The sequence below is a fragment of the Esox lucius genome, chromosome 12 (assembly GCF_011004845.1).
Source record: "Esox lucius isolate fEsoLuc1 chromosome 12, fEsoLuc1.pri, whole genome shotgun sequence".
In the NCBI taxonomy this organism is placed as follows: Eukaryota; Metazoa; Chordata; class Actinopteri; order Esociformes; family Esocidae; genus Esox; species Esox lucius.
Genome location: NC_047580.1, coordinates 11,805,493 through 11,877,581, shown reverse-complemented (window position 1 = coordinate 11,877,581; position 72,089 = coordinate 11,805,493). Strand labels below are relative to the sequence as shown.

The 72,089-nt window shown below is 42.3% G+C and overlaps 2 protein-coding genes across 2 annotated transcripts; one reads left to right on the top strand and one right to left on the bottom strand.

Annotated features, from left to right (window-relative positions):
* Positions 1-25,225: 25,225 nt before the first annotated feature.
* On the bottom strand, positions 25,226-37,114 carry rnf114 (ring finger protein 114). Its single transcript, XM_010901103.4, has 6 exons — positions 36,730-37,114; positions 35,845-35,995; positions 35,644-35,750; positions 33,145-33,259; positions 30,777-30,884; positions 25,226-27,377 (listed from the first exon to the last, which is right to left on the bottom strand). The coding sequence occupies exons 1-6, from the start codon at positions 36,864-36,866 to the stop codon at positions 27,312-27,314; spliced, it is 684 nt and encodes a 227-aa protein (XP_010899405.1). The 5' UTR covers positions 36,867-37,114; the 3' UTR covers positions 25,226-27,311.
* Positions 37,115-37,392: 278 nt separating this feature from the next.
* Positions 37,393-51,956, top strand: spata2 (spermatogenesis associated 2). Its single transcript, XM_010901102.3, has 3 exons — positions 37,393-37,499; positions 39,004-39,871; positions 46,683-51,956. The coding sequence occupies exons 2-3, from the start codon at positions 39,536-39,538 to the stop codon at positions 48,027-48,029; spliced, it is 1,683 nt and encodes a 560-aa protein (XP_010899404.1). The 5' UTR covers positions 37,393-37,499; positions 39,004-39,535; the 3' UTR covers positions 48,030-51,956.
* Positions 51,957-72,089: the final 20,133 nt, after the last annotated feature.

Here is a 72,089-nt window from a genome sequence, read left to right as displayed (position 1 = left end):
TGCTCAATTACAATTACAATCAACCACCATGGGAGACGCATCAGCATCAGTGGCAGAGCCAGTGCCCCCTTCTGAGTGATCAGAGGAGCAACACTTTCACAGAGAGGAGCGCAGATGAGGCAGCACTAAGGTTGCGTTTCTGAAGTTAACAATGATGAAACACAGCTGACCGTGAACCCTCTGTAAAGATTATTAACGACGAGCACAACACTGGCCTCTTTCTCCCTGATTCCGAGGACTTCCACAGGCCCGGAGGGCAACCTGGGCCCTAGAGTGAATCGCAGCCCACTCTCGGGGGCCACAACCCCCCACCGGGGCCCAGAGCAGGCCTCCCCCCAAGCGTGCCTTTGTCAATGATCTGCCTGCAAACTGATTAATGGCAGTTGTCCTGGGATCAGAAAACGAATGCTGAAATGAGTGTGAAAGGCCCTAAATGTGGCTGAAGGCTCTGATCTTTCTCTCTAAGTGGTGAAGATGAATGAACGGATGGCGACGCATTGGGAAGGACTGAGGGAGATGGATCAGGCTGGGACTCTATACTACTGACCTCTGTATGGGGTGGTGGAGGAGGGAACAGGGGCACCAGGGATAATGGGGCCCCTCTCACGCCTTTTAACTGGGAACATGTTTATGGCTACTTAGAGGAAATTGATTTGATTGTGCCAGAAATGTGTGTGTGAACAGCCCTGGCACTTTTATTGGCTATTTGTCTTAGAAGTAACAGCTGGAGAGATTTATGTCCACGTTGGGGTTTAAGAGTGTGTGTGTATGTGTGTTTAAGTGAGTAAATATTAATGTGTGTGTGTGTGTGTTTGTGTGTGTGTGCGCGCGTGCACGCACGCATATGTGTGTGTCGGCAGGTCGTGATAAGCGATGCACTGAAGGTGCACTTTAACTGGGTGTCAATCACTAAGTAGCAGGGCTAATGACTAAAGGCACGTTACGGAGGTGGGGGGTGATGGTAGAAATAAAACAACAAGATTTGTTGGGATACATTAATTCTCAGAATTGATGTCGACGGGCAGCTACTTTGCCCTGGCCATGTATTTCTGCTCATGGATCCTGCTTCTCTTAAATGACAAGCATTTGAACATGCATTTCAGCCCATGAATTCATTGAGGCATTAGATGGAATTTTGCTTGGATTGTCAGAAATAGTGAGCAAAACAGCGTACAAAACAGCGTACAAAACAGCGTACAAATTTGTGTTTGGAAGTGAACTCTGTATACCTACATGATGGTTTATTATTAGCAAAGTTGTCCACCTTTTACTGGAATGGTACATGTAGAACACACACTTCAAACAAACACCTGGCCACACACACACCTGTTGGCACCTGTGGGATTTCGGGGACACAAGCCATGTACCCTTCAGTAAAGTGCTGACGACAGATTTTCCCTCCCTCTTTTTCCCCCTCCCCCTCTCTGTCTCATACTGTGACCCCCTTCCACCCCCCCAGTTTCCCAGGAGCCCCCAGTCCAGGCGACAGCCCAAACACAATTTCCGTAATGTCATTTACGCGTGGCGAGGAGGGAGAGGAGAAGTCCCGGCTGTCAGCGCCACCTCAACCCATCGAGGGGAAATAGGAGTCGACACATGACGGATTCTTAGGTTTGTACAAACAGACAGCTCCCCCCCCACCCTTGAATACCCTCCCCTCTTCCGTCTCACCCTCGACCCCCTTTTTTCCAACATGACAAACCGCCTCCATCTCGGGTCCGGAATGACTCTTTCCTTGCCTCGTTCTCAACTCCGTTTTGCAGGGTGCATAGTGCTCCGCCCACCTCGCTCCCATATCAACCCCCCCCACCCACTCACCCTGGACCATTTCCCCACATGTCCCATACCATCTCTCCAGACAACCCCCCCCCCCCCCACCCGCTCCTTTCGTCCTCAACCTCCAATCCTCCCCAGCGTGGCTGCCTCCCTCCTCATGTCAAACGGGAAGAAATTACTGCATTATTAAGAGTATGTTGGAGGGTCAAGTCTGCTCATCAAGCCTAATCAAGTCATGCGGGCGCGTGACTCTAGCTCTTAGGAACATGGCAACAGACCATGCATACAGAGGGGCCCTGCCCAGACACATCCTCCTGATTGATCTCCTCTCTCCGGACTGTCTCTCTCCATCTCCATTGCTCCTTTCGATGCCCGTCTTCATCTATCCCTGGCTAAATATGTCTATCTGCATCATCTTCCTGTCTCTTGTCTTATGCCTAGACTGTAACGGAAAACTGGAATTTACACTTGTTGTATTTCCTATAATTCCTCCACACAGAATAGCACTGAATCATATTTTGTAAGGGCCAAAAACCTTTGGACCACTAGTGAGTGTGTGTAACGGTTGACTCATATTTTTAGTTATGGCTTCTGATGGGCTAAAAGTATGTGGGTGAAAATATTCTACCAACTTTCATCCTATGGTATAATGATATATAAAAAGTAATTTTGTCTGTTTTGTCTTGTAACCGCTACCAGATTGGAAGCCTTTGTCATAGCAGATGGGACTCCCAAAAGTCAAATCTTACCTGCAAGATGGTGTGACGTCATTATGATCTGTTGTAAATACCTCCTGGTGAATTTGTGGTATTAGCAAGTTTTGTGTATTTATTAACTTCATTAATAAAGTGGTGCAACACTGGGATTGCCACCTAAAAGTTAATAACTGGTTGTGTGAATTGACTAGAACCTTGGCATCCATGTAGTTTTTGATCAGTGTTTTATATCACTGTGTCCCAATGATTCCACACAGATCTACTTCAAGCCAGGGACATTTCTAATAGTTGGAGCATGGTCCAGCTACAATCTCAATTAGGTTAAGGTCTAGACATTCCAAAACAACAAATGTGCATTAGGCCATTCTGATGTTGACTCGCATGTGTGTATTGAATGATCCAGCTGAGCTTCAGAATCAGATCACGGGCAGAACCCCTGACATTCTCTTTTAGAATGATATGAGAGCAGAACTTTTGATGGAAAGGTCTTCCAGGCCCTTATGTTGCCAACCACCCCCAAAACATCACACCTCATGCATCACAAGCTTGGCTCATAGGATGGGGTCAACACTGTGGAATGTTGCTTAGAAATGACTGTATTGTACTATATGTCATCAAACAGTAGTAGCTTTGGTACCAAATGAATATTGAAGCATTTTAATGTGAAATTCTAACAGAATCAGAAACAGAATTTCTCTTCCTACTACATGCTTCCTGTTAGCTGGGTTAGGGAGTAACAGATTACAAACAACTGTAAGAGTAGTTTATTTATTGTAGGTTTTCTTTATCTGCAAAAATACTGTTATCAGATTAGAAATGGCAACACTATTACAGCACCAAAAGTATTGGGACAGTTAGCTTGACAAGGGTTTCTGGTTAGTTAGGTGTTCTATCATGTGTGCAGGGTTAAGAGACATGGAAAGTGTCCCAGATCTGTCTTAACAGGTTTTGTTCTTCATAATCCATTTTTTAAATGAAGAGTTGCGAGTAGAGACTAGACAGTATTTACATCTAGTCTTATACGTCTAGTTTTGACTCACGGCACTTTATTTACTTTTGGGAGTGTGTTATCAGCGTTTGTCAACATAAGGGCCTAACAGGTTTCCATGAAAGTCATGATTTCTTAAAAATGTATATGAAACATAGCCCAAACCTTGACTTACCAAACAAAACAGAAATATTTTACCAGCAGAACTACAGAGGCTAGACTGCAAGGATCAAACCATGAGTTAGCTTTAAAAAGAACATGGCCAGGTTTTAGTACCTAAAGGTGCCTGCAAAGTTCTGGAGAAAGATATTGTGAAAATATGAGATAAAGATGAACAATGAACATGTATCATAGTGATGGCAAGAGGAAAGTGTCTTTTAATCATACTACCTCATATCTGTGTTTTGAATATGACATGTGGACACCACTGGAATTGGTTTATTGACATCATCTCCAGATTTTAAAACTAACTGAACGCTTGAACACTGAATGTATAAAAAGTGTTATCATTTGTAAATGGTGAAACTAATACTCAAACCATGACCTTGTGGGTCAAGACGTTTAACATTCACTGATGCGATTTGAAAATCCATTGCGAATGGGCCTAATCAGAGGTTACATTTGCGGAGCAAAGGCCAACCTCAAATGTTAACAGTCATGTTTGAACAATTACATTTTTGGGGTTGCGGGGCTAAATATTTGACAAGAGCTTGTGTAGTGTATGGGCTATGGATATCACCTGGCCTTTTATTGATATCTACATTGATGTGAATCACGGTGCTGTCTCAATTATCTATGCCTCACTGATTATGGTTGTGAATGACTGTTAGAACCGGCCAAAATAGCATAGGTAGCATATATAACCCAATAATGCCTGTATTGAAGAAATGTAGCTCAACTGCCTATCAATCTTTTTTTTTTTGCAACTCATTGACAGCCAAGGAAAAATATAAATTCAATCTAATTTGTGCTGATTCAAAATTTCTTTCAACGGGCTTAACAGATTCACTATGACGGTACCTGACATTTTAAAAGACTACATCAATTGATGTATGAATGTGTAATCAAACATACTTGTGTTGTATTCAAGGTAGAGCATGCCATAACAAGAGAGCAGCATTTCCTTCCCAATGTTTTGAAGCATGACAAGATAACCTAAGCAACAGAGTGATATCATTTCAAAATGTTGGGTTAAAGTTTGGGTAAAACATTTTAAAGCGAAATTGTTGAAAGAAGGGGTATCTAATCAATTAGAATAACTGGACATACATTTTTACATAAATATATAGCCCAATTGTGTCACTTTCTGCACTGATTTTGAAAGCAATGGTTTAGAAACATACCTAACCCACAAAGTGAAATGCAAAATCCGCTTATGCCCAGCTCAACCCAAAAAGTAAAGGCCTCCCAGTTGTGGCCGGCTATTTAAACATTGGTCAAACCCACAGTAGATGCTGTTTTAGAAAATGTTGAAGTATGTCCAACCATCAACAATACAGACCATGTGTAAGCATACCAGCCCAGGACCTCCAAATCCAACTACCCAGACAGCTAATGAAACTGTTGGTTTGAACAAACAAATTATTTCCGTCCAGTCAGAAACGATCTCAGGGGAGCTCATGTTCCTGCTCCCTCATATTGCAAGTATCTGTACACAATTCCAAATGTCTAAGTATTTCCATGGCCTGTGTACTCACCATGAATGACAGTTTGTATGTTTCTACCAACATCCAGCAACATCGTACAGCCATTAAAGTGTGGCACATCAATTCACAGGTCAACCCAGTGCCGAGATGTGTCTCGCTGCATAAGGGAAATGGTGGTCACACCAAAGTTTGACTGGTTTTCTGATCAGCTCTGCTATATTTTGTCCTACCAACTGATGCACATTTGTATTTCCAGTTACATACAAAGAATAGATTTGGGCCTTATAATGTAATTTAAATGGACTGATCATGAACTTGTCCAAATTAACTCTTAGAAATGGTTGCATGCTCTTATGTGTACACTTATATATATATTATGTGTACAATTGAAGATTCAGATAGGAACTTGAACTTCATGAAATTCTTAGGCACAATGATCTTTTCAGATGGAACGGTTAACAGATATACAGTGGGGAGAACAAGTATTTGATACACTGCCGATTTTGCATGTTTTCCCACTTACAAAGCATAGGTACTCTTCAACTGTGAGTGACGGAATCTAAAATAAAAATCCAGAAAATCACATTGTATGATTTTTAAGTAATTAATTTGCATTTTATTGCATAACATAAGTATTTGATACATCAGAAAAGCAGAACTTAATATTTGGTACAGAAACCTTTGTTTGCAATTACAAAGATCCTGTAGTTCTTGACCAGGTTTGCACACACTGCAGCAAGGATTTTGGCCCACTCCTTCATACAGACCTTCTCCAGATCCTTCAGGTTTCGGGGCTGTAACTGGGCAATACGGACTTTCAGCTTCCACCAAAGATTTTCTATTCAGGTATGGAGACAGGCTTAGCCACTCCAGGACCTTCAGATGCTTCTTACGGAGCCACTCCTATTTCGGGTCATTGTCATGCTGGAAGACCCAGCCACGACCCATCTTCAATGCTCTTACTGAGGGAAGGAGGTTGTTGGCCAAGATCTCACGATACATGGCCCCATCCATTCTCCCCTCAATACGGTGCAGTCCTCCTGTCCCCTTTGTAGAAAAGCATCCCCAAAGAATGATGTTTCCACCTCCATGCTTCACGGTTGGGATGGTGTTCTTGTGGTTGTACTCATCCTTCTTCTTCCTCCAAACACGTGGAGTGGAGTTTAGACCAAAATGCTCTATTTTTGTCTCATCAGACTACATGACCTTCTCCCATTCCTCCTCTGGATCATCCAGATGGTCATTGGCAAATTTCAGACGGGCCTGGACATGTGCTGGCTTGAGCAGGGGCACCTTGCGTGTGCTGCAGGATTTAAATCCATGACGGCATAGTGTGTTACTAATGTTTTTCTTTGAGACTGTGGTCCCAGCTCTCTTCAGGTCATTGACCAGGTCCTGCCGTGTAATTCTGGACTGATCCCACACCTTCCTCATGATCATTGATGCCCCCACGAGGTGAGATCTTGCATGGAGCCCCAGACCGAGGGAGATTGACCGTCATCTTGAACTTCTTCCATTTTCTAATAATTGCACCAACAGTTGTTGCCTTCTCACCACGCTGCTTGCCTATTGTCCTGTAGCCAATCCCAGCCTTGTGCAGGTCTACAATTTTATCCCTGATGACCTTACACAGCTCTCTGGTCTTGGCCATTGTGGAGAGGTTGGAGTCTGTTTGATTGAGTGTGTGGACAGGTGTCTTTTATACAGGTAACAAGTTCAAACAGGTGCAGTTAATACAGGTAATGAGTGGAGAACAGGTAGGTCTGTGAGTGCCAGAATTCTTACTGGTTGGTAGGTGATCAAATACTTATGTCATGTAATAAAATGCTAATTGATTATTTAAAAATCATACAATGTGTTCTGTTTTAGATTCCGTCTCTTACAGTTGAAGTGTACCTATGATAAATATATAGACCTCTACATGCTTTGTAAGTAGGAAAACCTGCAAAATCGGCAGTGTATCAAATACTTGTTCTCCCCACTGTTTGTGAAAGCCAATACAACACAGTTAGGAATGCAGCTCAGCAAACAGGATCAAAATAATCAGTTTTATAACACTGATTAAAATTGGTGGCAGGTAACTAGAAACTAGTAAATGAACACACCAAACCCTCCCTGCAAGCATCTTTTAACATCACAGTAACACCTTTAGAGATCTTAACCTCAACTGACAGTAGCCCTGAGTTTAGAGCAAGCAGTTAAACTGAATTGCTCCCAGATCGCATTCTCAGTCAGCTTACCTTGGTAAAATGTATTTTCTTATGTTTTTGTTTTTAACTATCATCATTTGTGTTTAAGAACTCATTACTAACATGTCCTTCTCAATCATTGTGTCAATCAATGGGAATGATTGCACCAATGAACAGGAACACATAGGGTTAACACCTTCAGACCTTTGAGGCACATGGGGTAAAATTAAGAATAATAAAAACTGCCCTGAGTGCAGTCATATCCTACTGTTAACATTGGCCATCACTGGGGGGAATCTATATCAACACTGAGTAGCCCATCCTGAAAATATGATTTCCAATACAAGTATAACTCACTTGGGACAGGTTTTGGCCAATCCCCTTAAAGTGTGTAACAGTGTATTAAAAGACTATCAAAAGGCCAGAGATCATTTTTCACGCCGTAACCATGGCGTGCCCAGAGGCCAAGGCTTCCACAATCACGAAACCCCACTGTTATTGATCCACTGCAGAAATGTGTTGACACTGGTTATTGATAGTGGCGTGGACAAATTGAGGCACGGCGGCGGGAGATTTGGAATACGAAGTCCCAGTCAGTTTATATGGGGGTGGATGTAAGGTTAATATACCCACAAACCCTTAGTGCTCATATGTTTATGTCTGTGTTTGTGTTTCTGTGTGAGAAGTGGGGGGTTCAGAATAATTTTCTTCCCACGCTTAGACCATGAAAAACACCGCCCCGCTTCATCTGCAACCTGTTGGGTGGGGGGCTGTGTGTGGGCAACAGTGGGGGGAAGAGTGGGCGATGGGTCATGTATTTGGGGTTGCTGAAACGTTGGCATCTCCCGTCACCAGAGAATGGGGCTTGAATGTGGCCCACGGTACGTAGGAAGACTGCTGGTTAAAGTTTAACCAACCCCATCCTGTTCCCTTCCGCCTCCATCAACCATCCGGCCCAGGCCCCAGCCCTGCAGACCTCCACCCCCAGAGACCCCCTCCCTGTTAGGGACAGCTGTGATGGATCGCCCCTGTCATTGTGTCTTGTATGGGGATCACGGCTAAGAAGTACTGGGGTCTGCTTGTTAATCTGACCCTGCGATCCAGAGTGGACAACGCAACACATTATGACAACACCCCGCCCTCCTCCAGGCAACTTACCCCACCCCACAGAAAAACAGAAAGGAGGATAAAAGAACACAAGGCATGTTGCTAAACTCAACCGTTCACATGAACGATTCAGTCTTCGTTTCATCTGTCCGTTTTCAGGGTGCCACCCTGTTATTTATACAATAACCGATTAGAATGATGCTCAGAAGATGGGTCTATTTGGTGAGGAGTGGAGAAAAAAGAACAGAGAGGGTGGTGGGAGAAAAATGAGAGGTGGAGAGCAGGGAGGGAGAGCAGCTGCCAGGACTGACAGGGCCCAGTGTAGATGAGTAATAGGATATAAGTTGCGCGTTTAATTGATGAGAGATCAGTCATATAGCAGTGCTCTGTCTCACAATGTCCGCAGGAGATAGATTCTTTTGAATTGAATACTATTTGAGAATGTATTTCTACGGAAGGAATGAAATAGCACATACTTATTTTGTTATACTGTAAAGGTACAGGAGTCTGTTTCTTTTCTTTTTAAGTGCATGATAGCCCGTGAACCAAAGATAATATTTTCAGAGAAAATATTAATGTCATGACTATGGAAAAGTTAAATCCATTCTATTAAAGAGGATCTAATCTGAGTCAATGCTCCTTTTTTTTTGTCTTTACTAAATAATCTTCCATCTTTGCTCCACATTAAAGTGAGTTTGAGATATTTTTCAAGACAACAATCTGACAAGAACAAAAAAAAAGTTAGGTTACAGACATTTCTTTGCTTATAGCTACACAAATCAAGACATTCCTATTGGTACAGACACTGTCTCATGCTCTCCATGGGAGACCATGAATATGAAAAGAAAACTAATGAAAACCAGGGCATCCCCTCAGTGGGACAAGACGGACGTGTTTTCTTTTGAGGTTCAGGCCAGTTCTCACATTATGACGAAAGTCAGAAAAACCACACTCATTTGCAAAATTCGCCTATCATTACCTGTTTCCCGGGGGAAGGTTGACTAAATGAATTTTTACTGGTTCGTTAAGTGAACCAAGATGTAATTCCCTCACATAATTGGGCCGGTCGATTTTTGCATTCGAAAAATAAGAACATCTAAAAATCCTTTCTATTTCAGATACAGTGGGGTCAGATCCAACCATTAGGGTTTGGAAGGGGACTTGGGGGCTGGGTTTGGTAGATGACAGGGGCCCCTACAGCCAGGAATATGATTGTGGGGTGGACGTGTGTCGGTGTGTGGGTAAGGGGTTGACATGCACACGCTACACTGTTCTCAGCTGACTCTGAGAATATGTTTGCGTGGGACAAGTCCATGAAGACCCATCCATCACAGAAGCCCAAATACAACTTGGGCCTCTGTTGACATGGGGTTAACAACTTGACACGGACCGAGCTGGGCGCAGCCCAGTGAACAGGGAGGACCGAGGAAATCTACATTACATGAACAAAATCATGCTTTGATGTCAATGGCGGATGGGTTTTCTTGTAATGTCTTGTTAGAGTTGAATATGAAATGAGGGAGAACTGGAAAACAAAACATCCGGGTATATTCTCTTGCCCTTGTGTCCAGTTCTCAGGACAGGACTGGATAGGCAAAAGCTGGATGTCACTTTGGGATTTCACAGATGGATTGGCCAAATGGAGCGTTGGATGTAGTTCGACAGGGACTTTTCAGAGTTGAACTAAACCACAATCAAAAATCAACCTTCAGTGGTTAGAAACATGAGTATACTTTGCAGTCTTAGAAATGTTCAGTAGGTTAAAACAATCAAATGTTTGAAGAAGGGTGTGGTTTTAGCGAAGAGGAAAACTGCACTGCTCATTCGAATGGGCTTTGTATTGTATACTGGCGGACAGCATATGACTTCAATCAACCACATTAATAATAAAACAGACAACATAAAAATAAACAGATCAGTATTTCAGATGGAACCAGAAGATGAGGGCGGCTGGATGAAAATAGGTATGAGTGGAAATTGGTGGGACCTGGATGGCAAAAAGCACAGGGGAAATGCAATGTAATCTAAGCTCGGGCGATGTTATCGGGTGGGCTTTTTAACATGGGCCCCATTTTAATTGCACTTAAAGCAGAATGGCAGAACATCAATCTTGATGAGTGGATCTGCATTGCCGTTCTCCCAGGCCAATCTATCACCATCCACGCTGGTTGCGTTACCCCCCTTCAACATACACATATGCATACATGCACACACACACCCACACACCCACACACAAATACATGTATCACATGCATACACACCCACCTCTTGCAAATTTGTCCATCCCATCTGTATCGTTCCCATTGAGGAAAAACAATCACACACAAACACAACGCATGCATACACAAACTCATGCCACCTCACACACAATGTTTGGGACAAAATAAAGAGAGCGTTCTCTTGAATTGCACGTGAGTCGAGGTAAATTGTATGTAAGGGGAGGTATATCAGTGTTTTTTCAATGCTATTCTTCTTGTTTACAGAGCTGTGGGCAGACCAAGTGATGATATCAGTAAGACTAGGAGGTTTTAGAACTTACTCTGTAACCCCACACCTCGGTGTGAAAACCGTCTCTCCTGAGTAACAACTGGTCACTGCCAAAGTCCACACTTATGACTGGAGCTTTTTGATAAAGCCGACGTAGGCTGCTGATAGACAATACCGTGCTGTTATGCAATGGCTGACTAAACCAAAGCCGTGTATGTTCTCTGGAGTTAGATCACTTGTCAGAATTAGAGGGATATCTAAATCTAGGGATCCATAGCTCAACTTCTTATAAAAAGTTGGACTGGTTGATTCACCAGACCACTTTTATATAAGATGCTCATTCTCAATATATATGTGTGTGTGTGAGGGAGGGAGGGAAGGAGGGTGGGAGGGAGAGAGGGAGGCAGGAGGGCTTATCAATACCATTTAGTTTGTAAAGTACATAATGATACCTTATTCATGTGGTCATAGCTCCTGTCTGGCTAGGGAGGTAAGCATTAGCAGAGGGTTCTCAAACCTGACTGGTGTGCAAACATCAAGATTTAATGAGCCGCCTGGCCAACCTTATCAAATGTGGATGGGCTGGAGGCTGTAGTTGACAGGGAGGTTGAGTGAGGGAGGGCAGGTAGTCCAGGGATGTACTTCATGTGTGCCTAAGTAACAGCATTATGGTATTTTAACATGGATGACATGTCTAAAATATACATTAAAAGTCACCAGAATGGGAGAAGGGCGAAAATTGGGGAAAAGGCGGTAAGGGGGAGGGCATGAAAAATGAGAGTAGGATGAGGGAGGAGAGGAGTGGGAGGATGGGAGGGAGGGCCTGAGTCCTGCTCCTGTAAGCCTGTATGAATGGGCCAGCAAGATGGAGTGGACAGGCTGTATGGGGATGCCTGAAAGGACTCTCTAGGCTCGACATGATAACTTTGATCCCCCCTGGCTCTACACACCAGTCAGCAATATTGTTAAACAGCTTTGGGTTAATACTTTAACCAGCTCTCAGCACCTTGAGGTTGAAAGGGGAGGGGCTGCCCCCCCCCCCCCCCAAAAAAAAGAAAACAATCCAAACCCAGACATACACATTTGATAACAACCAACAGTTCATATATGAACACATTAATGCTCAGCTTTATGTCGACCTATATCCCGCTTCAGTCACCTGTACGTAAATGTTAAGGACATACAGGGTTTGCGGGAAAATAAAAAAACATACGTTTTGTGTTTGTTTTGTTAGCTATTCTAAAAAGATGGGTTAAGAAAATAAACGATAGAAGCAGACAGATGATAAGGAGAGAGAGATAAGACACCGAGTGAGAAAGAGAGATGTATGGAAAAGATCATCACTCTGCGGACCCTGGTCCTTGACAGCCAGGGAAACCAGAACTTCCTGAAGATGACAGGAAACACAAAGGCAGAGTGTTCCGTCAGCACATCCCACTCACACTAACAGGTTAATGATTCTGTGGCCACTACTGAGAGACAAGCCGGGAGGGGAACGGGGAGGAAAAGAGGGTAGAAGATGTAGGAAAAAAGAGGAGGAGAGGTGGAAGGAGGACAGGGGGAAGAAGAGAGCATAGGAGGGGAGATAAGGAGGGAGAACATGAGAGAGGAGAGGCAGAAGCCTGATGTGGAAAAGGATGAGAGGTGTTAAGGGGAAGAGGGAGAAGGAGGAGAAGAGAAGAGAGGAGTATGAGTATGGAGGAGGAGAGGGTGTAGGAGGAGTTACAAAGGAGGGAAAATGGACGAGAGCTTTGGGAGGGTGGAGGTGTGTCAGTTGTCTACACTAAGGCCCTGATTCCAGCTGTATTAGGAATAATGGGCTGGCTTTGTCTTTTTAATCCCCCTTAATATGATTCTGCCACACAAAGACCATTTCTTAATTAGACAAGACAACATATTGATGTCAAACCTGGTTTACACACAACTTCAATTTCCTGTTTATGGGAATGTTGTCATCTGGGTTTTTGTGCTTATAAATCTTTCATTCAATCTGTAGAACTTAATCAAATCAGTTAATAGGGACACTGTCAGATCATCACAAACCTGCTACTCTAAGAAAATACTTTAATAAAGATTATTTTCCAGATACCATGGGAAAGGGAAGGAAAAGGAATATACAAACTACTGCTGGGCCATGAGAACATTCCTCAGTTCTTGCCAAGTCATCTCTCTTCATTTGTGTATGTCCATGTCAACACCCACGCTTGCATCCTCGTGTGTGTGTGTGTGTGTGTATATGTGTGTGTGTGTGTATGTGTGTGAGAGAGACAGAGTGGACGTGCTTTGTCACCAGCAGTATAGAGTTGACGCTTCCTTTACATGGCAGCTGCAAGGCTCCAGTGATGTATCAGAGTCAGCAAAACCATTGATCAGAACCGGGGGTTAATCATTGCCGGGGCAGTCCATAAGCAGAGGGCCCGCCTGGGGAGAACCTGGCTAGGCGAGTGGGAGGCTTCACCACAGGAGGGCCAGAGCTCCAACACTGTAGTGTAGAGGAATGTCAGTGGGGAAAACCAGTTTCTACAATAAACTGAAGGATTTTCAAAACTTTCTGAAGTAATCAGAGGCTTTCATTTAGACAGTGTATCTGTTACAATAATCTATAGAAAAGAACATCAACACTAACTATGGGAATACTTTTTTTAGACTGGGGTGTACACTGGAAGGAGTAAATTAGTGTACTGTATATTGCATATTTATTTTCTTTTGAGTGAATTGTTACCACACATGACTGTCTGTTATTGGTTGAATTCTTTCCATTGAAAAGCCTGTGGCTTTCACCAAGCAAGTTCCCAGGCAAACTTTATAATTAAAATCAAGCTGTATGACGCTACATTACATATACCATAAGGCCTAACTTTGAAGTGACATGCAGGCCACATGAGGCCACACCAGGCCTGCATGTCACTTTACTTGGGCTTGGAAATCCTAACCAGGCTCCAGTCAGATGTCGGTTATCCAGCTGTTGAAATATTCTCCCACAACAACTACTGTAAAAGGTGAAGAAATGTGTAACGGAGGCTGCCTAAACTGTTTATACTGGAACAGCCATTTCAGACATACAAAACTGGTCAAAGATGTGGACACACTAAACTTTTCAACTGCTACTGCAGATGTCATACTACCAATACCACTACATGTCTGCATGTGTGTTGCAGCTCGAATTTTGGGGCCCCTACCTCATTTGCAATATGTTTCATTGATGTTTAGGCCTACTACAATGTTTAGATCGCTGAATAGATTTTGAAACCTAGCAATGTTAACTCATATAGGCTAAATGACTAACTGGCATTTTAAATGAATAGAGCGGGGCACATTTAGGTGTATGATTTGCATTCAGACGTAAGAGCAATTAGCACCTGATCCTTATAAGCGATTGGCACTTGTACACTGACTACTTCTCAGCAGGGAAGGCTGTGTACACAATCAGTTTTGCACACCCGTAAGAAATATCCTCTTATGCTCGCTCTCATCGACTTTTACTTGCGATTTCCTCTGCCGTTTTTTGATTGGCTTAGAACTTGCATCTAGTGACTAGCAATTTAACAAAACGAAAAGCTAAGTGCTTAAATTGCTAAACCAGAAATGTTAGAGCCTGAACGATGTCTAATCAGTTCTATTCCAAATAGTGATACCATTGAGAAATATTTATAAAAATGCTAATAAGATGAACCCACATATGCAACCCATTGACCCCACCATTCGCAGACTTATCTTCTCTGTTTCTGATCTCCCAGGCCTGTACAGCAGTCATCTTCAGTGTCTGTTTTCTTCAAGGTCTTTTGCCTTAAGTCTCATCTGCTGCAAATTAAAGTCATGTTGAATTGGATATCAGTCCTGAGAGTGACTTCCCCAGTCAAGAACTTTCCACAAAACAAATATGTAGTTGCTATAGCAGTATGTTAGGATTTGTTCTCTTTCTGTATGATGAACATCTTGTCATCATTTTGCTGCACCATTTACTCCCTCTTTGTCCCGTCACTTCACTGTAACCCGGTCATCCTGTTTTTGTGGTTGAATAACGTTATGCATCTTTGCATCTTGTAACCTCTTTAGTTCAGCTGGTGAACTCTGCTGCAATTTGTAAGGGCTGACATATCCATGGCTACATTTCAGAGGGTGTTTTCTTCTGCAATATCATGGTGAGCATTCTTCAGTTTTCCATTGTGAATGTTTTCCCTGGTTTACTATGCAGTTTGCAATTGCTGAGCTCCCCAGTACTTACTTGTTTTTAGTGACGTTCTAGAATTTTATTTTTTGGTAAACCTAAGGTCTCAACGATATTATATTCATTATTTCAGATTTTTCAGCATCTTAATGACTTCCTTGACTTCCATTGTCCCTGTTTTGATAGTCATGTTGACAGACACCAAAATGCAAATGCAAGGTCTAGAATAAATATTGGATATGTACCGTAAACGTAACTCTGCACAAATGATGTGATACTGAACATCCACACCAACCCCACAAAATCCAAACTTTGGAGTTTAGAACAAAAATAAGAAATGCATACCGCATCAATAATAAGGGAGGGCTCTTAACAGTATATTATGCCTTATTCTAACAGTTTCAGAGTCGGGGCCCTCTCGCGGCCACGGGGCCCCACGCACAGCAGGTAGTCTGAAAGAAAGTGAGATAGAGGAAGAGAGAGAAAATAGAAAGTTAGAGAGAGTGTAAGTGCATGTGCATAGTGTGTGGTTGGGGGCTGATAGGGAGCAGCTATATAATCCCCCACCAAATGGACGGACTTCCGAAATGTGGGCAATGTGAAGCCGGATCTGGGCTGTGTCTACTCAGCACTACCTATTCACTCCCCTGAGCTAGGGAGTTAATAATTCAAAAGCAAGCAGGAGAAAGAGGGGATACGCCTGAGTGACAACATAAAGAGAGGGATGAGAGAGATGGAGGTAGAGAGATGAGGGGGAGAGAGAGAGACATAGAGAGAAAGCGATAGGGAGAGATGGAGGGACAGAGAGTTAAGAGAACAGGAAGACTGAGATTTACAGGGAAGGACAGCTCATTTGTCGGTGACTAATTGCTGTTATAAAACACAAGCTGTTACCATTTTCTGAAAAGAGTGATTGAAAATGATGTACAGTGGATATAAAAAGTCTACACACCCCTGTTAAAATGCCAGGTTCTTATGATGTAAAAGAATCAGACAAAGATAAATAATGTCAGAACATTTCCCACCGTTAATGTGACCTATAACATGAACAATTCAATTGAAAAACAAACTATAATCTTCGAGGGGTGAAAAATTTTTTTTTAAACTCACAATAACCTGGTAGCATAAGTGTTCACACCCTTAAACTAATACTTTGTTAAAGCACCTTTTGATTTTATTACAGCACTCAGTCTTTTTGGGTAGGAGTCTATTAGCATGGCACATCTTGATGTGACAATATTTGTCCACTCTTCTTTGCCAAAGCGCTCCAAATCTGTCAGATTGTGAGGACATCTCCTTTGCACAGCCCTCTTCAGATCACCCCACAGATGTTCAATTGGATTCAGGTCTGGGCTCTGGCTGGGCCATTCTAAAACATTAATCTTCTGTTTTCGTTAATTCCCTCCACTCTAAGGCCCCGGTTCCAGCTGAAGAAAAACAGCCCCAAAGCATGATGCTGCCACCACCATGCTTCACTGTGGGTATGGTGTTCTTTGGGTGGTGTGCAGTGTTGTTTTTGCACTAAATATACCTTTTGGAATTATGGCCAAAAAGTTAAACCTTGGTTTCATCAGACCATAACACATTTTCCCAGATGCTTTTGGGGGACTTGATGTTTGTTTTGGCTAACTTCAGCTGCGCTTGGATGTTTTTCTTTGTAAGAAAGGCTTCCGTCTTGCCACCCTACCCCATAGCCCATTCATATGAAGAATACGGGAGATTGTTTTCACATGTAGCACACAACCAGTACTTGCCAGAAATTCCTGCAGTTTCTTTAATGTTGCTGTAGGCCTCTTGGAAGCCTCCCTGACCAGTTTTCTTCTCGTCTTTTCATTAATTTTGGAGGGATGTCCAGTTCTTGGTAATGTCTCTGTTGTGCCATATTTTCTCCACTTGATGACTGCCTTCACTGTGTTCCATGGTATATCTAATGCTTTGGATTTTTTTTTTTACCCTTCTCCTGACTGATATCTTTCAACAATGAGATCCCTCTGATGTTTTGGAAGCTCTCTGCGGACCATGGCTTTTGCTCTGAGATGCAACTAAGAAAATGTCCGGAAAATCCTACTAGAACAGCTGATTAATCACTTTATCTGTGATTAATCAGAGTCACTTTAAATGATGGCAGGTGTGTAATGACTTCTATTTAACATGAGTTTGAATGTGATTGGTTAATTCTGAACACAGCCACATCCCCAGTTATAAGAGGGTATGCACTCCTATGCAACCAGGTTATTGTAAGGTTTTTATTTTTCATTTTTCCCCCTCGAAGATTTCAGTTTGTTTTTCAATTGATTTGTTCACATTAAAGGTCAAATTACAAGTGAAAAAAGTTCTGACATGATTTATCTTTGTCTCATTCTTATACATCACAAAAACCTGGCATTTTCACAGGGGTTTGTAGACTTTTTATATCCACTGTACATGTCTGGTCTGGAGAACGCACTATCCCGACTAGGCATGGTTTAGTCTGACAAGTCTTTCATATACTTCCCCAATCAGATGAACCCATGTATGTCCATTGTTGAGTCGCCAACTAGCATTAGCTCAATTACCAACTAAAATTAGCACATGTTAGCTTATGCTCGTTTGAATTGTCTCTGGAATAAACCTCTAATGTACATAATGAATTTCATTGAAATGTTCATATGCCGATGAGGAGGTCGATGAATCAATCGGTTTCAATCAGATCATGAAGACCTTGTTCAAGGTTCTGTTCATTGTTGCATGTGTTATTGTTTAGTATTACAGTATAAATGTGTCCCCTTAAGCTGATTTGTCTCTTCACCCACTTCCCACTGAACAACAGCGTCCTTTTCATCCTTCATCCAGGCTTTCCCTCATCTGTTTTCCTTCTGTCCTCCTCTCCTTCCTTCTCTCCTCTTCCTCCCCTCCAATTCCTCCTCTTCTTTCTTCTCTCCTCTTCCTGCTCTCCTCTGCTTCTCTGTCCCTTTGGGATGGCTCATGCCTGCAGCCTACAGTTAAGCACAAGCCGTTACTACACCAACCTTGGGATGATCACCTGTCCTGTCTGTCCCTGAAAAAAACACTCAAGAGTGTAAGGACACACACGTAAGCTTGCAAACACACACAAACACAAACACACAAGAAATAAGTTTTGAGAATGGAATGTCGGAAATGTTAGCGGGAAGGATAAGGGGTAAAAGGAAAACAAAAAGGTCCAGGTCCTCAGAGAGAAGGAAAACAGAACGATAAAAATGTCACGTGAAGCCAGGAATCTGCTGATGGCAGACATACATAAACACAGGTTGAGAACAAGACAAAGGAGAACCTGTCAGGCGCATAGAGACATCACTTCTTCTCAACCCTCGTTTTGTCCAAGGGCCATCCCCCTTTCCCCTCCCCTTGGCCCCTGGCGCTTGGCAGGCAGAGGAGACGTTAATGTTTAGCCGGGCCGCAGCGACAAGACTGACAGCACTCGTCTGTCAGCGAAGACAGGGTGAGGAAGAGCAAACAGCAGAGCATCAAAGTCGAGAGAGGTAGAGGGAAGAGACAGCCAGAGAAAAGAACTTTCCCCCCTTCAGTCGCTCCGTTCAAAGGGAACGGTTACATCACTGCCGTGATGAAATTATGCCATTACCATCTGAGGATCACCCACCACCATCTTCCCCCCATCCGCCTTCCACCACCCACCCACCTACACACCCCTCCAACTCCTCATCCTCTTCTACCCCAGCTCCTTCCACCACCTCGTCAGCAGTTTCATTCAGTACCTGCTGGTTGGTTACTTATTGAGCCGGTGAGACTGCAGGCTTCGGTGAAGGTGTATGGACAGCCTATGGGCAGGACCGGGGGGGCGGGGCACGCCACTTTGATTGACAGATGTGCCTGCGTCGTCCCCTTCAGAACCAGCGCCTATTATCACAAAGCACAGGAAGTGCAGGGAGATAAATAGCTTGAATGCGAAAGGCGCTCTGCAGGGTTGGTTAATAATTGGGAAGCGTTGTACTATTAATGGGAGAAAGAAAAAGGCCACTTGGAGGAGGACTTTAACCAAGGAGAGTCGGGTGTTGTTTTGGTTGTCAGATTGTGATGATGGTACAGTTAGTGGTGATTTGAAAGACAACAGGGTCATTCCATGACAAAAAAGGGTCTTTTGAATTGCAACAATTTGTTTTCTGAAAGGCCTGTTATAATAATTGAAGATCCCTTTAATATAGACCACAGTGAGTATTTTATTCCTTTTTGTTATTGGTATATATAAAGAAAGTCTTGATAAAGTGCCAATATTCTTTATTTTGACTCGTATCAATCCTGTTTCACTTCTAGGAGGATAATTAATTAGTTCCATGTATCTTACCTTGCAAAAGGCATTTCTTATAATTTGACGTGATTTTAACCTGTTAGGTGAGCAAAACATTTTAAATATTGCCTTAAAAACATTGCACAATGTATGAAATCAGGTTCAAGTCTTTCTGGCAATTTACGGGTATTTTGCGAGGAAACAGAGAAGTTTGAGAATAATACTTCAACATTATTACTATATCGACTACTAGAAAGGTTTTAGTCATTTTTTGTGTGTGAAATATATGCTCTTCAATGTCACAATGGCTAAAAATAATTAGGACCAAGTTACATTTCTCAAAAGGCATTGCTTTCAGGGAATGACCCAATAGGAGAGACAGCAGTTGAGTGTGCTACCCAATGTCCATTCAAATGCACAAACATTGTGGAGAATTAATTCTGGTCTCTAACATAAAAACTATACATTAGGTCCTTACTTTCAGAGTCAGGTAAATATCTACACATTTTCTCCATAGCCTCAGGCCCTGGAATCTTCTATTAATTAAGTTGCCTCCTCTAATAGCTCAATATAGCTCCATAATAGTTGTTACGCCTGTGAGGTGGGGGGATTGTTCCCTTGCAGATCCTTCTGAAGATAACGGAGAAGGTGCCGTGACAAGTTAAGTAGAGGGAACGCGTCCATTGTCTTCCAAATCAGCTGTCACCGGGCTCTCCTGTCAGCACTTTGACTCACTACCTACCTGGTTAATGATCGAGCAACTCGCCGCTCGAGGTGCGGGGCCCACCATCGTGACACAAGAGTGCACACACACAACTCCAACACAACAGGACAACAGTTGATTGACAGAGCAGCTAACTGTGGCAGTTTTTCATAGAAATAGAGGAAGGTGATTGAAATGAAAAGGAGGAAAGAGATGGAGAGGTGTGTTTGTGTGGGTTGCTGGGAGGGAGGGCGGTGTGTGTGTTGGGGGACGTGAGGCTTCAAGGGGAGGGCAGAGGAAGATGAAGATGGTAAAGGACTCTTACTTATTCTGCTCTGTATGTTCAGAGACCTCAGTAGCTTCCTCTCTTGAGGGCAACATGTGAATTAGTGAAGGAGAGGGGAGGGAGAGGCTTTGTCAGTCTGTCTGTCTGTCTGAATTTGTCTGCATCTGACTTTGTGTGTATATGTGTGTGTGTGTGTGTGTGTGTGTGTGTGTGTCTGTCTGTCTTTGTGTAAGTGTAACTGGCTGTCCCTGCATCTGTCTGTCCCTGCATCTGTTTGTGAGTTTCTGTCCCCATGTCTGTGCATCATGGATGAAGATAGGAAGACATCAGATATAATATAGCGTCTGAGCTATCATTAACAAAATGGAATACAGACTTTGGGAAGTTAATATACTTTGACAGAGCATGGGTTTTGTTCTGTTCTTTTGTAACATGGATACAAGGATCACTGTGGCTGAATCCGGCCCAGGCCAGATCACATCAAAGTCTAGTCCAGGCCAAAAATTTAAGTTTGTGTAATCCAGGTAAATGTGTTAAATGACTCCATTTTTTATCTCTGGCTAAAAAATTCAGGGTAAATGTATAATGGACATTGCATTAGAATTGCGGTTACATTTAGGTTCAGACAGTAAAGGTTAGGTTTAGGATTAACTGTTATGGTTAGATTGAGGTTACATTTTGATATATATATGGGATGGGAATCTCTGGGTTTCTAGTCCCCACACTGAGAAACAAAACAAACGTGGGTTCATGGGTTAATGATCCTGCATTTACTGTACACATGGGGACCAGAAATCCACACAGCAAAACCTGACAATTAGATCCCCACAAGGAAGTAGTGGAACATAAAAGAACAATAAGAAGCGAGTGACAGAGAAAGAATGAAAGGACAGGAAAAAGCAAAAGAAAGAACGAGACAATGAAAGAAAACACTTTCTGACGCATAATGAGCGACTTTTTCAAAGCAAAATTGCCTCCCCTGGTGGACATTAAAGCAGTTGCAGCCCCCATTTGGGTCCCCCCATCCCCACTCAACCACCCCCTGGTTCCCCCTTGCATGCCCGTAGAGGCTTGATTTCAAATGGAAAAATTAATGGGAGAATAATAGCCCTGGGCCGAGTTCTGTTCCCTAAGCTGGCGTCTCACTTCGTCTGCTGGGGTAAGGGGAAGGGAGAACAAAAGTTAGCTCCATTTCCCCCATTTGGCCTGGTATTCCACAGTGGCACAAACACACGCGCACAAACTTACGCTCCTGGGATCATGGCCTTTTATTACACCTTAGAGGGCTTAACTCTCAAATATTGGTAAAGAGGCTGTGCGGATATCAAATAAATAAATAAATAGAGCAATGATTAGAAACTCCCCTGAGAGTCCTATCAATGCGTTTCATAATCATTTTCACTTCCAGGAGAGGATTTCTGCAGCTACAGTGATTCAGTGTACTTTCCAAGCTTTTAAAGTGGCTTGCAGACATTGGGACGACTTAGTTTATCGAATGTGTGAAGTGGAATTCGTAGGAAGAGAAGAGAAAGAGATACCTCACTCAGAGAAAGAGCGAGGTATCTTTGAAAGGCACTCAAACCTCAGCTGCAAGACCATTATTACTTGATAGAGTTCCCCATGAAGGCCGAAATTCAATCCAAACCAGAACTTACTAAAGTGATGTTTATTCTCTGTTTACAGGCCACACACAGCATTCTAGTAGTAAGAGTAAAGTTAGAATGCATGCCAGCACACACACACAGTTACACACACACACACACACACACATTAGCCCCCACACATTCCGCCACAGTAAGTTAAAGCTGATTCAGAGCCAAGATGGTTCCAGGCATTATTAAATCAAAGTTAAGACATGATTGCTTTCAGGCTAGGGACGGGGCTAATGTGCTATGTGTGTGTTTCTGCGTGTGCACACTCCTGAGTGTGTATGTGCATATATGCATATTGCACTTAAGTGTGTGTGTTTGTATGTGAATGCCTATGTGGCTGGGGTAGGGGGTCGGTAGTTGGAAGTTTAAGAGCGGAAGAGGAATCGGTGTAGAACTAGTCTTGATGTCGGGGAAGCCCGCTGGCATTTACTGTTCAAACATTTGAAAGGACTAACCTACCGAGCCGAAGCCGGGGATGAGGTGCCCAGGCGGCAGGATTCCCGCTCTTCCTGTTTCTCCTGACTTTGAGGATTTTCTACGGTGAACAAACTCCCAATGCTCCTCTCGTACACCCCACACCTCGCCATATATACCTGGCTCAGCAGAAGTAGAAAGAGAGAGAAATGGAGGAATAACTTTCCAGACACGGCGGCATTGAGAGATAAACCTTGAAGTCACCCTGCGTTCGTTTATAGCACACAGATCTAGAGAATGAAAGAGATACAAAGTTTCACATAACTTTCCCATAGCAATAGGTAAAATGTGAATATGGAAAAATGCCTGTGATATGTGACTGCAGTGATCCAGGGCACTCTTTTGCAGTGCCAAGCTTTCCACCACGGTCAAGGCTTGAGCCTTAACTGTGCTGCTGGCTGACGTATGGCCAGAAGCCCTGTGGGGCGATACATTTGGCCAGGCATTACCCGCAGTGTGGTGCCACGTCATTAGGGATGCTGTTGTCTCATCACGTTTTTGTGAGTGCATATGTCAGGTAAGGTGCACTCCACACCTGAGGTTATCAGTCTAATGATTGTGTCCTCATACCAGCTGATCTAGCCAATGGCAGAAAAAGACAACATTGATATGCTTTGACTCTTAGGAGTAAGACCTGCCGCAATCTTAATTTTGCCAGAGCCCTTTGGAGTAATTGCAGGTCCGGTTGTAGATAAAATTGGATCTTAGGAAATTGAACAGGGGTGAAAAATGTGTAAAAGGTTATTTAAAAACATATATATTTAAAGAGAAAGCGAGAGATTGAGTAAGGGTTTGAATACTTCATACTTGTCCCAATGGCCTTTGGATAGAAGCGGAATAAAGGCACACAAACACATATAATGGATACAAGGACCTGCTGCTTTAAGCTTAGCTATCTAACCACACATTAATCCAAGGCTCATGTAGAGGATGACATTAAGGGCGGTTGAAACTGAGCACATATTGAAACCAACTGTCATCTTTGACTTTGGTCCAGCTTGCCATACCACCGCCTTGCGTGGCCTTAACAACACACGACAGAGGTGAGATGCTTCAGAAAATATCTGGGCACGTCTCTGAACCCAGGTTCAAATCATTTTAGAAAGCGAAAGTACGCGAGAAATTAAAGTGGGGGAGATTAAACAAAATGAAAGTGAGTGGAGGTGTGTCTGGAGCAGCAAGTGATGCTGTGACACACTTCTGAAACAAACCTACGCCCCCTCTCTCGCCCCTCTCCCCTTTTCGTGGCGCCCACGGGGCATTGTAGCGTTAATTGCAGCCTCTATACAGCCCCGAGACTGCCACACGCTATCTAATACGTGCATCAAAGAAACATGCGTTCAACTTTATGAAATTTTTATTAAATATGTTCACTTCTCTTCCCGTTTTCCTTTCATTCTTCCTATTCCCCTCCTTGCCCCCCCCTCTCCCTTTCCACTGCCACCACCAAACAGACAAGAAAGAGTCTCCCTGCCATGTTTTTAGCTTCACTTCCTTCCTGCCCAGAAGCACTGCTGGTGTATCTCGTTAGTTCTCACATAGGCAACTTCTGCTCTCCGCTTTGCCAGGAGCTAAAAACTTGATCGGGGAGAAAAAGACCGAAAGGAAATAAAGCGAGGGGAGAAGAAAGGAGGGGCAGCGAAATGAAGTGCGGCTGCTGAGATATTGTACAGAGCTAAACGCGAGACGGCTGATATCACAATTAATTGCAGCCACGAGAAAGAAGATGCAAAGGACACAAAGGAAAGCGGTGACAGAGTAATTCTCTCCCAATGGACACAGTTGATACATGCTGTGCTACAAGGCAGTTTCATCAGTTTGGTTTTATTTGGATCCACAATGAAACATGGTGACACTAAAGACGTTATTTTTCATCATATATTTATGCAATCTTAGGACATGAATTAATACAGCAATCTCCTCTGGGTTGTTTGTCATACATCAGCATAGGTTCTAAGCAATCATAGGTTTTCGCATAATCTAATATCCCTGTTTCCTTTGTGGATGAGTTAAGTTGCTACACTTTCAAGTCTCATCCTACGTCTGTCCCTAACTAGTCAGGCACAATCTTTGATGGCCTCTTACAAACGTTTACTTAGCTATATAATTGAGGGCACCAAAGTTGATAACCCTTAAAAATCCTGCTTTTACTTACCCTAACCTCAGATAACCAAACATTTAAGCATCTACTTAGCACAGACATAATGCCTAAACATAGTTCAAAACTAACCTCAAACTTTAACATTCGCACCATACGCTTGACGTTTTTTTTGTAAAACGGACACCGCATAATCTGCATCACTCAGCACAGCTGTCAGTCAACCCTAACCAGAATGTAGCAGGCTACCTTGTTTTTAGACTTGCAACACCTAAACCAAAACATTGGCTTTTTCCAATGGAGACAAGAAAAAGTTCCCTTTAATCAAATCATGGACATTTATGTCCCATTATATAGTTTTTATAAACCCCCAACAACCATCAAAACAGTTGTTTCACCACACATGTTGAACTCAGGTATAAATCAGAGGCTGATTTCAGAGTTCAGTGTTTAAATAATTAAAGAGATTTAGGGCCTTGAGACAGCTTGGTCAACACATTAACAAAGGAACAGAATGAGGGGTATACAGTCTTGTGGAAAATGGGACATTTAAGCTGTACATGTTTGCATGTGTCCCATTGTAACCACTTCAAGTGTCCAGTTTAGGCAGCGCGCATCCTTGTGAACAGGGAAAAAAATAGAAAGACATGGAAACACTCAAGACATCCAAATCTATCACACGTATAAAGGTTTTTATTGGAGGAAATGAAAACAAAAAACGGTTATAACTTACAATTAAGCAAAACCATATCCTGGCTCTGATCCACTGCCTCTTCGCTGAGCCTGATTAATCCTGGTTTTCAGAGATTAGTACATTTGAACACAAGGATCACTTAGATGTCTGTAGTTCAACAAAAATTATACAATTTATGATTCTCTAAATATTATAAAAGGAAAAAACATGCTGATTAAACTAGCCATTTATTTATTGATTGTAAGGAACATTTAAGGATTGAAAGGTTGCATCTTATTTTGTACTTCTAGTCGTTCCAAATTTAAACAAAAAGCAAGCAAATACTTAAATCATTCGATTTAAATGTTAGTCGTTATTTTCATCAACTTTATACAAATTCCAGACAAAATGCCTCACCCCTCACCTTTTTGAAAATCCTTATTTTAATAATGGCCGCATACTGATGTTGTGAAACTCACTATTGTTTATGTTTTATGATCTTGTGGCAGTAACTCTGGCATAACGTAAAAGCACTGTAAAAGGGGAGGATACAGCATTTTTACAAATCCAGAGCAAACAATTCATTAAACATTCACAAATAAAGACAATTCCTTAGCGGACATATCTGAACCTTCCTGCAATTCCTTTTCAAACATTCACCATTACAAATTACAGCCAAGTTTCAAAGAACCAGAAAAACGATAAAAACGGAAAACAGTGTTCTTATTGAACAACTACCCTGCCCTGTTTTCTAAATATATTATCTTTTGCTGCTACTTAACTCTACCCAGCTGACAAGTGCATGGGTGAGTTCCTGGGGCTGGAACGCGTGCAGGCATTTATTCCTTCCCAGAAGCCACACATCTGATCCTGCTTGTCATAGGTGTTGAAGACCATGCTTAGTTGACCTGTATGTGTATGCTGGTAATGAAGTAGAACACATGTCTGCACTCATAAAAATAACTAGTTTTGAAAACCTCTAGTCTCCAGAAATGGGACAGGGCCTCTAAGGTTGGATGGGGAGTGATGGAGCTCTACTGCCCTCCTCTGGCCAAGCATGGGTAACCATAACTACATCCTTCTGGCAGCCCGAGCGGTGAATCAAATCCAATTGTCCAATTATTTCTGTATAAACGACATAGATCCTGCCAGATTGCATTAGACTCTTACCGGATTGTATTAGGTTCTTACCTTATATCCTAACTGATCAATACTAAATAAATGACAGAAGTCTGTTAAATGAACGCCATCTCCTAGCACAAGGCTCTACCCTGCGCCTCAAACAACATAAGAGGTTACCGCACATTCCAGTAACAGGGCTCGTGTCACATGCAAATAACTACTTTCAGAATGCAGCTTTTATCAGAACAGTCGCTCGCAAGCGCAGTCTCCATGCCTCACGCTAGAACCATGTCCCTACTTAAAGAAAAAAGATACAGCAAAAACAACAGAACTCACGGAGATACTTAACAGGGAGGATCGAGAATCAGAAGACATTCCCATCAGCGCGCTAGTACTTCATGTTGAAGTACACGCTCCTCCCGGCCAGAGTAATTGGCAGTATACGCCTTACAATGCTCCCTTGGATTAAAGAATAACGTCACGCTGCATTCCGTTGGCTAAAAAAGGTAGCCAGCCACCTAGTGGTCAAAGCCTCTTATTGCAGAATCAAGTAATGACAACAGTGGCAAAAAAACATTACTTTGGAAACCTTGGGTACAGTACTCTATATGAGACAATGTAATGAATGAACAGATCAAATAAACTTGACTCAGCAGGATTCGAAATGATCTAACAATACGACACTTCTTTGGAGAGATATACGGACAACACTCCATTTCTACCATTCCTACAAAGCACACCAACTGTCAGTTTAGCTTGTATCGACTGATTTACTGTATGTTTAGAGGATAATTGTCTAATAGTGAAGTGATAACAGGTGAAGCTGGGTATGCGTCAAAGGCTTCCTGGTTATTCTGACAGGAAGTTGCTACACCACTAGCCGGTTCAAGGATGGTGCAGTGCAAATTTATTTTCCACCCCAATCCCTCCCTTTTCCCAGCAGCCTCCAGCCAGACACCACCTCAGTTCTCCATGAGGGAGCGTTGTAGAGCCTCCTGGATCATTGTGTGTTCGTCTGTGGAGTAGTCCTGGAGGAGGAGAGAACTGGTAAGTATGGCAGCATAGCTAAGGCGCCTCCAGAATCAGAATATTTATTTGCTAAGTAAATGCACACATACAAACGTAGACAATATATAGGGCCAGAATACGCATGGTGAGGATATAGCAATGACATGAATGGTAAGAATCTTATATACATGAATTTGTACACATTTTCAAAGAGTTTTTTTTAATACAGCCCCGATTCCAAAAAAGTTGGGACACTGTACAAATTGTGAGTAAAAAAGGAATGGAATAATTTACATATCTCAAACTTATATTTAATTCACAGTAGAACATAGATAACATATCTAATGTTGAAAGTGAGACATTTTGTAATGTCATGCCAAATATTGGCTCATTTTGGATTTCATGAGAGCTACACATTCCAAAAAAGTTGGGACAGGTAGCAATAAGAGGCCGGAAAAGTTAAATGTACAGATAAGGAACAGCTGGATGACCAATTTGCAACTTTTTATGTCAATTGGCAACATGATTGGGTATAAAAAGAGCGGCAGTGTCTCTCAGAAGTCAAGATGGGCAGAGGATCACCAATTCCCCCAATGCTGCGGCGAAAATTTGTGGAGCAATATCAGAAAGGAGTTTCTCAGAGAAAAAAAAGAGTTTGAAATTATCATCATCATCTACAGTGCATAATATAATCCAAAGATTCAGAGAATCTGGAACAATCTCTGTGCGTAAGGGTCAAGGCCGGAAAACCATACTGGATGCCCGTGATCTTCGGGCCCTCAGGCACTGCATCACATACAGGAATGATACTGTAATGGAAATCACAACATTGGCTCAGGAATACTTCCAGAAAACATTGTTGGTGAACACAATCCATCGTGCCATTCACTGTTGCTGGCTAAAACTGTAAAGGTCAAAAAAGAAGCCATATCTAAACACGTTTTCTCTGGGCCAAGGATCATTTAAAATGGACTGTGGCAAAGTGGAAAGGTGTTCTGTGGTCAGACAAATCAAAATTTTTATTTTGGAAAACTGGGACACCATGTCATCCGGACTAAAGAAGACAACGACAACCCAAGTTGTTATCAGCGCTCAGTTCAGAAGCCTGCATCTCTGATGGTATAGGGTTGCATGAATGCGTGTGGCATGGGCAGCCTACACATCTGGAAAGGCACCATCAATGCTGACAGTTATATCCAAGTTCTAGAACAACATATGCTCCCATCCAGACCTTGCATTTTCCAACATGACAATGCCAGACCACATACTGCATCAATTACAATGTCATGGCTGCATAGAAGAAGGATCCGGGTACTTAAATGACCAGCCTGCAGTCCAGATCTTTCACCCATAGAAAACATTTGGCGCATCATAAAGAGGAAGGTGCGACAAAGAAGACCTAAGACAGTTGAACAACTAGAAGCCTGTATTAGACAACATTCCTATTCATAAACTTGAGCAACTTGTCTCCTCAGTCCCCAGACGTTTGCAGTCTGTTATAAAAAGAAGAGGGGATGCCACACAGTGATAAACATGGCCTTGTCCCAACTTTTTGGAGTTGTGCTGATGCCATGAAATGTAAAATCAACGTATTTTTCCCTTAAAGTGATACATTTTCTCAGTTTAAACGTTTAATATGTCATCTATGTTGTATTCTGAATAAAATATTGAAATTTGAAACTTCCACATCATTGCATTCTGTTTTTATTCACAATTGTACAGTGTGCCAACTTTTTTGGAATCAGGTTTGTATATTTCCAGCACATAATGTAATCAGACCATCAACCAAAATCTAATAGATAAGAAGGAACCTGGGTGAACAAACAACACATACTTGTTTAATTAATTTATAAAAAAGGCAGATATGCAACAACCAACGCCCTCTTGTGAAAATGTGATCACAAACTAAAGAACGAGCTAAACTACCTTTAGAAGCAATGACTGCAACCAACACCATCAGTGCATTCTGACAGAACATCTCCATAGGGTTTAGGTCTGGACTTTGACTAGACCATTCCAGAACATTAAAACTTCTTGTTCTTCAAACATGGTGACGAATATTTGCTTGTTTGCGTCTCAGATCTTACTTATGTCTTACGTCTTACAGCATGACCCAGCTGTTCTTCACAGATGGATGGCCCAAACATTTCCTGTAGAATCCTCTGATAGAAAGCCAAATTCATGGTTTCTTCAATGATGGCAAGTTGTCCAGCTTTTGATGCACTAAAATATATCCAAACCAGGAAACTGCCTCCAGCGTGCTTGACCGTTGGTATGAGGTTCTTAATGCGGATTGTACACATAAAAGGCCCAACTCATCTGTCCATAGAACATTGTTCCGGCTAGAGGGTCATCCAAGAGCTTTTTGGCAAACTCGATATGAGCAATACTTTTCTTTTCAGTGAGCAGTGGTTTCCACCTTGCTACCATCCCATGAATCCCATTTTAGCCCAGTGTTATTCTGGTGGTGAGGTCATGTACATTGGCCTTCCCTGGATGTTTTTCCAGGATGATAACCTTTCTGGATGATTGTACACTTTGCTTTTAGAGAGATTTGGGCAGGATGCCCACTCCTGGGAAGATTCACTTCTCTCTCAAACTTTCTCCATTCAGACAAAATGGGCCCAACTGTGGTTTGAGGCACAGAGCCTTAGATTTTCAATGTGTCTTTTCAATGATTTTCAATGTGTCTGCATGATCGGCCTTTGGAACCTGATAACTGCAATCTGACGACAAGACCCAACGTTAACCAGATGTATATTGGGCAACGCTTCCCCAATAACAATCCCTTTTATTAGGTTGAATTAAGAGGGTAACCACTTTCAGACCTGAAAACTCTGTCTGATTACCTACCTCACCAAAAAAGAGGCAAACCTAACACTGGTGTCATTCTCTTAGACTCACTGTATATATTTCCACAACCAACAAAAACGATTGGACCAAATTCAGTGTGAAAAATGTGCAATAACACAAAGAATCTGTCAGTGGGCAAATACATTTTCATTGCACTGTATATAAGAAGCAGGGACACAAGCTGACTGGAGTGCAGTTATGTAGTTCCTAGTTTAGAGGGGTATTCATGTGGTGGGTGTACATTAACCCTGAGGTATTGACATTCTGCACCCACCCTTTGATAAAGTGACATATTTTCACGTGGATGTTTAATCTATCAATGTTTAAACACCTTCAAAATTCATAATGTACACTGAGAATTTCTACCCGCACAGCCAGATGACTAGCAACCCCTCTGAGCTCTGTTTGTCTCTGGGTTAAATCTTAGGGAGTTATTACTATTTCTAGTGTTTCTGCATTGAGTTGTCTTTTGGGTTTAGGATAGGTGTCTGTATTAGAGCTTTGTGACATCTGCTGATGAACTTTTTTTTAAAGATAGCTGGCACTGTATTATAAGGCATACTCACCACAAACGTGTCGTAAGAGAAGGTGTGTCTAATCTTAAGGTGCTGGAAGAAGTCAGCGCTTCTATAGTTGGGGTCTCCCCAAGGCATAGAGGCACAGACAGGACACACCTGCGAGAGAACAGAAAATACATCCGTACACAGATGGGTCATCACAAGTAGCATAAAACCTAACACGTTTCCCCAAAGTTACATTAAGACCCAGCCCTAACCATACCACATCCTCAGTAACATAAAATGTATGGCTAAACATAATTCAGCCATAACAATGAATCCTGGTAATGCTTAAAACATGAAAGTAATCCCAACCGTATGCCTAATAGTAAACTTACCCCCAAATCTAATCCGACATGGAAATTTTATTTTAACTATATTGATCGTTTTATAAGGCTTCTCAACCTGCAACACTGATCTATGATCATATTGATCACATGAACATTCCAAATGCTCTGAGGTCTTCTACGTACATTCAAATGTTTGTATGTACCATTCATAGGCATATTACACTTATATTTATAATATTCAATACTCCTACCCATATTGTTCATATTCCCTATTCCACACTGCAGCTAGTTTACACTGTTATGTATATTTTTGTTATGTTTTTATATTTTTGTTTGTATGTTCCTTAATTCTTACATGTGTCATGTCCCAAGTATTTCATTGCTCAGAATGACTGTATTATTTGGGGCAATTGATAAATAAGACTTTGGATAATAAACATATCCATGGTTGACCATGGCTAGACATTAGCTTGTAATGTAAATTTGGACAAGATCTTTGGGTAAACTAAAACCCTACACTTTCCTCACACTGCTGGGGACAGGCAGAAGGACAGTGTGGGATTTAGAGCAGCATTTCTCAAAACCTTTTGCGCCACAGACTGTCAAATGACCTCCCTCAGGGTTCTGCTTGCTATATAACACTACTGAACATTTTATTAAAATGTATACTACCCTAACATAATATTGAATTGTTTCAACATCAAAACATCATCAATCATGTATTGCAGGATACACCAAAATTATTAAGATCTATAGTTTAAAGTGACAGGTATTGGGAACTTCATGAAAACATCAGGGAACATCATTAAGTAATAACTGATTGTTAATAAGAAGATATGCATTGCTATGAATTGCGATTTTGCCACAGTCCATTTTAACATGTACCACACAGTTTGCGAGTGTCATAAAGGGAAATACGGGTTTTGATAGGGAACGGTTCAAACCGTTCAAGAGCAAGAGTCATATTCATGAGTAAAATGGAAAGCATTCTGTATATGCCAACCCCTAACTAGCAGACATATACGTTTACTTGCGCAACCCTGATTTGCTGAATGAAGAGTCAATGCAATAGACTTCTCACAAGGGATGGACCGGTGGCGGTCAGCAGGCCTGGGCTTGGAAAACACAGAGGGTCGATGAGTAGCTTTGGATAACTGTTTCAAATGAAGCATGAAAAGTTGGGTGGTCTAGCAGTCTAAGCTGCTTCCTTTGGTACACATATATACTGCTGCAGTATGGGGGAAACTAGTTTTCAATTGGTTTATCCTTGTTTTGCACCAGACATATCAGCAAATATGGTAAACTACAATAATGTGAGGTTCATGGCAATTCCCAGTCCCTATAGATTAAATCAAACAAAATGTCATAACTGGTGATACACACTTCTGTGGTCCTCTAGATAAGCCGGTAGATCATGGCACTGCTGGGACATTGGGTTCATTTCCTGGGACCACACATACATAGAATGTATGCACCAATGACTTGGTCGCTTTGGATAAAAGCATCTGATAAACAGCATATTATAACAAAACTTTGAGCCAGTACCAGTTTATGCAACAACATCAAATGGCGTCTTTAAAATCAGACAAATGCCATCAATTACCAAGTGACAGAAACACGGTCACAAAACTATACATCAAACACCTCAACATACCCCAGTGACTTGGCAATGTTCCTGAATCCTGGACTATAACAGTCCTGTGGTAACACTGAAGTATGTACAGTATAAGCCTCAGTGGTGAGGTGGGGCCTGAAAAGGTGTAGTAGTGTGTGTGTGTGTGTGTGTAAGCTTTACAACCTGCACTAATTCAGAATGACGGATGAGCACAGCGAAATGCTCCAAAGATCCTCACACATCCCTCCCACTTTACGTCTCCCTCTCAGCTTTTTGTCAAGCGCTTGCTTATTGTCTCCATCTTTCTTTGCAAACTGTATCTCATGGTTCACCCAAGGCTGAGGCAGGCAGTTAATGACAGAGCATCCATTATAATAACACTCTTGTCATTGTCCTTGCGTCTTACACAGTGAACAAATGGTGGCATGGAGAGGTTTGTCAGATGGGTCAAATTTCGGTGAGGATTGCTTACCACATGGCGCGTGTCCCGGGCATGTAGGGAAGTGCAGTGCTCCACCAGGCCGTCCTGGTCCAGGTTCTGACAGTTACAGTAAGGGCAGGAGAAGGTGAAGCGGTTCGGCACAGGCCTGGGGAGATAAAGGATGGATATGCTGGTTAGAATTAGGTAGTGCTTCAAATAAACATTTACAAGGAAACAGTTGATAAACCCTCTTAACATTATCTGGCTGTAAAATTTTACAAACAACAAACCTGGTCGCAATGCACATACAGCAATATGACTGGCTTGTGTGACCGCAGGGCCCATTCAATCTGTTCCAATTAATGACTGACATGAGATATGCTGTGGGTGACATTGGTCAGCATAAAGCTCATTATTAAGAATCTGAAAAGTGACTCCACTTTCTAGATAGCAATGTAAACAAATAAACAGAAATACAGCATAGCCTACATTGTTTAATTGTCTTTATAGAAATTCTAATGCATTTTAGTGGTTTATTTTCTAAATGGGTTGACCACTGTGTTTCAAACCAAAGTATGAAATTTTGGCCCTAATGCAAAAACTATATTTAATGTAGGGCTAAGGCTGCATGATTAATCAAAATAATTAAAATTGTGCAGTAGACATCTGCAATATTTTAAATCCAAAATGTCCCCAATTTTCGGTTTCAAAAAATGTGAATGAGACACAGAAGGCACACATCATCCATCCAAAATTGTTTTTCATGCAGTGCTCCTTCGAAATTACAGTGCACCAGTGGTAGTCAGGGGTGTTTGTTATTTGAAGAAAACAAGAAGTCTGTCTTAACGCTTTTAGAGGTTTTTTGTTTGCTAATGTTCAGAATTGGACTAGGCCTAATGCCCTGTTCCCGTTTCATACTTGGACTAGGCCTAATGCCCTGTTCCCGTTTCATACTTGAACTAGGCCTAATGCCCTGTTCCCGTTTCATACTTGGACTAGGCCTAATGCCCTGTTCCCGTTTCATACTTGGACTAGGCCTAATGCCCTGTTCCCGTTTCATACTTGGACTAGGCCTAATGCCCTGTTCCCGTTTCATACTTGGACTAGGCCTAATGCCCTGTTCCCGTTTCATACTTGGACTAGGCCTAATGCCCTGTTTCCGTTTCATACTTGGACTAGGCCTAATGCCCTGTTCCCGTTTCATACTTGGACTAGGCCTAATGCCCTGTTCCCGTTTCATACTTGGACTAGGCCTAATGCCCTGTTCACGTTTCATACTTGGACTAGGCCTAATGCCCTGTTCCCGTTTCATACTTGGACTAGGCCTAATGCCCTGTTCCCGTTTCATACTTGGACTAGGCCTAATGCCCTGTTTCCGTTTCATACTTGGACTAGGCCTAATGCCCTGTTCCCGTTTCATACTTGGACTAGGCCTAATGCCCTGTTCCCGTTTCATACTTGGACTAGGCCTAATGCCCTGTTCCCGTTTCATACTTGGACTAGGCCTAATGCCCTGTTCCCGTTTCATACTTGGACTAGGCCTAATGCCCTGTTCCCGTTTCATACTTGGACTAGGCCTAATGCCCTGTTCCCGTGTCATACTTGGGACTAGGCCTAATGCCCTGTTCCTGTGTCATACTTGGGACTAGGCCTAATGCCCTGTTCCCGTGTCATACTTGGACTAGGCCTAATGCCCTGTTCCCGTTTCATACTTGGACTAGGCCTAATGCCCTGTTCCCGTTTCATACTTGGACTAGGCCTAATGCCCTGTTCCTGTGTCATACCTGGACTAGGCCTAATGCCCTGTTCCTGTTTCATACTTGGACTAGGCCTAATGCCCTGTTCCTGTTTCATACTTGGACTAGGCCTAATGCCCTGTTCCTGTTTCATACCTGGACTAGGCCTAATGCCCTGTTCCTGTTTCATACCTGGACTAGGCCTAATGCCCTGTTCCTGTTTCATACTTGGACATCTCATTGTGAAAGGGGCAGGCCCCTCAGCGGCTGAAGTCTATGCTGCAAAATGGACACCACATACTTTGAAACTCAAGTTGTGGAAAAAGTAACCTAACAAAACCTGTTTCATAATGTTTTTAAGGTGCATTTAAGGTGCATCTCCCAAAATGAATGTGACAGGCAGGCTGTCATCCCATTTGCTACAGACTGTACAAACTTGCCCAATGAGTAGCAGAATGAGATTGCATGAAGAGGACGTATGTTGTTCTGACATACGTTGTAAAGTGACCAGGGCTTACTCCCTTAATTCTATACAACAACGAACAGAAGTGTCAGCTGCAGGGTTCACTGTAATTTCGTGCCGACGTTGAATTCAAATGCTCCGCAAATAAATACTTGGTTAACATTTGGGTTTGGTAGCTGAACAGCATGTCATGATCACACCTGGTCGGGATGAACAAAATCTACATTCCAACCATGCCAGATGCACACAAGTGGCCTGGGTGAGTCAGGGTGGACATGATTATGTGATTACTATACTTAGATAATTAGACAGCATTTTGACATGGAGGGTGGTGGGACAGCCTTGTCTTACCCAATAATATTTGGCTGGGTCTGGGCAGTGGTCCTGACCCCCTCCTCAATATACTCCTGGTACTTGGAGCAGGCTGCTGTGTGGCCTCTCATCTGGGACAGTCCCACCTGAAAATGTCCAAATGAACACAAGGCATCGGTTCTATGCATGTTAATCTCTTGACTATTTTTTCATTTCAAAACAGATGTAAAACATGTGCACCTGAGCTCCGCAGCCCTTGCACGCTGCCACTGATGTGTGTATCAGGGCCTCTAGGTCAGTGGCTTTGGCCCAGTGGTCCAGTGCAGCCCTACACACTGCACACACTGGCTTCTGGGGCCGCAGGCACTCCTGCAGACAACTTTGACAAAACCTGATGTAGGACAAAGAAGGATTTTGGAAGAAAGGTAATTTCAGTACGCAAATATGAAACCAACAACTGATTTAGTTATCACAGAAATCGAAACTGAATATTTAGAGTTATCGTATAAGTAAATAAAAAAGACGAACAATTATCACGATTAAACTGCTCATCTTTATTACGGACAGTTCATCGCGATTGATCATCTAGCTACAATAACGTTCTGAAATGAGAAGACGGTACAGGTAAAATATGATTCTTGTTAAGTGCATTGTTATTGTAAAATGTACTTCCGGACAACAAGGAAAGTCCTGTAGTGAGGATATTGGAATTTGTAGTCCTTTAGAGGTCAGCCTGAATTCATTCCATTTATCATTAAACTACGAAAGCCACAATCCCAAAAGCAAATCTATTGGCGTAAACAAAAGTGAAAGTAAAGTAGATTTATGAACTTGTAAATACCTAAACAAAAGATGTTATCATTTAAAGGCAATAAAACATGAATGGCAAGCTACCTATCAATTCAGGGCTAAAATAATGATCTTGTGCGTTCACATACAAGTCCAATTGCTTAGCTACAAGGCTACTCACAACAAATATTGCTGGTTAGCCAACTAGATAGCTAGCTAGCTTTTCTGCCAACTACAGTGTAGCGCTAGGCAGTCGTTCGTTAGCTTGAACTTGGACGGTTTCTAGCTAGCTACGCTCCTAGACAACAAAGTACTTATTTATGTTAAAATACTCACGTATGTCCACATTTTGTTCTGACAGGGCTATCAAAAATTTCAAGACAAACCGGACAGACGAACTCTGTCACGTCTCTGTCGCCACCAGAAACATTTTTCTTCTGCTGTGCGGAGCTAAAAGATCCTAGCATCGCCATTTCTTCTCTCTCAGCTGTCGAGCGGGGGGAAGGGGAGCAGTACCGCAAATCTGCCCCACGTCGCAGTACCGTCCGTAGCACATGGGAGGAGCATTTTTTGTTAAAGGTTGACAAGCTTGCCAATCTAAGGCCGCGTTCAGCAACTCCGTTCGGAGGAGTGCATTAGCTATTTTAGTGTACCTTTAATCGGTGGCAACAGACGAAACGGTAAAAATATATGATAACGTAGACCATACATTCTCAAATTAAGTCAGATGTTAGTCATGGCATTTTTATACGTGGAACATTCAACATTTTGATTATGAACATTTACATTTAATATATAAAATCAAATGATTTACTGAAACTATTTAGTTCATTTACATGGAAAGATTGCGGTTATAAAAAAACAAACATTATGTTGATATTGATGTAATGCTTGTATAATCAGAGCATGCATACATTTCACAAAAATTGCAAAGGTAACATTACTATTAGCGAACTGTTCTAAACACAATTTCCAAGCGCGTTCATAACATGACCAATCCCCTCTCCACAAAGTGCACGTGTGCGCCAGCTGATACTGACGAACTGTCAGAACCGCGCGCTTGCGCAATGAGGTGATGGGGGATTTCCAGCAGTAAAACGGAAAAGGTAAGGTGTAGAATGTTAGTGGCATGTCGTTATGATAAAACAGGTTTTTACAACAGCAGGAAGTATGAATGTGTATAGCTAACATATTAATTGATTGTCTTGACATATGTGGGGATTTAAATAAATAAAACCTTATCATGCGATGGTAAGCGAGAAAGCTAGCTTCGCAGAGATGGGCGTTCTCTTGCCGTGGACTGGGGGCCCATGCCACAGCTAACTACTGTATTCTGTGGCTAGCGTTCATTAGCATTACGACTTGCCAGGTCTGGCGTGTAAACGCCACTTAAACTGCGTACCTTGATGATTATGATTTAGGTCGTTGTATCCCGTTATCTTTCATATGGTACCTAATTTTAATAGTACTGTAGTTAGCTGGCGGTGGCATTCGAACATACTTCCATAGCTAGCTAACTACCCCAACTGGTTATGTATTTTCAGATGCTAGCCAGATAGCTAACGAGCTTGCATGGCGGAATACTATCTCCGACGCGTAGCCCCGTCCCTTTTGCCTTCAGAATCGCAAATTAGCAAGACATGGTGTTTCATAGTTAGCTAACTAAATTGTTCAAATTAATATTCGCTGGAGTTTGTTCAGGAAACTATGTTCGCTAGCCAACTAGCTCTGTTAACTACACGTCTACAGTAGGTACAGTAAGTAAATGTCTAACGTCGTCACCGCATCCAGGTCAGTTGCAGTGATTGGCTGATATCCCTTTCCAACAAAATGTAGGAATCGCTTTTGCCTTAAATTTCGACATTGCTGCATGTAAGTTACATGATCTAATTAAGCTACTTATTTAAAAGAAATTGAAAGGCTAAATTGATGGAAAGCCAATATGTAGCTACGATATAGCTGAATCGTTCACTGACGCAAGCCCAAATGTGAATGTCAAAAGGATATTGCTGTTATATGCAGATTTAAGAGGATTGCTTGAAATAGAACGTAAAATAATATTACATTTATTTTTTAAAACAATAACATTCTGCACTTGCAAATGGTTATCTTTCAGAGATACAACATGTAGCTTGCCAACTGCGTTTGGAGCTAGTTCTTTTTTATTCCTCGATCATTCGTGCGAGGTGGATGCGAGTGCAATTCTGTCTATATGTATGCGAGGCACTCGTTCTCATTCATCCTACGTTTTACAGAGTCAGTTGCAGAGTTAAGTGTCAATAGCAGAGTGGGTGGTGTGTCACTCACATATTCCTATTCCCACACACAAATTATCTTAACGTTACACTCCCTCCCTGTGCTCTTCAACCCATTTGTTTCAATTGGCCATTTTGCATGTTTGGAACATTTTGACTGCTGCTGCTTCTGAATCACCTGATGATGTCAGCATTGCAATGCATTATTTTTGTTGCTTGAATGAACGCAGAGCTGATTGGGATGTCCCAAGCTCAAAACATTGTCATTATTGGCACAGTCAAACATGTGTTTATGTGTAGGTTATGAGTGTTTTTGTGTGTATACCCAACACCATATCCTTCCTTGTTGTTGCAGCTTGGAGTTGGTTCAGAAAATGCAAACCATCATTATCTTACTCTTCTCTGCATAGTGACCTTGAACTCACTACTTTGGTTTAAATGACATGGCAGAGCCTACACCACTGGATTCAACTCTGGACCACTAGACCTTTGATCACCAACTACTAGCCCCATCTTGCTTCTGCTTATTTGTCCTCATTTGTCCTGGTGAACCCACATGGACTGTCAGCTAAAACAATAACCAGAAATGCGCAAGTGTGGTCCTACAGGCAAAAGCCTAGCCATCCCAGTTAGCCTAAATCAGGAAACAGTAAAATTACACCAACACCCTCTTGTCATCTAAAGAATGGTGACGGCTTCCTGAATCCAACCAGGGGCGCATTCTTGTGCGTTTCTCAACATCCTCCGCGGAATCCTTTTGTGTGTGTTCACGTGTGACCTGAGATGGCGGCGTAGGGGGGCCGCTGAGCGCGTCGTCCCGGTCCGGGGCATGAGTGAGGGAGCGAGGGAGGGGCGTCACGGCTGAGCAGTTCACTGCCGCACTGCCAATGGATGCTAAACTGCAAGAGGACCTGTTCCGGAGGTACGTTGCATGCCTGGAGAGGCGGCTGGAGGACGGTGGGGGCAACGCGGGCCCTGGGGGAGGCGCTCCTGAGGCCGGCAGCGAGGCCCTACTCTCCGCGGCCACAGCCCTGCTTGGGGCCTACCAGCCGGACCCGGGCCAGAGGTTCCGGATGGTGCGCTTCTATGAGGTGGTGGAGAACGCTATGCGCTGCCTGAGAGGCTGCAGTCTGCGGGGCCTGGAGAGAGCCTTCCACACCTTAGAGACAGTCTGCACCAACCTGCTGCTCTTCCCTTGGAAGAAAGAGTTCCGATGCATCAAGGTCTGTACCTGCTGCCTAAGGGTCTTTTCACACAATTCATTTTACTATTATTTTTTAAGAATACTTAGCTGTGTACTTGAAGAGCCCATTGAAAATTACATATTTAGAAATTAATCTGTTAACTCAGACCCAGCTAATGTTGTGGACATAATGTAATCATTTACTTGCAACCTAAACTTTAAAAAATATAAATTATATTTTCCTGAATAAACCATGTGGTTTAAAAAATATATCTAAATGTCTTATTGCAGAATTTATTTGAGCAGTATGTGTAGAAAGTTGCATTATTTTTAGCAAATGTAGAAAGAATGCAAAATCATATGTTGTGGCTTTTATAAATGACTCATTAAGGGCCTGTCTCTGTCCACTTTCAGTGGTCTCCCAATATTAGTTATGAAGATATGATGTTAAGGAAGCAACCCAGACCATATGAGTTATTTCAGTTTTGTTTGCACGTTCAACATTCTTAAACTTGCTTTCTCAAGCAACAGAATCATTTCGTTTAAAATGTCAACTTTTCTCACAACAATGCTGATACATTGGCTTAAGTGTGTTTCCATACCTCTAACATTGTGTAATAAATGTAGGTCAAATTATACTGGGTGCAGATAGTTTTACTGACAATGCCAATTTTAAAAGTGGCATCGCATTGGGGTTAAGATTATAGTTGGTCTTTGTTGAAAAATAGAGAAGATTATTTAAAATATAGGATATTTTATTGGGCTGAATAATTAGAATTATGACCACATAGTGTATTCAAAGTTGAAGACTTTAAGAGTTCCAATTACAATAATGTTTGGTTATGTTATAATTGTTAAAAAATGAAATGATGTTCTTCACAAATGTCTTGTGTAAATATATATTTTTTTAAAGTGGTGTCTAGTCAACTAACAATCTGGGTCAGTCAAGCTAATATTATCAGAACAAAGCTAAAACCTAGCTGGTTAAAAAGTATATGCTATGTTTGAAAGGACATTTTTGGCAAGTTAGTTAAGGTCTGTATGCAAAGACCAACATTTGCAGTGCAATTGTGCACCTGATATGAATTGGCATGATGTGCACAATAATGGCATTTTTAATGCTCACGTTTGTGTTGCTGGATAAACATTCTGAAACGTATTAATTAAAAATACATTTTACAGTAGGAGCCTTACATGGGATCATCCTGAAATGTTTCTTTAAGCCAGCATTCTTCAAGGATCTTTAATCGGTTCTCTCTTTTACTGTCACTGTCCTTTTTAGCATTGTGATGGATATTAATGTCATATCCAATTCCCAGCAGCTTCTATATTATCTCATTTTGTTTGCCTGTTCAGTGATGTATTATTTAGGCTTTTATAGAAGTTATTGTTGACATTCTTTAAGGTAGACACATGAACTGACCCCTTTTCAAAAGTCTGCATACCCTTAGTTCTTAATACTGTGTATTGCCCCCTTTAGCATCAATGACAGCGTGCAGTCTTTTGTAATAGTTGTCTGAGGTCCGGAATTCTTGCAGGTGGTATAGCTGCCCATTTGTCTTGGCAAAATGCCTCCAGGTCATGCAAAGTCTTTGGTTGTCTTGCATGAACCGCACGTTTGAGATCTCCCCAGAGTGGCTCGATGATATTAAGGTCAGGAAACTGTGATGGCCATTCCAGAACCTTCCCCTTTTTCTGCTGTAACCACTGTAGGGTCAACTTGGCCTTGTGCTTAGGGTCATTGTTGTGCTGGAAAGTCCAAAAGCGTCCCATGGTCAGCTTTCATGCAGAAGATTGTCTGCCAGTATTTGTGTGGAAGATCTGATAACATGCTGCATTCATCTTGCCATCAATTTTCACAAGATTCCATGTGCCTTTAGAGCTCACACACCCACAAAACATCAGTGAGCCACCACCATGCTTCACAGTTGGGATGGTATTCTGTTCACTGGTATTCTGGTATTATGTTCATCATATTGTGCTCCTTGAAACAACCACACTCTCTTTACAGAGCAGCCTGTATTTCCTGAGGTTTCCTGTGAGTTTTTCTTGGTATCCCGATCAATTCTTCTGGCAGTTTTGGTTGATATCTTCCTTGGTCTATTTGACCTTGGCTTGGTATCAAGAGATTCCTGAATTTTCCGCTTCTTAATAAGTGATTGAACAGTACTGACTGGTGTTGGCAAGGCTTTGGATATCTTTTTATATTATTTTCCATCTTTATAAAGTTCCATTACCTTGTTACACAGGTCTTTTGACAGTTATTTTCTGCTTCCCATGGCTCAGTATGTAGCCTGCTCAGTGCATCCACGTGAGAGCTAACAAACTCATTGACTATTCATGACTTTAATTGCCATTTTCACCTCTGTGTGTCACCTTTTGTGCCCGTAACAAACATTCAAGTTCCACAAGTTTGATGACCTGGCCAATAGGTGGCCTTAAGAATTATGAGCTGGCCAGTCGGTGGTCCAAAGAATGAGCTGGCCAATTAGCAGTTTTGCATTCATATATTTAAAGATGAAAAGCCCTGTCGTGTATCCAAGTCATTGATTTAGAAGATAAACGAGATCACATTTTATAGCACTATTAAACATTCCAAAGGAACTTATACCCTTCAAAGGTGCCCTAGATGACAACACAACATAAGCTCAAACTAGTTCCTTGGGAGCTATTGTCCAAGCCTTATAACATTTGCTACATTACATCCTCTCCAGGTCTTAACACTAATTAATTTTGATGAAAATGTAGTCAACAGAAGACTGTCATTGTTAGTCATTGAATACAATGTATGCAGCTGCCCACACTTCAAACGTTTTGACATACCATATCACCACAGTATTCCTAACACTGGAGTAGAAAAGAAACATAAAAAAAGAAGTAACTCTTATTTTACACCAGCTCATTGCTTCTGATTAAAACATGACCAAAATGGATTACAAGGTCAGTAGATATCTCTATAGCTGCTATGGTTTATAATTAAATGTGGTGAGGGTAGTCCCTACCCAGATTTGTCCAACAGAATTAATGATTTGCAATCAAAATGGTTGGTTTAGTGTATTGAACACACCACTGTCTCACACCAGCACACTCATACTCTGGACCCATTCCAGTTTGCATACTGCCCTAACAGATCCGCATACAACCCCCTCCATGTCCTGCACTGTCCCATCCAGACAAAAGGAATACTTGTGTGAGGATAGTGTTCTCCAACAACTGCTTAGGGCTCAACCACATAATACCCCCCAAGCTCATCACTAAGCTCGGGACCCTGGGACCGAACACCTCCCAGTTGCGGCTGGGCCACGCACCTATGGTACGGGTAGCCGGAAATATATTTTCCACATTACTCCTTGTAGTGAGGCCTCTCAGTGATGTGTTTTCAGGCCCTTCCTGTACTCCTTGTTTACCCATGATTGTGTAGCCGCGCCCACTGTTGGCCATTGTTAATTAACAATGGCAACTAGTAGGGCTGCAACAAATAATCAGTAATTATGATGATAAAAAAGAAGCTGTCAATGGATTATCAATTAGTTGAGTCTGTAAGATGAAGCACTTATTATATACACGCACAGTACCAGTCAAAAGTTTTGACACAACTGCTCATTCAAGGATATTTCTTTATCTTTACTTTTTCCTGCATTGTAGAATAATACTGATGTTTTATAGATTCTTTGAAGTTGCAACCATTTGCCTTTGACAGCATTGCACACACTCTCTATTCTCAACCAGTTTCATGAGGTAGTCACCTTAATGCATTTCAGCCAGTAAGTTGTGTAGTGAGAAGGTAGGATTGGTATAAGACTACTATCGTTATGTCTGTATTGTAGTCCATATTATGCCAAAAACAGCACAGATAAGCCGAGAAACGACAGTCCATCATTACTTTAAGACTTAAAGGTCAGTCAGTCCGGAGCAAAGTTTCAGTCGCAAAGAAAGAAAGAGTCGCAAAAATAATCAAGCGCTTTGATGAAACTGGCTGTCATGAGCACCACACCCGGAAAGGAAGACTCTGTGTTACCTGTGCTGCAGAGGAAGAGTTAATATGAGCTTACAAGCCTCAGAGATTGACAATTAACTGCACTTCAGATTGCAGCCCAAATAATTGCCTCACAGTGTTCAAGTAACAGACACACCTCAACATCACCTTCAATGGCTACCACAACATTCTGCAGCAATACGCCATCCTGTCTGGTTTGCGCTTAGTGGGAGTATCTGGGACTATATGGGCTACTTGTGTGCGTAGAATTGGTTTACAGTTAAGCATGCTAACTAAGCATAACCATATTTCTGATTTGATGGTGTGCGACAAGTGTCATGGAAACATAGAGAAAAATGCACCCCTGATTCTTCTCAATTTATTGAATTATAGGGATTTTGTTTTTGTGCTGGCGTTACGTTACTGTAGCAGGTAGCTGGTTTTGTTAAACCTCAATTTTGGTTAGCAGCTACTAACTTATAATCAGTAGCATGCTACCATTGGTATAGTATGTGTCTTTGTGCTACGATCCTTTACACCATCCCTTTTGTTTTCTATGAAGTACCTATGCTGGAGTTGCTGGCTTAGTTTATTATGCTCTCTTGTGACAGTCAAACTTCCTAATGACTGATCATTGATGAACAAGACACTGTAGCTATTTGTAAAATATCACAACAATGATTTGCTTATCAATGAACTTTAACATTACTTACTTTATTCATGAATCTATTTTCTTCGATTTTGGTCATTTCTGCTTCTCAAAATAGTTATTTGCATCCCCACCGAGGAGACAGGGTTGAGGTAGGTCACCGAGTGGTTCTATGGTAACCGTCTCTACCTTAACATAAGGAAGACGAAAAAGTTGAGCGGAGGATTATCACAACACTAAAACGTATACAGACAATGAAAGCGAGAATCAAATAAGGAATGAAATTCCTTTATGAAAGTTGATTAAACCGAATGTTTCAATATTGTCCCATGTAAGGTGTATTTTGTGCAAAAAGTGAATTGCATCAACAAGGGTAGAGGTTCCTTTGTGTCGACATGAACAAACTAACATGCTCAATGCACACAGACAGTTGTGAACAGTGTGTGACCCCCCCCTCCCAGGGGGTTGAAAATATATTTCACAAGTCCTCAGGATCTCGAAAGATCTCTACAGCTGCAACGTCGAGAGCATCTTGACAGGTTGCATTGCTGCTTGGTATGAAAACTGAACAGTCCTCAATCAGAAGGCATTTTAGAGGGCGGTGCAGACATCACTGCGGCCAAGCTTCTTGTCGCTTAAGATCTTTTCACCAGCCGCTGTCAGAGGAAGATGACCAAATTTGACCACTATAATACCACGTGGCAGACAGGGCATGTAGCTGTGTTATAGTATTTATGTCAGATTTTTCACAAATGACTTGACTTAGGTTCAACCATTGGTGGCTTGGTGTCTGACCTGCTTTTGTGACTTACTGGCTATTTGTGCTTGGCCTGGATAGGCTATGATAAGGGAAGTTAATATTAGCAGCCCTAGATACTCAGTCTTTCTGTTTAGCACTGGGAAGTTTGCACTACACACAGCCTACATCAGCTGGTTAGCTGCGGGCGAGTGTGGGCAGTTAGGCAGTCAAGCTTTGCTCCGATTCCGCCTCCAATCATACACAATGCGTAGGCCAATGTCTTGTTTCACTGTAGCCAACATGTCGCCAACCTTCTAGTTAGCTACCCTTTAACTGGCTAAGAAATAGAAGCTGATGTATGAAATAAAACCAAGAGTGTTGAGTTTGATATATAACCACTGCAGTCAAACAACGTTTGCCTCTCCCTGTGGAAATGCAGTCTGTCTTTTGTCATCTTGCTTAACTATTGCAATTCCCCATTAGCAGGATATTCTGACAACTCTCTTTTTTAGCGAGGGTGCCTTCATAATAGCCAGTTTTGTTGAAAAGATGTGTCACTGTTTTTCTTATTTTCACTGGGATTTTCTTAGTTTGGACATGTATAAAGCATAACCCCTTTTGCAATGTTAAAGCTTGGCTACCTTCCATCTGGACATGATCATTAACCATTTTAAAGGCAACAAGTTTAATAATTTAACAAGTCTGGGGTGTGTCTAGGGTGTCGTGACAGGGTTTTTGGTTAAATCCCTTTCAGTTAGTTTTTTTTGACAAAGCATTTCGCAAACAAAAATGTTTTGGTTAGCATAATACCTCTACCCCTGATTACACAGACGTTCACAACCTATTTAGAGCCGGTAAAGCATGAAGTATAGTTAATGTTAGTGACACAGACAGAAAGGAAAAGCGATAGCAAACCATTCAGATCCAATTCCTCTTGGAATATGCTATATTTTACTTTTTTACTTGATGTCTACGACCAAAAGTTAAGCACCAAGACTCAGAGTTCGCACATAGAGATTAATGACATTACTCAAGATTCAAGCATTTGATGCACAGACTTGGGATTTGTGACTTATATTTAAGGTTTAGACCCTTGACATCTCCTACCACCAGGCCATGAGACTAGCCAAAAGTCTGCTAGCCAAAATTAGAATTTTGTAATTTTTGTTTCCAGACCATAATTGCTTTTGAAATCAAAGGCCATTTCAAAATGAGTATTTCAGAAGGGCAATTACGTTCTGTTTCCTCATTAGGATCAAGATTGGGTTTTAAAAGGCTGAACATAGCAATGTAAATGCACAAAATATTTAAAGTGAACTTGCACTCAAACTGAGTGAAATGGTATTTGTTTTAAGAGGACCCTAACTGCTGGAGTCGATGTGTTCCTCAACTTAAGGCTGTGCTGGTCCCTGGGCTAGTGTGTACAAATGAATAGTAGGACCGTTCCTCTAACCCCAACCTTCTCTGCATCTCTCCCCCTTTTGCAGACCTTCACAGGCCCGTATGTCTACCACCTCCAGTCTGCCTTGTGTGACGCTGACCTCCGCTCCCTTTTGCGCTCTATGGGCTACTCCCGCGACCACGAACTCCAGTTCCATGTCCGTGACCACCCCGGTGGCCCGGCCCACTTACGGCAGCTGGCCTTCGAGCTCTTCTTGGCGCAGGCTGAGTGTCGACTCCTTGGAGAGGTGGTGGCTCTGGCCCGGGGCTCTGCCTCGGAGCTGGAGGCCCTGGAGCAAAGGAGGGGCTGCCGGGACGATGCGGCCGGCTGCGCTGAGGTCCTTCGGCGGCGGGACAGCCTGGGGGCCGACATGGCTCGGCTCTCGGTGCGGCAGGCGGACATCGGCCACCCCCACCACCTGAGAAGAAGCGGACGGCCGTCCAAGTCGGTGGACGTGACAGACGGAGCGGGGCATTGGCACACGGCCAGCAAGCCTGTCCTGAAAGCCTCCCTGAGCCTGAGGAAGGAGCCCCTTTTCGTAGACACGGAGGAGGACATGAAGGACGAGATCATCAGGCCCAACACCACTTCCATGTTCTCTGTGGCCGCTGCACCTTCCTACAGCCCGTCAGCCGACTTCTTCCCTATCCAGTCCCCGCCCTCAGCCGACACCTACTCCTCCTACCACCTTTCCTCTTTGGATGAGATTGATCTGTACACGGAGAGAGGCGGGCCCGGCGTCGGAGGTCGACAGACACCTTCAAGGCCCCCCTCCCGGGAGCCCCGGGATGCCAGGGACGGCTGGGTGCTCAAAGCCCACGGCGCGCACTCTTCCCTGGTGGCAAAGTGTCAGGGTTGTGGCCTGGGCTGTGCCAGCCTGACCTCCTGCCCCCGGTGCGACATGATCCTGTGCCCGGCCTGTCACGACGTTGAGCCCTCCCCGTGCTGTGGCCTGCAGGACTACCCCGCCCCGAAATCGCCTCGCCCGTTGGACGGTTACCTGCCCGTCAAAGAGAAGCTGTCGGTGTACTCCAGCACCCACGCCAACCACCCCCACATGCACCCCCACCCCCTGACCCTCACCCACCAGCACACCCACCCTCACCCGCAGATGGTGGAGAAGCCCCTCATGGCCACCAAGCTGTTTTCCAGCAAGTCGGTCAGCGCCGCGGCCAACAGCGACCGAGCGAGCATGGGCGGATCGCGGTGTGGCTTCTGCAACAAGCCGGGCGCGTCGCACACCTGCGTGAACTGCTCCAAGGTGTCGTGTGACTCATGCATGAGCCTCTATGCTAAAGACGTGTGCACCCGCAAGAACCCCCAGCACAGCTTTGTCCCCAACCACCAGCTCAACTTCAAGTCTGGAACCATATCACATCTGGTCTACCGATGAGCTGGGAACAGGCGGGAGTTGGTCTTCTCTTGATCTCTTTCTTTGTGGTTTGTCATGCCCCCCCACCAATCTCCTCCTTTCACTGCTCCCTTTCTATTTTGCTTGTCTCTCACCCCGCCCTTGTACCTTTCACTGTCCCTCGTTTCCTCTCCCACGCCCTCTGTTGGTTCTCTCTTTCAGGTGTGGCTGTGGAACGCGTACAGTATATTATCATCCTATCTCTGCCTTGTGAAAGTTCCGGCTTTTAAATTGGTTCCTATTCTTCCGTACGTCTCCGCCCGCTGTAGCTTAGTCACGTGATGTCGTAGCTCCTCCCGACTCCTTAAATCTAGTCCTCCACTCCTAACGAAGGGGGGGGGGGGTGTAAGAAATGCTCTCCAAATAACACCTAACAATGACTATGGTCCTCAGGCATGGAGATCCCCCTGGGTGTCGAGGAAACTTCTGGAGCTGCGTGGTGTTCCTTGAGGACATTTTTAAAACTTTGACGAGGAAACAAACTAACAAGAACAGTAAACTTACACTGGAATTCGATAGTATATATATTTTCAACGGTTCTTCATTCTGTAGATTGATGTGAGACTGTTAGAAGGGTGGGGATTGGGGTATGGGGAGAGTCTTTGGGTTTCGGGGAGGTGGGAGGTGATGCTTTAAAGGGATATTTTGAGACAATGGTCACATGCCATAATAGTATATTTAAAAAAAACAAAAAAAACATTGCCTTGTAAATGTACCTTCAGATGTTTTCAGTGTATGGCTGAGATTACCATGCTGCTTTAGAAATGAACATGGAGAGGTGTTGTTTTCCATGGACTCCTTACTGGTAGATAACCTGTTGTCATTTATCTATTTTTTTATTATTTAATTTTTTAAATTTTTGTCATTTAGCAGATGCTATTATCCAGTTTTCTGTCCACCCATGTCACTTTCATATTCCCCTCATTCCTCTAGTTCAAAGTGTTATCACACTGATTACTCACCCAGTTTCTTTTGGAGGGGGCTGTTGTTTTGAAGTGTTAAGCCGGGGACAGCCCCGGGACCATACAGTCAAGTTCCCTGAGTAGATGCGTGGCTAGGGTCATTCTCACACTGACATTTAAACATCCCAGGTAGATGTCTCCTGTCCAGGAACAGATTCCCCTTCAAATTCCGGGTGGACAATCTGGCCTTACGTGAGACAGCATGCATTACCTGAAACACCTCAGTCTGTCTACCTGATATGTATAAAGGGATTCTGCAGTGCACATAGTCCAGGGGTGAGTTCAGCTCAGCTAATCGTCGGCCTGCCTGTGGGCAAACGTCACACCATGAACTAAGGACTGTCAGTGAATCCAGTCATGTCAAAGCCTCAGCTCTCCGTCTGAGGTATCACAGTTTAACAAAGTGACTTGGAGATGTCATGTTATAGGTCAGAAATGGAGACAACACAGGCCAAAAATGGGAATTGTTTCTGACCGGTGAACCCAATTGGTCACTGCTGCCTTACATTATTCAACACCTCCAGCTAGAGAAAAAGGGTGATTGTTATCAGCATCTATGCACTGTTTCATATCAACCTCTAGTCTTAGACACTAAGCCCGGTCCTGGATCTATGTAACGTGCTTTAGTAAAATTTGATAAATATTGTTGTCATGCCGTATGCACAAAAGCATTATGTGGAAGATCTAAATTTCATACTCTGCCTCCTCCCTCGTCATCTCCTCAAAATGAGCAGAACAGCTTGCGAAGAGCAGTAGTGTATGCATTTAAGATCGTCCCTGGGATGTTGGCTGGACAGAAGACATGGGCCATGTCTGAAGTCTGCCTCGGCTGCTACTCCAAGCATTCTGTGCTTTAATGGAATGACCCACGATTTACAGAGTAGTCTTCGGTAAGAAAGAACGCACCTAGCAATACATATCAGCACACTAGGCATGTGCTGATGTGCATTTACATTGATTCCTGCTATTCATATGTGCTGCAATGACTTACCAGATGATTTTAGTGGAGGGTCCTCTTCAATCACAGAGATCTGAGCCACTTGGTGGTGTCAATAGGGCAGCATGTGTCATTCTGGGGCACATTCATCAAAAGCCATCGCATGTGAACCTAAAACCCCAGTGATTTACTCTGCATAACCTGTTACTTGTGAGCCAGCTTCGCTGTTGGTCTATAACCGCTCATGTCCAGGAGGCACAGCGTTTTAGGCCATTCAGAACTAGGAAAGGCAGTTATAGCTGTGATGGGGTCTGAATAGGTAGGCTGTTTTCTAAATTCCATCAAAGTGTGTAGTTTGCGTGGTCCAGGGTGTGATTTACAAGAAAGTGTATATGATCTATTATTCTGAGCAACCTTTTAGGTTGTAATAGAGTCAGTTTTAATGAAGCCTTTTTCCAAAATGGTTAAAAATCATACATTGATGTAATTGCTGAAGTGACTTATGTTACTTTGGGAATGCTGTGGAAAAATGAATTAGATTTGTTTTTACCTGTAGGAAGGGTGCTTCTTTTTTGATTGGGTTGAAAGGTCTTTCCAGAGTGGCCTTAGGGAGCAGTGCAATTTGCCTTTGACCTCTTCTTTCTCTAGTGATGTCTCTTAAAGGGCCAGAGAGATAAAGCCTAATTGACATGTTCTAATTCTTAGAAATGGTCTCCTTTCCCCCAAGTACTATCACCAAGGTTCTGATAATGCCAGGTGAGATGATCTCCATTTTGTTCTCACCTATATAGTGTGTGATTCAGTCAGACAGACACAGCGTCTGTGCAGTGAAACATATATTTACATTGCCTGGCTGGCAACATGTTTAACATTTCAGGAACCAAAAGGACAGTAAATATATTGCGGACTCTACAGTGAATATGACTGAACAAAAGTTGGCCTCACAGTAGACAAGAAAAATCAAGGTCACTGAAGAGTTGCCGACCATAACCCTTCGACCACAAGATTTTAAGTGAATTCTTTAAAATGTATTTGTTCTTTAGGAACCTATAGTTGGTCAAGGGGAGACAGGAACTTGGAGCTATTGTGCAAAACCAATCAAAATGCCAAATGAAGAACTAGTAAGCCCATTTCAAAATTGAGCTAGGCAGATTTGATGCCATAGTCACAATTTGATAGGGTTTAACTAAAAGAACATGTCTTTGGATTAACTTGCCTTATTTAGCTACTGTTTGTGGAGTAGAATGGTGGATTACTGAAGAAGAGCACCAGATATGGTTGCTGGCCCCTAAATAACTTTTCTCTGAATTCAGCTTGTTCTAGTTGTGTTGTAGTTTAAATTCTATAGGTGAATCACTGTATTACCTGGTGTGCGATAAGGGCTACTCAATTGTCAGTCCTCAGAGGCTTTTAACTGGTAGGCAGACTTCAGTATTCGCTCAGCTGTCTGGAGTTATGTCAATGTTTCTAATTTTATTCATGGAAGGCACTGAAAACTAGTTTGTGTGTATTTGGTCGTCCCAAATCCACAACGTCACTATTTTCAGCTATAGTATGTCATTTTTGTCTGCATTAATTCTTGTGAAAGTTGCACTATTTGGGGAAATAGTATGCCATCTGATTCACCATTTGTATTTATTTTTTCCAACACATGTAACTTCCTATATGACAGGAATCAATCACCTCTTCCCTCTGCGGTTATCTTACCAGTACAAAAAGTAGTGGTTTTGTTTGTATAGCCTTCCCCCAACCCCTCAAAATCTCACCCCAACCTGTCCTTGGCATGCTCTGTATCTCATCCTTACCCCCGCTCCCTCCTTTCCCGAGAAATGCCCTCGCCCGCTGTTTCGCCCGCTGCCCCCCCCCCATTGACACTGAGGATCATCACACAACGTGTGTGTCATCACTACACGGCCCTGCAGGTGGGAGGGGGAGAGGAAAGAGTGAAAAGTATATATAAATCTCTCTCTATGAAAATGTTAATGAATAAATGAGATTTTTACAAAATAGTCCAATGTGTTTTGTGAACTTTTTTGGGGATTCTGCACTGCAAAGGTTTGTTTCTTGCCACGAGCAACCTGGACTGGTTAATTTTTTTTTTTGTCATAGTGACCGTGGGGTTAGTGACATTGACAGGTGACTGCATTATGTCCATTCTAGAATGGGCACCGAAAACCCTTTGCTGCCCATCCGTGTTCCTGGAGATCTACCATCCTGTAGATATTTTCCAATCCCAGTTGATTTAGATTCATATCCAGATTCAGGTTTTCTAACTTCCGGTTAGAGAGGGAAACTACAGACGGATGACAAAGTAAAGGAAAGAATTACGAATGCAGATGCTTCCAGACTTTTAGAATCTATGCCAAGGCTCTTGAAGCTGTTCTGGGGGCTGGTGGCCCAAGACCTTATAGAGACACGTTGTTGGTTTTTCCTTTAATTTGTCACCCATCTGGAACTATCATTTTGTCTTTAGAAATGTTATGCAAAACAATTTATTTTCAAAGGTTTTTCACATTAATTTTGAGATTCCAATCCTTGTTAATGTAGTTTGTCCGATGACGTCATTCCACCTTTAAAAAGCACAACACTCAACTTTGACAGGTGCCGTCTCGGGTTCTTCTGAAATCTGTTCAGCTGTAAGTAAAATCGGCAATTAGAAACTACATTTTTGTTTAAATATAATTAGATCCCTGAGGAATTAAGCTAATTGATTGCAACTATAGAATATTATAGTCCCTGTCAGATGTAACCACATTTTCATAATGATTAAGATATGCAGACACCAAATGAATACCCAGAAATACCCCATACCAATGGCCAGAATAAATTATTAGTTATTTTTATATTTTACAGCAAGAATAAAGCTGAGGCTTGGACAATTGTTTATTCAACCTATGCCTTTGAACTTGTTGGATGTAATGCCCACTCATTTTTGGCTATAAGCCAAAAATCAATAAAAATGTTTTTGGTGAGAGTTGAGCTCTTAGTTTAAACCCTGTACTTCATTGTAATATACACTCACCTAAAGGATTATTAGGAACACCATACTAATACTGTGTTTGACCCCCTTTCGCCTTCAGAACTGCCTTCATTCTATGTGGCATTGATTCAACAAGTTGCTGAAAGCATTCTTTAGAAATGTTGGCCCATACTGATAGGATAGCATCTTGCAGTTGATGGAGATTTATGGGATGCACATCCAGGGCACGAAGCTCCCGTTCCACCACATCCCAAAGATGCTCTATTGGGTTGAGATCTGGTGACTGTGGGGGCCATTTCAGTACAGTGAACTCATTGTAATGTTCAGGAAACCAATTTGAAATGATTCAAGCTTTGTGACATGGTGCATTATCCTACTGGAAGTAGCCATCAGATGGGTACATGGTGGTCATAAAGGGATGGACATGGTCAGAAACAATGCTCAGGTAGGCCGTGGCATTTAAACGATACCCAATTGGCACTAAGGGGCCTAAAGTGTGCCAAGAAAACATCCCCCACACCATTACACCACCACCACCAGCCTGCACAGTGGTAACAAGGCATGATGGATCCATGTTCTCATTCTGTTTACGCCACATTCTGACTCTACCATCTGAATGTCTCAACAGAAATCGAGACTCATCAGACCAGGCAACATTCTTCCAGTCTTCAACTGTCCAATTTTGGTGAGCTTGTGCAAATTGTAGCCTCTTTTTCCTATTTGTAGTGGAGATGAGTGGTACCCGGTGGGGTCTTCTACTGTTGTAGCCCATCCGCCTCAATCAGCTTGAATCAGTCGGCCCATTCTCTTCTGACCTCTAGCATCAACAAGGCATTTTCGCCCACAGGACTGCCGCATACTGGATGTTTTTCCCTTTTCACACCATTCTTTGTAAACCCTAGAAATGGTTGTGCCTGAAAATCCCAGTAACTGAGCAGATTGTGAAATACTCAGACCGGCCCGTCTGGCACCAACAACCATGCCACACTCAAAATTGCTTGAATCACCTTTCTTTCCCATTCTGACATTCAGTTTGGAGTTCAGGAGATTGTCTTGACCAGGACCACACCCCTAAATGCATTGAAGCAACTGCCATGTGATTGGTTGATTAGATAATTGCATTAATGAGAAATTGAACAGGTGTTCCTAATAATCCTTTAGGTGAGTGCGCACATGTGTATGATTACTTGTAGGATGCTCAGGCCATGTGAGTTCGTAAGCTAACATCGCCTGCTCTGGTTAGTGTTGCGCTGATTAGCCCAAATAACACACAAAGGTCTTTAATGTACATCTAATGTCCATATACATGATCCAGCAAAGGTTAATATACAACTCTGAAAGGGCCATATACAATCTTTGGTTTTTACCCTGAATGCTTTTTGATGAAATGGAGAATGACATTACTTAGAGCAAGAGCAAGCATTCAATGAGAACTTGAAATTGTAATTTGTACAGAAAGTGTATTTTTTGCATAAATCAAAGGAATCCAATAAGTTTTGTAGAACAGCGAATTTAACTTTGTTCGGGAAGTCGGTAAAAGAGAATCTTTTTCAATATTACTACTGTACTAATGTACTACTAGTCCTTCAGACAGTGGTTAATACCTGTCGAGTGAAGTGTTAGTGGAATCTGTGAAAACTAATTCTTCAATTTATTATTTCACTTTTTTTCCCTCAGTATAAATTATCTGGTAATTTTATAATTACTTCACAAAATATGCTGCTGTAGTTGGTTCATAAATAATAAAGGGTCTTTATGTAGTATTGTTTGCATTGTAATATCAAAAAGATCCATAATATATAGTAAAAGTGGAATGATAGTGTTTCTAAAAATTTATTCACCAGAAATTATTATGGGTGCATAGAGAAGTGCATTCTGAAATGCAGGATCTCTGTTTCTGAACAGTAGCCAGACGAAACACTTTGAAATAGTACAATCTAAAATAGTGGGTGTCATGGCTTTGTGATTTGAAAAGGAATTACCTGCTAGTAAAGGATCATTGGGTTTTCTCAAATGGTTAAAGTATACCCTCTCCCCATCAATATTCCTCTACAGCCTGGAAACCAATTGGTGGTCAAGTTAAGGTATTATTTTGTTTGTAGGCTATTGTAAGACTGACCTAACAATCTTGATAGTCAACTTTTATATAGAATATAGTCATGTACAGTTGTGCTCATAAGTTTGCATACCCTGGCAGACATTTTTTAATAGATTTAGAAAATATGACTGATCATGCACAAAACTGTCGTTTATTCAAGGATAGTGATCATATGAAACCATTTATTATCACATAGTTGTTTGGCTTTTTTGTAAATCATAATGATAACAGAAATCACCCAAATGGCCCTGAGCAAAAGTTTACATACCCTTGAATGTTTGGCCTTGTTACAGACACAAAAGGTGACAAACACAGGTAGAAATGGCAATTAAAGGTGAATTTCCCTCACCTGTGGATTTTTAAATTGCAATTAGTGTCTGTGTACAAATAGTCAATGAGTTTGTTAGTTCTCATGTGGATGCCCTGAGCAGGCTAAATACTGAGGCATGGGGAGCAGAAAAAAACCTGCATAACAAGGTAATGGTACTTTATAAAGATGGAAAATGAAATACGAAGATATCCAAAGCCTTGCAAATGCCAGTCAGTACTGTTCAATCACTTATTATGAAGTGGAAAATTCTGGTATCTCTTGATACCAAGCTACGGTCAGGTAGACCAAGAAAGATTTCAGCCAAAACTGCCAGAAGAATTGTTTGGGATACAAAGAAAAACCCACAGGTAACCTCAATGAGTTGCATGGTTGAGTTGCCAGAAAGAAGCATTTACTGCACCAATGCCACAAAAAAGCCTGGTTACAATATGTCTGACAACATTTTGACATGCCTCACAGCTTCTGGCACACTGTAATTTGGAGTGATGAGACCAAAATAGAGTTTTGTGGTCGCAACCATAAGCACTGTGTTTGGAGAGGGGTCAACAAGGCCTATAGTGAACAGAATACCATCCCCACTGTGAAGAATAGTGGTGGCTCACTGATGTTTTTGGGGGGTGAGCTCTAAAGGCACATGGAATTGATGGCAAGATGAATGCAGCATGTTATCAAGAAATACTGGTAGACAATCTTCTGCACGAAAGCTGAGCATGGGACGCTCTTGGACTTTCCAGCACAACAATGACCCTAAGCACAAGGCCAAGTTGTCCCTCAGTGGTTACAGCAGAAAAAAGTTGAAGTTTCTGGAGTGGCCATCACAGTCTCCTGACCTTAATATCACCAAGCCACTCTGGGGAGATCTCAAACTAGCGGTTCATGCAAGATGACTTTGCATGACCTGGAGGCAATTTGCCAAGACAAAAGGGCAGCTATACCACCTGCAAGAATTTCGCCCCTCATATACAACTATTATAAAAGACTGCACGCTGTCATTGATGCTAAAGGGGCCAATACACACTACTAAGGGTATTCAGACTTTTGAACAGGGGTCAGTTCATTTTTTTTCTTTGTTGCCATGTTTTTTTTAATGATTGTGCCATTCTGTTATGACCTACAGTTGAATGTGAATCCCATAAGAAATAAAAAACATGTTTTGCCTGCTCACTCATGTTTTCTTTACAAATGGTACATATGTTATCTATTCAACAAGGGTATGCAAACATTTGAGCACAAGTGTATATCTTACTGCAGAAGAGTTGTGATCTGCCACACCCTCTTCAAAACACCTTTGTTTTGTACTCAATGTACTCAGGCAAAATCTATATTCTACACCATCCATTTCATCTATAAAAAATTTTGCACAGCTACCTTAATTTAGTTGTACATTTAATTTGCTTGATGCACAAGTGGAAAAGGACAGGCACTTTCCCAAAAGCACATTTCCGCCCATAGTCTCTCTGCCTCTTCTTTCAAACCTGTTAATAAAAAGGCCTATCTCATTTGTGTGAAGTGCATTTCTGTCTACGCACCCAGAGAAAAATAAAAAAGCAAGGGGATTAACCCTGCCTGAAAATGTCAGTGCAGAAGCAAACCTTTTAGTAACAAGGTCTGTGGGAAAGCTTACGTGAGGCTTATTTATAAAGGTTAAGTTGTGACAAATGTAGGCTTAAACTACAATTGGATGCACTTTGTTGTGACTGTTTTTCACTTGCATATCAGCCCTCTCATTGGTTAGAATGCTCCGACCTCATTTAATCTTCTCCCATCTTTTTAGGTTCAACAGCTGGTGGGCTAAGCCTTTGTGAGACATATCACATGGTCAAAGGTCATGACGTTTTAGACCAAAGTGGAGGGAAAGGTTTCACTCGCCCCCAAAATGTTGGCCTCTATAGCCCAATTGGGCCCAACACACAGCCATTAATGTCTAAACCGCTGGCAACAAAAGTGAGTACACCCCCAAGTGAAAATGTCCAAATTGGGCCCAATTTAATATTGACACTTTGGGCCCAATTTGGACATTTTCACTCAGGGGTGTACTCACTTTTTTGCCTGTGGTTTAGACATTAATGGCTGTATGTTGTGTTATTTTGAGGGGACAGCAAATGTGCACTGTTATACAAGCTATGTACTCATTACTTTACATTATAGCAAAGTGTCATGTATTCAGTGTTGTCATATGAAAAGATATAATCAAATATTTGCAAAAATGTGAGGGCTGTACTCACTTTTGTGAGATACTGTAAATGGGTGCCTGTGGGCAACATTAAGAAAAATGTGCTGCCTTGCTTCCTTTGTAATATTGTCACAATGGCACATTCCTTTACCACTTATTGGTTTCCAGATTATGGAGAAAAGAGGATGGAGGAGATGAGACTAAGGATGGACTTTTGATCAATTAAGCCAATTAGGCTAATGAAATGCTCTTACACTGTGGTTGGAACTAAACCACACTGTCATGTGAATACCCACAGATGATAGATTTATATAGCAAGATGGAAACATATTTACTGCTTATGTGTCTTATTTTAAAATGATTTGATCCGTTGGCCCCACAATGTGATGTCTGTGCTAATAACTAAAGGAACTGCAATACAACCTGGTGACCAGCAGAGGGAGGTAAGTACCTAGAGAATCTTTTGACTTCATACTTAAAAGGCAGAATGTGCTTGTGTGTTTACGAAATAATGATTGATCATTTACATACCACAGTAACTAGAAAGTCAACTAGACACTAAATATATAAAATACAAACTAAAAATTTAACATACAAAAACGATGTTATATACATACATTTTTAAATGAATAAAACAAATTTTAATTAATCTAACAATGTGCTAGTCGGATCAGACTTGGTCAGAACGATTAAGTGCAGATGGTGTGGTGGTTAGTGAAACATGCAAGACGCTGGCCTGTGTATGTGTTTTTGTTTCACATTTTCATATTATCCTGTGTTTTTGATTGAATTTGGACAAAACATTTTCATATTATCCTGTGTTCTTGATTGAATTAGGACAAAAAAATAATCATATTATCCTGTGTTCTTGATTGAATAAAAACAAAAATAGTCTACCTTTATATGGAGCGTTAGCCCATAAGCACAAAGACAACTTCCAATAAAAGATCACAATTGGGGTTAATGCTTAAATTGGAGTAACTTTTTGGTTTAAGCATTATGGGTTAGGATTATGGTTAGGCATCACAGCTAGTTCCAGTTTAGGCTAAATGTTAGTTTATTGAGGTTAAGGTTAGGGTTCTGGTCCCCACAATGATACAGTGGGGAACAAATTGTGCAAGTTCTCCCACTTAAAAAGATGAGAGAGGCCAGTAATTTTCATCATAGGTACATTTCAACTATGAGAGACAAAAGGAGAAAGAAAATCACATTGTAGGATCTTTAATGAATTTATTGGTAAATTATGGTGGAAAATAAGTATTTGGTCAATAACAACAGTTAAACTCAATACTTTGTAATATACCCTTTGTTCGCAATGACAGAGGTCAAATGTTTTCTGTAAGTCTTCACAAGGTTTTCACACACTGTTGCTGGTATTTTGGCCCATTCCTCCATGCAGATCTCCTCTAGAGCAGTGATGTTTTGGGGCTGTCGCTGGGCAACACAGACTTTCAACTCCCTCCAAAGATTTTCTATGGGGTTGAGATCTGGTGACTGGTTAGGCCACTCCAGGACCTTGAAATGCTTCTTACGAAGCCACTCCTTCGTTTCCCGGGCGGTGTGTTTGGGATCATTGTCATGCTGAAAGATCCAGCCACGTTTCATCTTCAATGCCCTTGCTGATGGATGGAGGTTTTCACTCAAAATCTCACGATACATGGCCCATTCATTCTTTCCTTTACACGGATCAGTCGTCCTGGTCCCTTTGCAGATAAACAGCCCCAAAGCATGATGTTTCCACTCCCATGCTTTACAGTAGGTATGGTGTTCTTTAGATGCAACTCAGCATTCTTTCTCCTCCAAACACGACGAGTTGAGTTTTTACCAAAAAGTTATATTTTAGTTTCATCTGACCATATGACATTCTCCCAATCCTCTTCTGGACCATCCAAATGCTCTCTAGCAAACCTCAGATGGGCCTGGAAATGTACTGGCTTAAGCAGGGGGACACGTTTGGCACTACAGGATTTGAGTCCCTGGCGGCGTAGTGTGTTACTGATGGTAGCCTTTGTTAATTTGGTCCCAGCTCTCTGCAGTTCATTCACTAGGTCCCTCTGTGTAGTTCTGGGATTTTTGCTCACCGTTCTTGTGATCATTTTGACCCCACGGGGTGAGATGGTGTCCTTTGACAGCTCTTTGGTCTTGGCCATAGTGGAGTTTGGAGTATGACTGTTTGAGGCTGTGGACAGGTGTCCTTTATACTGATAACAAGTTCAAACAGGTGCCATTAATACAGGTAACGAGTGGAGGACAGAGGAGCCAGAAATCTTGCTTGTTTGTAGGTGACCAAATACTTATTTTACAGAGGAATTTACCAATAAATTCATAAAATGTGGTTTTTCTGGATTTTTTCCCTCATTTTGTCTCTCATAGTTGAAGTGTACCTATGATGAAAAGTACAGGCCTCTCTCATCTTTTTAAGTGGGAGAACTTGCACAATTTGTGGCTGACTAAATACTTTTTGCCCCACTGTATAATACAAAGGGGGTGTGGCGGTGTATGGTGTTTGCCTGTGCTTGGTGTAATGTGGGTGGGTGATAGTGTGTGCATGGGCATGCTGTACCCAGTGCCACCGTTTCCCCATCTGAAACACAGGGCACGTGCAGGGAACTCGCGGCTCCCTTCATCACCCTGCATCCCCAGGGCAGGATATATTTAGCCTGGGATAGACCCGTGGCGGGCTACATTTAGACCTGGATAACACAAGCAGGCTAAATTTAAACACATGACAGAGGGAGTACATTTAGACAGTCATGCCATTAATAAATGATAAGGAGACAGTGTCTGTGGGAGTACCATTCTGGGAACATCAGCTTGCTTTCAGTGTTTGTCTAAGAGGATTTGTGATTTTTCTTAACCACTGCTGTGGGATGAGATTAGACCAAGGGCTTTAGAGTAGCTGGCAATCTGTGCTTTGGTCAGAAATATAAGTATAGCACAAGTCCAAAACATGATTGCTATATGAGATAACAGAATCATGATGTTTAATGGGCAGTTAAAAAACAAAACAAATCAAACTCTGCTTAACAGTGTTTCATTCATAAGTGAATCATTCAAATCCCAGAGAGTTCCTCCAAGAAAAGAACAAAAGAAAATGATGCACTTCTTTACCTGCGTCCTTCATGTTCATAACAGCGTAACAAGAAAAGAAAAATCTTGCTGTTGTTGTTGTTGTGAGAAAATCAGTAGGGGATGCCATTATGGTTTGACCCAGCACAGTTGGTTCAATAGAAAACGTGTGTAAACACTGATGGGGTCGGATCTCAGAGGGCTGGGGGGAACAAATGCCTTATTAAAGAGCCTCTTCCGGAGCACTCCTAAGAGGATTCATTTATCTAAGATTACAAAAGAGGAAATGTGTGTGTTATGGTCCCTAGTGGACTTTGTATTTGGCCTTTTTAGACCACCCCTCGTGTTGAAAAACTCCTGGTGGACATGTTCATCTAGGATTCCATTCCAAGGTAAACTAATTGCAATCTTGTTATTGCTCCAATCCCAATGGGAAGGTCAGCTGCTGTAAGGTTGCAAGTTTGGAGGCAGGACACAGGCACAGAGAAAACAGGGGATTTTTTATAAAAATAACTAATAAACCAAAACAGAAAAACAAAACGTTACAAAGGAACCAAATCTAAAACAATGACCAACAAGATACAAGAGGGAAGAAGTAACTTAACTAGGGCTATTGAACCAGGAACACAGGTGAGGGCAATGACGAGGAACAGGTGTCCATGCTCTAAATGACGGGGAGTTGGATCTCACGTGACAGCCACACCCAAAATGAAGCAGAATTTAAATTGTTTCAACGGCACTGTCTCATTGCAACAACCCAAATGGATTGTGGGGAACTGAAAATGGTGGCAAGGTTTCCTCCTAGGCATTCACACCAATTAATAAGCTTTTTTCACACAGCTCTTCCAACCAAGTCTCCAGGGTCAACGCAGGTGAGGGCCTGCTCATTCGCCTGATGACCTCGGTTAGCTTGGAAGGCACCCGAGCCAACTGAGCCGCAGGAGAACTATATGAGACCAGGAAATCTATACCTTGCCCTCCCCAACCAATTTGCATTGCTCATTCTGTTTCTTGGCTATTTGTCACTTATTGGGACATTCAGTGTTGAATCCATTAGTTGGTGAATGTTTCAAAAACGCTTTTTGAGAAATAGTTTAGGATGTTTTGGCATTGAGTGAGAGGAATACTGTCCAGTGTCAAACAGAACTTGCATGTAATGTTGCACATTCATATGTTCAGTTTTCTGAGGGTTTGGGGAACATTTTATCCACATCTCACCAACCATCTACAGGGAACATGGCGGCCACGACCTCAACACGATTCATGATCACATTGCAGGAACCCTTGAAGATATAAAAAAAAAATATGTATATGTGTGTATATATATTCACACACAAAAAGTACATTAGTAAAATATTTGCTTTTAATGCTATTTACGAGCCAAAGCATTTGAAAAAATAATTATGATTATGAATAAATGAATAAATGTGATCGTGTTACTATTTTATAATATTCATTAATATTTGAATGATTCATTGAAGAAAATTACAGAACATGCCTATCTTCAAATGTTTCTTAACTCTGTATGTGATTGATTGTGAGACAAATCAAGCAAAAGGCACTGGAGAATTTTTGCAGGTTCAGTTCAAGGAGAGACACAGAAGCAGCTCCTTTTATTAGAAAGAAGTTAGAAGTTTAGTATTATTCCCAGATGACCAGCCTTTGGTTGTGTTAAGAACTCCAGATTCTCTGAACATGTCAATGGTCTCTTTCAGCTTGCTGTCTAATTGCCATCTATAAAAATGTGTTTACGATTCTCCTTTATTTCTATGACTCTTTCTTTTCTCCCTCATGAAGCGGTTGCTAGAGAGCACCAGCTGGCCCCCAGGCCCAGGGGTGCTCCTTCATGATCTTTCCTTGTCAGTGCTGCCCAGCAGGTGCAACGTAAATAGTGGTTCCCTTACAAGGAGCCACTGAGGAAACCCGGAGGAAACCATTCCACTCAACATATAACGAGGCTAGAGCTCAGGTCCCTCTTCACCTCCATTCTCCTCTTCACCTTGGGCAGCTCCATGCTAATGTGGAGTAGTGGACACATTCAGTTGCTTCCGGCATCCTCAGGCGATCTTGAGGATCAGTGGGTAGAGTAGCTAGGAAAGCCTCAGAGAGTAATCTACGTTTCCCACAAGTACATTTTAATATTTTCCTGTGTTCTGGTTTCCTCAGTCTTTTCTTCCCATCCTGCATTGGCATTACAGCATTAACTCAATATCTATTACATTCAGACTCTCGAGATAGATAAGGTTGTGTTAGTAATTCGACTTTCACTTTGAATTCAGAGGGCCCGCAGATCCAAGCTATGCACTCTCTAATCACTTTCCATGAATCAGACAGTATGGTGGCATGATGTCTAGTACCAACAGGCACAGAGACATTCTACAAGACAGACTGCCGAACACTTGAACTGGATTGCGACCTGCACTGATTCTGCATACCTTCATGCGCACTCATTCATGCAAACCTGTTGCGTGTGGACCGTCCAGTGATCGTAATTGGAACTTTGTTAAGCTGAGAAATTCTTGTGTTGGAGTAAAATGACATAAATGTGGACTTACCTTGATTGTAGGGACTTTGGTTCCGTGGTGGTGTCGTGGTTTGTTGGCTTTCGTATACTCAGATGACTGTGAAGCAGTGGTTAGAACATTTGGCTACTGATTGGCTGATGCCAGGAATAAAGGAGTTGACAAGACATTCTTCGGAGAAGACTGTGGAAGTGATCAACACGCCGCAGGGAGATCGGCCACTAAGGAGAGACGCCGGAGTGGGGGATCTGCATATTGAACTGCTGAGAAGGCGGGTTCTTCCTATGATATCCAATCAATCAAATGTTTTTTATGAAGTCCTTTTCACATTAGCAGTTGTCACAAAGTGCATTTACAGAATACCCACGTGATACCCCAAAGAGCAAGCAACAACGGTGTTGAAGCACGGTGTCCAGGAAAAACTCCCTATCATCTTAGCATGAGTGAAAAGCTACTTAGTGTTTTGATGTGAACCTCGTCTGTCTCTCCATCTTGCCGGTGACGGCAGACCTGGGCCCCGGCGATTGACCAGCAACAGAATCCAGTGATAGTAAACAAGTGAAGAGGGAGAGTGCAATCAGTTTCCACAACACCGCTCCCACAGAAGTCCCAGCGTACGTGGAGATTACAACAACACTGCGGACATCCAAGCCTGCTACAAACAGGCCATGCAAATCTCTGAGTCTCCTGGGCTGGTGAGAAAGGACACGTTTATTTTGGTTTCCTCTTGACCGAGAACAGACAGTTACTCTGTCATGTGATGTGTGTTATGTGCATGCTCAGTGAATGATTAGGAATTGGGGTAGCCCATCCTACAGGAATGCCTAGGGGCTTCACATGTAACAGGAACTGGTTAGTCTTAGGGCTATGTCATCTTTAATAATCATCTTGATATTGTTCAACATGTGATATTTATTGGATCACTCTTGTTATTGATTGAAGTATTCTCCCCGAAGACAGCGTTTGACCTGTTCTGGATAAACTGTGCATGACAGCTGGAGTATGGCATGAACTGAGTGTGTTGCTGTGGTTTGCCAAGCCTGAATGCATGTTGTAAACTAAATTTTGGGTTTAGGTCCACAATATCTATTCTGGGTTAGAGAGGTATAGTGTGGTGCCCTCTGGGGGAAAATACATTTAGTATTATTCCAAGCTTGTGGTTAAGTGCACTGAATACTATAGTAAACATGTGAATAGTCTCCTATTGATTCATGTCCATTTGACATCTGTAAAAGTTGTAAACCCGTTTATTGGTATTTGTTTTGATGCGGTCACAACTCTGTGTCCACTACTTTAGGTTCATTGGTGAGTTCTCCCAGAAACGTAATTAAACATTATAGACTATATACTATATATAAACTATCTAGGAAAACAAAATAATCTATTTTAGTTTATTACAAGCTTGTAGGTGATGCAAAAGTTGTTAAACATTAAGTGTTCAGCAACGTATGATATCAGTGTACAACCTCAGTGCAAGACAAAAGTGTATGACAACCAAACACAGTTTAGGAATCCTTATGTAAGGAAACATGAACCAACTCCGAGTTACCTCCCCCTGACTTCTCCACTGACCATGGGTGTGTCTGTTCTTGGCTTAGGGCCTATCTGACCAGTCTAATTCAGTTCACCCATACCTGCCAAACCTCCATCCTGTGTGTCTGATCACATGTCACCACTGAAATGTCAGTACTACACAGACGCTTCTGTAGTCTCCATACAGGTTCTAAGGTCATGCCTTAATCACCCTATCTTGACCCATGAGTAGATCACTCTCTGTCTAACAATATAATACCAGAGAGCATACAGTAGATTGGAATGTGTCTCTGGTTGATAAGAGTGGCTACACAATACTAGTCTTGTGATTCTCAGGTTAGTTCATCCAACTCCAACTAGCCTGACTGAAGAGTCATCAAGATGCATCCTCTTACAGAATGTGCTTATGACAGAACTGTTATGTAGCTGGTTTGTTCATGCCTAGATGAGTATATTCTAAGGCACAGAATAAATCAATTTCACTAGTATATTATTAATATAATTACAAATGTAAGATTACATTTGATATGAAAAATAACCAAAACTGTAATGGAACATTTACAAAATCTTTTACAGTTTGATTGTTTTTTATTATAATAAAATATTTGAGATTCACCTGTGTTTTGGCCTGTGGACACTTGTGTTCAGGGGAAGTAAAGAATATTGGGTTGCCAAGGGTTTGGTGACACTAATACAGACATGAACATCTTGGTTTACCAGGTATTAGTCCTCCATTACTTTCTTTCTCTGACTCTTTGAAAGCATCCAACAAACCGGACCCATGGTTGAAATGCAACACCTAATGTGCACTCCTGTAAAGGTTTCATCATGTCAATCACTGCATACTAATCTCAGATATACCATTCAACAATATTTCTATGTTTTTTAATAGATTGTGATTTCTCTTTTTCTGTTCTTACCACGATAATGTACTGTTATTTAACCCTCAAGACCCCAATACAATTCTAGAATGCTGCCGTATTACTTAGGATTCTCAAAATAGTTTTTTCACACATTTCAAACAAACGACAGCTCAAAACTCAAGGAAAACATTACAATTAAAAGTTTACTTTGTATTGAGAGCCCATACACTTCAATTTGACAGCACTTTGATGTACCATTGAATAATATAATTTGTTCTCTCCCATTGTGTAGACACTTGATTGGAAGTGCTGTGATGAAAAACCATTCCCTCCACCTTGGCCTCTGCGAGAGCAGCACCCATTTGTCACAAAGCAAAAAGTCAGCTAGCGACAGCAAACAGTTTCTGAAACAGATCGTTTCTAAGACTGACATCTGTAGAAACGAGAACTTGTTCGCACTACTGTAAAAGGGCGAGACACAGGGAACAGGCAGTGCCAGTGTTCTGGGTCCTAGTGGCCATTTATTAACAAAAAGCGGATGAAATCAAAGCAAAAACAGAAATGAGCCAAAAACCTGGGTGCAAAGACCAGCTTCCCACCCTTCCCCTTTCTGCTGCTAGGGGCCTTTCAGCTGTGACTGACGAGGCCTGACTGATGCAGGTTTCCATCTTCAAGGGTTGGCAGCAAACTGTGTTTACAGACAACAAATGGGCTGCATTCAAGGGACACGTTTTGCAGCCCCCGGCCAGAAAATTATATACAACCCTACTGACGTGTTGTGTTATATATATATATATATAGACAAAATATTTTAAAATATTTAAATATACAAATCAAATTTTATCTGTCCAGTATTCCTAAATCCTACAACATATGACAAAGGAAGTCAAGCCATTAAATGTAACCTAATGTTAACACATGATATTGGGAGTAGCCACTTTTTCATGATAATGAAATCAAGAAAAACCCTATAAACTCTATCATGTGGTATTGAGTTGATTATGAAGGAAAGCATAATTTATTTAAAGGAGAAAAGGAACGAGCCAAGCCTAGTTCAGACAACTCGCAATTACATGTGATAAATGTCATTCCCTCACTAGATTCGAACATGGAGCTCCCATGTAAGAGCTCCCATGTGTCTTTAACCAATACACCAGGAAAATATACATTTGCCCTGTCTGTATAGCATCTCGACATTACAGCCTTTTGCCACGCATTAACATTATGCCAAATTTGAATATTTCTTACTTTTTCTTCAAGTAAAATGGTGGAAACCCCTATTCTTTTACTGTCCAAGGGGTTTTGATAAAGCTTATATTACACCAGAAAGCATGCACGGATGCGAACTTCAAAAATCCACTAGAAATAGTCGCAATATGGTATAACCGTAAACAATTTTAGTTTAGCCTTTCTATAGCGTAGTAAATGAAAATATTGTAGCCAGCTAAGTTTTTGTCTTTCCAAAACAAATCCTAATGCATAATTTGTTTTGACTGAGATGAGATTTGAACGAGGGACCTATCAATTGCCAAGCCGCTTCTCCAACCACTACGATAATCAACAAGGGTCAGTCAGTCACTCAGTAAGAGACATTCGCGTTTCTTGGCCGGCTCCGCTTACGCGGTCTGGCAAAAACCATGTTGAAACACCCTAATATCTTTTAACATAACTAAAGACAATTCAAATGATGTAATGACCTACTAATAAACCAATGTTATATGTCGTGGAGCTCCGTCCCCTAGAGGGGCTTTAGCTCCTAGTGGTTTAGCCTGGCCACGTCCACAGCCTTACTGAAAACTCATTATGCAAGATGCGACAGTTGGATATGAGCAGTGGCGCGAATGAGCGGCCTTCCCTCATTCTCGCGCTGCACCCTGTAGGTCTTCTAATGTTTTAGCTTGTGCACGCTCTGTTCCTTTCCCTGTGCATTGTAAAGGTAAGAGTTATGTTAGCTATGTTCAGGGTAGTGGGGGTTCTCAGGAAGTTAAGTATAACTTCTCTACTCTCTCTACCCACCACCTTTAATAGACATAAACGCCGGCTAGCGGGTTCAGAGGCGTCTCCAGTCCCAAAGCGTGTTCGCGCTAAGAGTTCTGCCCGGCAGAATTGTGTTTGCATTCACCTGCCGTCAGTAAAACGTTTGTGTATGCAAATGCCGGGCTCCTTTCTCTCCCGCCGTTCGCGGGCTACCGAGCGTCCTGAGAGTTCACCTGTTGTTACAGACGTAACCGCGGTGGCTTCTCATCCCGCTCGCCATGACGAGATCAAATGCCAGGTAACGTTGCCGGCTTTCGCGTACGTCTCGCTACCTGTTCTTTCTGATCCTCCCATTCCCGTCTGCCCTACTCGGCATCACCTTGGAAACGCGTCCCCTCAGGGTGCAACGTCCACGTATGCAAATGCTCTGCTGGGCAGGGTGTCAGAGTGTGTTCAGGTTTTCACAGACGCCTCTCTCCACGTTTGGGGCGGTGTGTGCCTGGGTCAGGCTGTTGGGGGCGTGTGGCTTCCCGACCCTTGCCACATCAACCTGTTGGAACTGGACATGGTCTTATTGGTGCTGACGCATTTCTCAGACCTAGTCGAGGGCCGCAATGTCCTGATTCGCTCAGACAACCTGGCCACGGTCGCGTACATCAATCGCCAAGGGGGATCAGGTCTCCTGCTCCCCACCGGTCTGCGACACGTCTTTGGCTATGGGCTCATGCCCACCTCCACTCCCTGACTGCGACTCACATTCCGGGCCGTCTGAATGTGGGCGCAAACATTATGTCTCGGGGTGGCCCTCATCACGACGAGTGGCGTCTCCACCCAGATATCGTCTCCCTTTTCGGATTCCCGGTTGGGTTGTCTGCTTTCCAAGCAGCGTCTATCCCACTGGCTTTGTGACTGCATCACTTTGGCCTACGGGTGTCTGGTTCTGCTGTTCTGGAGGGTCTCCGTGCACACTCCACGCTGGGTGTTGCTGCCTCCTCTGCCCGTTTCCATGGGGTCTGAGTGGATGACATTCGCGCTGCGGCGTCGCGGCCGTTGCCTTCTGCATTCGTACGTTTCTATTTACTAAACGTGTCTCCGTCATCCCTTGTTCATTCGGTTCTCTGTGCGGCTGCCCGAGATCTCTGAATTTTGCTAGGGAATCTTGTGCTTTGCCTTGATTCTATCCTTTCCTTAACAGTACACGTTCCTGTAGCCTCCTTGGTTCAGGGGTATTGTCGCTGCCAACCAATTCCCTTGGGCATTCCTCAAATTCATATCTCATTTTTGTATTTTCATGCCCCTCATCTCGTGATGTGTGGTGCATGAATATTTTCTGTTGTGCTTGTGTGGAACGGATATGTTTCCCTCTCGCTTGAGCTCAACATACTTTCTCCCTGAGGTGGCCTATGTGTTCATCATTACGCACTCGATCATCCCTTCTGACTTTGTCAGCTATCGGGGATGTTTTCGTTTTGGGGAAGGTTTTTACTGGACCCTGCTAGCTTACTGGTGTTCCGGCAGGGAGTACATCTTTGGGTCGCTCTCTCTGCCATGAACCACTAGGAGCTAAAGCCCCTCTAGGGGGCGGAGCTCCACAACATATAACGTTAGGTACCGGGAATGTAACTCTGGTTATATGACTGGACCGGAGCCCCCTAGACCTGTTGCCCTGCCATCCCATGAGTTATACTGAATAAGTTCTGGAGGGCGTTCTCTGGGCTCACGGGTCCTATATAGGGGCAGGCGTGCCCTGATTGGCTGTCGCATCTTGCATAATGAGTTTTCAGTAAGGCCGTGGACGTGGCCAGGGTAAACCACTAGGAGCTTAAGCCCCTCTAGGGGGCGGAGCTCCACTCATACAACGAGTTACATTCCCGCTAACTAACGCTTCACATTTATCATGTTAGGTTGTTTGGCAAGTGTTTTTTTTTTTCATTTGGCTCAGCTAATTCTCAGAAAGAAAAAGAAAAACATTAGATACTAATATTATTTATTAATACTAGCATGAGCTAAAATAATAGTATGTACTTAGCCTGGCTGAGCTGAGATGGGCTGTACTTGGCCAGACTGGGCTGAGCTGGACTTTTGACTGTACTCCATGATTTTTATAACAAACTCATGAATTGCAATGTTAAAACATTCAGCTATATTACATTAATTCAATGTTCATGACAAAATCTAAATTAACTAACTAACAATTTCCTCATTAGTTATGTTATCATGGCAGAACGTATCCTTGAGAAAAGTGGATGATCTTTGTTTTTACCATTCCTCTATCATGACGATTATAGTTTCAGAAAAATAATTTTAGGTACAGTAGCTAACCAAGCTCTCAGTTTAATTTACACACACATTCATGCTCAAATGAAATTAACGTCAATCAAGCCACAAACATTATTTAAAATGTGGATTTGTTTGTTGTTTTTCTGTCTCTCACTGTTCAAATAAAGTGTGAGCAGCATGAAAACCACCTGTGATGCTGAACAGGAATTGCAGGGCACCTGAACTTAGGGTGCCCTGACTCTGGTGTGAATTCACCAGATGGCTGCATATGGGCTTAACCGCCATGGGTGTTTATTTTTCAGCAGGGGAGGGCTGTGTTGATCTCCCTTTGTGAAGCTTTTTTAATTTAAGCAAAAATGCAACCACTTTTTTTTAACCCACATTATAATGAGCACTATGCCAGCACGCAACGTATGTATGTGGTGCTGCCATAAAAAACAAAAACCTCTATGTTAAATAAACACAGCACATTTAGCCACACAGTGCTAACTTATAGAACTGACCTGAGACACAAACAATCTCTGCCACCATCCTCAAAGCATTATTGTGCTTGTCCCCCGCTATAATTGGCTTTTCCTCCAGTTGGTGGCAGATCGTTTCACACGAGCAAAATCATTTCACATGTGCCATTGCAGTAAAATGATGGACGAGAAGTTCTTCACGCGCTGCCTTCCCGAGATGCGTTGCGCAACCATCAACAACGCCTTGATGCTATTAATAGGTCCAATCCCAATGTCCACAATCATAGACTCACGGACATTGAAGCGCGTTCTCGCTAAGGCTGTGAGGGCTTTACCCAGCGAGCAATCGCTGGCGGCCCGGCGGTGGCTATAATGTCGTACAGCCAGCGGGCCATCAGCTTTTTTCTCCTCAATTTGCATAAGCTAATTTGCATCTCAGACGGCTTTCCACCAGCAGCGTTACACTGCGTTACACTGCCAGCTAGCCGCCTAAAAGTGTGTGCTTTAGTCTGCTGTAACTGCTTGTGTTGCTGTTTTCTTCCAGCAGAGATGCTATTGTACCCCTTTTATTCTTGTACTGATTATTTGATTTATTTTAATATTGTTAAATCTTAGTGTACAGAATTTTGGTCAACATTGGTAGTTAATAAATAAAATAGACTTTGACTATTGCACTATTGCTTGTGTAAAGGACCTTTGTGTAGACATGTACAGTAAACACATCTCGCCATCGCTTACCATAATATTTTCCCAAACTAATGGCCATTTTCCACTGCATGGTACCGGCTCAACTACTCGTCTATAGCCTCGACTTTAATGCTTCATGGAGGACAGTTCTTTACTGTGTTTAAACACCGCCGTGTCCATAGATGGCGCTATAGTGAATTGCACATGTGTAAGGCAAGACAATCGCCATTTGGATCCCTCGCTTTAGTACCGTGAAAACTAGAAGGAACATTCTCTCGTCAACTCTTGTTCAAAGTGTGTAAGGTATAAGCTATATGCTTTGAATTGGACAATACAACATGTGGATTATCACATTGTTTTACTACAATTTGATGAACTCCCGAAATAAACGAAGATCAAAGATTTTTTGGACATCAGACCGAAAAGTGTATGGTATCATTGTTAGCTAACTTTAAAAATGGTGTTTCTTAGTGTATCAACAAGTTAGAATTGTAACTTTTATCAACTGATACGTAACGTTGGCTAAATCGTGTTTCTTTGTGTAATGTTATCCACATCATGTGAATAACGTTACTCTTGGCAGTAAATGTAGATAGACTAGCACAACCTGGACTTGTTGCAATTCCGTTACTGAGGTGTCTTTGTGTATCCACATTGTTCTTAGCTAGCCTGTGTGTGTCTTATGCTGACGTTTTATGCTGACTAAACATTGCTTTCAGGTGATTTTGTTTTCTGTAGTTTTGTTCCCGGAGGAGGATGACTGTGTGGCAGTAGTTCCATGCCTGAGGCTCAAAGGAGGACTTTGCTACTGGCCACCAAACAGCATCACCAGCAAGAAGTCCTTTAGCCACGATAAGTTTGACAGAACTTGAAGACACCTGGGAGGCTGTCCCTTATAAGCTCATCAAGCATGCAGGTGAATTTGAAAGCATAATAACCATTTGAAACTTGGAATGAAAATATGTTTTGCAGGGTAAATTCTTACAAAACCTTAACTTTTCCTAGACACGTAAGAGACTGGACGTGTGTATCGCCAGAGGAGTGAAAATCGTTCCAGCTTGGGCCCCTACCACCCCAAGGACACACATCTACACCACAACACCCTGTGGATTGCAACCCTGGAGGTATGTGAATTACATGTTGATCTCGTAATTGCTGCAATGTTTACT

Coding starts and splice junctions, on each gene's coding strand:
- rnf114 (XM_010901103.4), bottom strand. CDS start 36,866: ATGGCGATGCTAGGATCTTTTAGCTCCGCACAGCAGAAGAAAAATGTT. Junction 35,751..35,844: donor GCAAGGGCTGCGGAGCTCAG/GTGCACATGTTT, acceptor GGACATTTTCAG/GTGGGACTGTCCCAGATGAG. Junction 30,885..33,144: donor CCCGGGACACGCGCCATGTG/GTAAGCAATCCT, acceptor GTTCTCTCGCAG/GTGTGTCCTGTCTGTGCCTC.
- spata2 (XM_010901102.3), top strand. CDS start 39,536: ATGGATGCTAAACTGCAAGAGGACCTGTTCCGGAGGTACGTTGCATGC. Junction 39,872..46,682: donor AAGAGTTCCGATGCATCAAG/GTCTGTACCTGC, acceptor CCCCTTTTGCAG/ACCTTCACAGGCCCGTATGT.